This window comes from Columba livia, chromosome W (genome assembly GCF_036013475.1).
Source record: "Columba livia isolate bColLiv1 breed racing homer chromosome W, bColLiv1.pat.W.v2, whole genome shotgun sequence".
Taxonomy (NCBI): Eukaryota; Metazoa; Chordata; class Aves; order Columbiformes; family Columbidae; genus Columba; species Columba livia.
Window position 1 is genome coordinate 19,898,470 of NC_088641.1, and position 72,089 is coordinate 19,970,558.

Here is a 72,089-nt window from a genome sequence, read left to right on the forward strand (position 1 = left end):
GCCACAACAAAATGTGATTGTCCCTGACATATGCTCTTGATGAAATCATAAATGTAATTCCATTCTCAGGTCAAAGGGATGTTGATGTGAGGTCCTTCAGTGCATCTTTGCTTGTCACTCACTCTAACCAAAAATTTTCATAATGGATTGACAACTACATTAGCAGACTGTCCATGAAGTATTTGATACCGACAAATACTCTTGAAAGACAAATTCCATTTCATACAACTTAAAAGCAATTAAAATATTTCCCTTACATGAAGGCAACATTCAGACTGACATGAGAAATAAAAAATTTCCATGAGAGCTTCACAAGGCTACTAGGTGGGAGAGACAAATTCCCTTGGCATAATCCTATGATTTTTCATTGATAGTAAATAGCAGAACAGGACATAAACTGAAAATTATGCAAACAGCAATGATGATAACAGGTGAATTTTCTGCATTTTAAACAGATATTGATGGCAAAAGCATTGAATTTGGAAGGCTTCATAAAGAAAAATGATGGCTTCACTTACTACACTATTACTCCAGCTACTATTCAAGACTGTTTCTCATGCAGACATGTAAGCTGATTATGTTATCCTGCTATATCACATTCAAAGCACTACAAGATTTTTATTGCTTCCTGTGCTTCCAGAAAATTAATTAGCTTATGTCACTATAGCTTTGAAAACTTGAAGTGCAAACACTAAATATTATTCCATTCAACAGGTTGATTAGTATTATGCTTAATTTCACAACTTTGATACTTCAGATAATATACATGTAAAATTCAGGATGAAGAGGGTTTTTTTGGCTGGTGAAGTATGCTCACTCTGTATTTCTTTGGCACACCTTGTACAGAAAACAAAACAATGCTTCAAAGTCTCCTGATCTATAAAAAGGAAGAACAGACTGAAGAACAGTCTTCCCTAAGGATAAAAGACACCATGGAATGCTGTGTGAAGGTAATGCTGCAACATCATCTCAACTAAATGTTCCTCCTGTACATACAGGAAAGAAACAATCAAAGCACATTGATGAACTTGAGTGTCTGATGTACACAATGCAAATATTTTAGTAGCAGTGAAACACTGTCCAACTCTTCTAAGCTTTCAGTCCAGTTTAGCAGGAACCCTAGGCTGTTACATAAATTTGGTGACATCTGAAAGAAGTGGTGTGCTCAGTCAGACAGGCAGATTTTGCATGGGAATATGTTGTATTAGGAAAGTTATAAAGCAGCTGGAGATTTAATACAGAATCTGTGATGGACAAAATCCAGGGCTGCGGGCTGTGCTACTGCCTTCCCTTAGTCACACCACCTGTACTCAAACAACACATGCAAGATATTAACAATTCAATAATTAGTACACATTCCTGTCTGCTACTTATTAGTTCATTCCCAGATGCTGCTTTGGTCTAATCTCAGTTTTATTACTTTTGATGATTCCCTGCACTTCTTTGTGGGAATGGCAGGATATGCAGTTCCAGCTAAACAGCCTTGGACAGGTTATATAGAAGTATGTTTTTTATGAGTGTAAGGAGTGATAGCCCAGGCCAGTGAGAATGATATCTCGGGTTGGAAGACTGCCCCCGTATGTATGATATGTGAATGTTGGGCCTGGGCATGTGAATGAGTGGGTCGGAATGCTGCCCACAAGATATGCATGGGAATGTGACTGAAAACAGTCACAATATGAGCATGGTGTGTTTGGGATAACATTTTTTGAAAAAACACCCTGTGTAACCTCTTGGTCCAGCCCCGTATCTGCAAACCTATAAATTGAAAACTGTTAATAAAAATCAGCTCAGCCTGGCTCAGCTCTGCCTAGCTCTACTCTCGCTGCTACCAAGAACTCTGTGCTTGTGTGTCTCCGTCTGCATCTGTATGAATTGTTCCTCATCGCTGCATTACTTAACACCAGGCTCCACTGCTATTCATTAGACTCAAAAGTGGTTAGGCAGACACTAGCTGAAGCCAGGTTTCTAACAGAAATGTCTTTGCTTTCATTTCATGTGGCTGAATTCCATAAATTACTCTAATTCCTTCCTCCAAATCCCCTAAAATGTATGTTTGTATATGTGCCCTTGTGGCCAAGAAGGCAATGGCATCCTGGGGTGTATTACAAGGGGGGTGGTTAGTAGGTCAAGAGAGGTTCTCCTCCCCCTCTACTCTGCTCTGGTGAGACCACATCTGGAATATTGTGTCCAGTTCTGGGCCCCTCAGTTCAAGAAGGACAGGGAACTGCTGGAGAGAGTCCTGTGCAGAGCCACGAAGATGATTAAGGGAGTGGAGCATCTCCCTTATGAGGAAAGGCTGAAGGAATTGGGTCTCTTTAGTTTGGAGAAGAGGAGACTGAGGGGTGACCTCATTAATGTTTACAGATATATAAAGGGTGAGTGTCACGAGGATGGAGCCAGGCTCTTCTCGGTGACAACCAATGATAAGACAAGGGGCAATGGGTGCAAACTGGAACATAGGAGATTCCACTTAAATTTGAGAAGAAACAACTTCTCAGTGAGGGTGACAGAACACTGGAACAGGCTGCCCAGGGGGGTTGTGGAGTCTCCTTCTCTGGAGAGAGAGCAATATATGCTCTGAAGTTGCAATATATGTGAGCAGCATGAAATTATTTGGTATATCTTTCTGGACAGCAGCTATAAATGCTTGAATGTGCAAAAAACTATGCACATTTGGACACTATCAGTGGATACCAAAAGGCTTAGCTTCCAGCAGCAAAATTTTAAAGTTCTTTTAATTTTAAAAAAATGTGAAAGAAAATAGTTCATACAAATACAAGCTGTCAAGGCTTGGCCTGAATTGATCCAAACAAAATAGTACTTTAAAACATCGTTACTTGGCTCTTTTCTTATCGCTACAGCAAAATATGCTAAGTAAAAGGGGGGAAAAAACCCCAACATTACCTAGTTTGCAGTAACTGGAAATATTCACAGTAAAGCCAGAAATTGTGAAGCTTAGCAGATGTTGACTTTAACAAAAGGGAACAAGGCTGGTATTTTTGCCTACATAGAAATCTTTCTAGAACTTGAATTTTATTTTTAAATTTTTATTCAGTGAAACCCAAACTAGAAAACTAATGCTCAGAAGAATGGGTAGTATATGTCTAGGCTGACAGCACAACAGTTGCATGAGCCCTATACAACTGCAGTTGTTGATTTTCAGACAGCTTTATTTGAAAATGGCTTAAATACATTGTATTTTCAAATTTTATCCTACTTTCCTTTTTCCTAGAAGAGAGTTTAATTTCACCTTCAAACTTCAGAGATATTCCTAGCTACAATTTCAATCTGTCCCTCTCTTTTTCTGAGAAGTAATTTAGAAGAGTGTTGTCTCGCATTGCACAATCAATATGAATTTAATAATGGTGCAATGTTTTAACTTCTGTTATCCATAATGAGCAATTTTACAACATAGACATTTCACATCATCACAGAATCACAGAATGTTAGGGATTGGAAGGGACCTTGAAAGATCATCTAGTCCAATCCCCCTGCCAGAGCAGGAGTATGTTGTGTTTGAAGATACATCTTACACTGCTCTACTTACTGATGGGATGGAATAAACAAACAAAAACAACAAGCCACTCAAATTCCTCAGATTGGACAATGACTAATTAAGTGTTAGTACCCAGGAAGGGTGGCGAACCAAACAAGGAATGAATGGAGCTCATTTGCTACACTCTTAATCAAAAAACTACTTATGAAACATATGACTGGTCATCCTGATAAGGGAAAAATAAAAAACAAACATAATTCATAAAAGCTAGGCTGTGCAGAGTTTGTCCAACTGAAAGTGCCTGGGCAACTTCAAGGAGACCAAAGGTGATCCTGCAAACTCCTCCATCCAAGTGATATTTATCCACAAGAAAATTATTCAAGTGACTACAACAATGTTTTGAAATAAAGAAAAAGATCTTTTAAATTGTACATGTACATGTAGGATTGAGTGCACCCTCAGCAAATTTGCGGATGACACCAAGATGAGTGGTGCAGTTGACACACCTGAGGGAAGAGATGCCATCCAGAGGGACCTGTACCTGAACAAGTTCAAGAAGTGGGCCCGTGTGAACCTCAAGGCCAAGTGCAAGATCCAGGCAACTCCTGGTATCAATACAGTCTGAGGGATGAAGGGATTGAGAGCAGCCCTGCAGAGAAGGACTTGGGGGTACTGGTGGATGAAAAACTGGACATGAGCTGGCAATGTAACAAGGTAATGTAACAAGGTGGATGGATGATGGCAGAGCGGTGGATGTGGTCTACCTTGACTTCAGTAAAGCCTTTGACACAGTCTCCCACAGCATCCTCAGAGCTAAGTTGAGGAAGTGTGGTCTAGACAATAGACTAGTGAGGTGGGTTGCAAACTGGCTTAAGGAGAGAAGCCAGAGAGTGGTAGTCAATGGTGCTGAGTCTAGTTGGAGGCCAGTATCTAGTGGAGTGCCTCAGGGGTCAGTGCTGGGGCCAATATTATTCAATATATTCATTAACGATTTAGACGAGGGAATAGAGTGTACTATCAGCAAGTTTGCTGATGACACTAAGCTGGGAGGTGTGGCTGACACACCAGAAGGCTGTGCTGCCATCCAGCGGGACCTGGACAGGCTGGAGAGTTGGGCGGGGAATAACCTGATGAAATTTAACAAGGGAAAGTGTAGAGTCCTGCATCTGGGCAGGAACAACCCCAGGTTCCTGTATAGGGTCGGGAATGACCTATTAGAGAGCAGTGTAGGGGAAAGGGACCTGGGGGTCCTGGTGGACAACAGGATGACCATGAGCCAGCACTGTGCCCTTGTGGCCAGGAAGGCCAATGGCATCCTGGGGTGTATTAGAAGGGGAGTGGCTAGTAGATCGAGAGAGGTTCTCCTTCCCCTCTACTCCGCCCTGGTGAGACCACATCTGGAATATTGTGTCCAGTTCTGGGCCCCTCAGTTCAAGAAGGACAGGGAACTGCTGGAGAGGGTCCAGCGTAGGACAACCAAGATGATTAAGGGAGTGGAGCACCTCCCTTATGAAGAAAGGCTGAGGGAGCTGGGGCTCTTTAGTTTGGAGAAGAGGAGACTAAGGGGGGACCTCATTAATGTTTATAAATATATAAAGGGTGAGTGCCATGAGGATGGAGCCAGGCTCTTCTCGGTGGCCAACAATGACAGGACAAGGGGTAATGGGATCAAGCTGGAACACAAGAGGTTCCGCTTAAATTTGAGAAAAAACTTCTTCTCAGTGAGGGTAACAGAGCACTGGAACAGGCTGCCCAGGGAGGTTGTGGAGTCTCCTTCTCTGGAGACATTCAAAACCCGCCTGGACATGTTCCTGTGCGACCTCACCTAGGCGTTCCTGCTCCAGCAGGGGGATTGGACTAGATGATCTTTTGAGGTCCCTTCCAATCCCAAACATACTGTGATACTGTGAATGTGCACTCACAGTCCAGAAAGCCAACCATATCTTGAGCTTCATAACAAGAAGCATGGCCAGCAGATCAAGGGAAGTGATTCTGCCCCTCTACTCTGCTCTGGTGAGACACCACCTGTAACACTCCATCCAGGGGTAATGGTTTTAAACTAAAAGAGGGGAGATTCAGACTAGATATAAGGAAGACATTTTTTACAATGAGGGTACGTATGGAAACTGTGGAAGAGTGGCGAGGAGGAGAAATGTAAACATGCTCAAGTGACCTGCCGCTGGGGTATAAAGAAAACACATACATCACACTAATTGTTTTACTGACCTTGTGTGCTTGACAAGTAAAACCTCTGTGTGAGATAACATAGGACTGAGAGAAACTCTAAGGCATCTTATCGTTGTGCCTGAGATTCCTGCTTTGTTGTGAGAAAGAGCAGAGCACACCAGGAGGCTGCATCTGCTCTAAGCCTTGAAATACAGGTGAACGCAGCCGGCCCAGTGATCTTCTACCAGGTCTGAACATTTTCAGTGCCTGCATCCCTGCTTGCATTGCCTCTGTCCGGGAGCTCAGGTGCTACTTTGGAGATCCCCTGGTATCGAGGTAACTAAAATAAATTTGCTCTTCGCAATTACATCTGTGGTCTCTGGCTCTTCTTGCGACCTGCCTGCACCTGTGCTCACATTTGGTCGGCAGTTGCTAGAAACAGCCATGCTGTGGCTTTTTAAAAAAACATTGGGGACAGGGGAGGCCTTGAGGGTGACTCCCCATGTTCTGGGATGGCCCAGTACGGAGCCCTGGACCCTTGTGGCTTCTCTCCTATATGAATTGGCTCTGCCAGAGGCATGGCCAGAGATTGATGAAGGGGCAGTTGTTACCCCCCAAGTAATTGACACGGCCATGCTAAAGTTTCCATGGAGAGTGGCTTGTAATTCTTCTCGCAAATTAGCGGGGAGATTGGGATGTCTATTTGCTGCTGGTCTTAGATCTCTTAACCATGAAGCTGTTGTATTACAGAGTAAAGTGGCGGACTTAGAGAAGGAAGTTGTGACTTTAAAGGATGCAACCAAGACTTCAAAAGAGGCAAAGATGATTGCGCATGAAGTAATTGCATCTCAATCAGATAGATGCTCTGGGCTGCAGGATAAGGTGGACTGTTTGGTAGGGCGTATTGGTAATAAACAGCAGGATAAACATGGGACAAATAGAGTTTGCAAAGAACAAATTTATTTTAGTTACCTCAAGAGGTCAGGTGAATATGGCAGATGAGGCAGAACTTTGTAGACCAATTTGTTCCACTTTTGAAACATTGCTCGTGCGACGTGCAGTTGGGCGTTGTCGAGGAGGAAAATCAAGCCCTTTCCATTGACCAATGATGGCTGCAGGCGTTGCAGATTTCAGTGTGTCTCATGGATTTGCTGAGCATCCTTCTCAGATGGAATGGTTTCACAGGGATTCAGAAAGCTGTAGTGCATCAGACCAACAGCAGAACACCAAACAATGACCATGACCATTTCTGGGTGCAAGTTTAGCTTTGGAAAGTGCAATGGATTTTCTTTGCGGTCAAACCACTGAATTGGTTGTTACTGGTTGTCGTATACAATCCACTTATTGTCCCACATCATAATCTGATTGAGAAATGGTTTGTTGCATAAAATAAGAGAAGACACTTCAAAAGGACGATTTTTTTTATTTTCAGTCAGCTCATTAAGTACCCACTTATCGAGCTTTTTCACCTTTCCAATTTGCTTCAAATGCCAAATGACCTTAGAATGGTCGATGTTGAGTTCTTTGGCAACTTCTCATCTAGTTATAACAGGATCAGCTTTGATGATTGCTCTCAATTGGTCGTTGTCAGTTTCCAATGGCTGGCCACTATGGTCCTCATGTTCAAGTCTCTCATCTCCTTTGCAAAACTTCTTGAACCACTGTACGTTCGTTAACGGTTCCTGGGACAAATGTGTTGTTGATGTTGTGAGTTGTCTCTGCTGCTTTACGACCCATTTTGAACTTGTGATTCTATGATTTAGAGGCGCATGAGCAGATCCTGAGGTACAGGGGGGTTGTGGGACTCGACAGCACCTGGCAGCTCTTGCTAGAGCGGTTGATGTGTTGTGGGCATTGCCATGGTAATGGTGATCACACCCCCGTCCCAACCTTGAAAAAGCCTCAGGGAGGGCAGTGATTTGTTGCTGCCCACCAGGCACTGGGAAGTGAGACCAGCATGTGAAACGAGTGAATACCACTCACACTGTGCTACAGCTGCGGGTGTGGTAGCTCGTGCAGCAGTGTGCAGAGGTTCTGTCCCTCCTTGCTTGGTAGACCATCTCACCTATTGGCAGTCTCTCAGACTGCAGCTTACCATGGTGTCCTCCAGACAGAGAGCTTGTCACAAAAAGACCGTGGCAACCCAGACGGAGGGCCTGCCCCGAACTGTGGCTGTTCAGGTCTCTGGCTGCAAGGAATGCCAGAGACTGCTGCTGCCGGGGGAGGAAGGCCAGCATTCCACCTGTGTGAGGTGTGAGCAGGTGCAAGATCTGCTCAGCATGGTGGTGGAACTTAAGGAGGAGGTCAAGAGACTGAGGACCATCAGGGAGCACGAAAATGAGATTGACTGGTGGAGCAACTCCCTGGCGTGCTATCCAGAAAGACCCCAGGGAGATACCCCCCAAAAGGTGATGGACCCCCCACCCTGTCGGACAGAAGGGGGACACCTGGGACAGCCCTTGCCCTGTTGCTGTTGGGCAGAGGTAGGGGACCAAAAAGACGAGTTCCAGTTTGGTGTCACGGGCAACCCCCCTCCCTACCTCCTTTGCTTCCCCAGGTGCCCCTCCGTAATAGATTTGAGGTCCTGGATCTTGAAGGAGAGGTAGATGAGGATGTGGTGGAAGGCCCACCTATGAGGTCACATAGGAAGAAGCAGTTGACTCCACACCTCAAGACTGCCTCTGATAAGAAAGAAAGAAGGGTAACTGTAGTAGATAATTCCCTTCTGAGAGGAACAGAGGGCCCAATATGCAGAGTTGACCCTCATCATATGGAAGTGTGTAGTCTACCTGGAGCCCAGATCAGGGATATCATCAGGGCACTCCCCAGCATGATGTACTTAATGGACTACTACCCACTACAGATGGGGAGGAAGATGCATCCTGTAGTCTGAGGGGAATGAAGAAAGACTTCAGGGCCTTGGGACGGTTGGTGAAAGAGTCTGGGGCGCAAGTGATTTTCTCTTCCCTCCTTCCATTTTTGGGTTATGATGTGGGATGGAATAGAAGAATCCAGTCCATAAATGCTTGGCTCCAAGACTGGTGCTACAGGCAGGGCTTTGGATTCTTTGATAACGGCTGGTTTTATAAGACACCAGTCCAGACAGTGATACGTGGGAAAAGTTTATCTCACAGAGGCAAAAATACTCTGGGACAGGAATTATCAGGGCTCATTTGGAGAGCTTTAAACTAGATTCAAAGGGGGATGGGGTTGTAGCTGGGATTGCATCAGTGGAGCAGCACTGAATTGCTGAAGATTGGGAGGCCTCCCATCCCCCTAGGGTGAAATCAGTGTGCTCACTTCGCTCCCTGAAATGCCTGTACACCAATGCACACAGCATGGGGAATAAGCAGGAGGAGTTAGAAACCTGTATTCAGTCAGGAGATTATGATCTGGTGACAATTATGGAGACATGGTGGGACAGCTCACATGACTGGAATGTGGTCATGGATGGCTATGTCCTTCTCAGGAAAGACAGGCCAGCCAGGCAAGGTGGTGGAGTTGCTCTTCATGTGAGAGAGCAACTACAATGTATTGAGTACTGTCCAGGGGCGGATGAGGAGCGAGTTGAGAGTCTGTGGGTGAGAATTAAGGGTCAGGCTGGTACAGGTTATACTGTTGTGGGTGTCTGTCAAGGTTTAAGGCAAGGCAGCAATAAACCAAGGCAGATGCTCCCTGTTATCCCCTTACCTTCTGCCACCCCCTTCCTTTAGATCAGAAAGATGATAGGAAAGATAAGGAGGAAGGAAGAGAGACTTAGACTTCAAGTTGGAAAATTTTAAAGGCTTTTACTAATGCTACTAATAAATAGAAAATATATACAAAATATACAAACCCAATCTTGAGTGCTTAGTGTGGAGTTGACGTCACACCAGCAGCAGCGGAGCTGGGTGTGTGGAGCTGGCGTGGCTCCAGCAAGTGCAGGTCAGGCCCCCGGAAGTCATGGGTGGGACTTCACAGCAAACACGAAACTGGTTGCAGGGATTACAGGGCCTGAGGCCTATAGATCACAGGTAGACAGACAGGGTCCTCTCTAGATGCCAGCCATAGTTGAAGAGAGACTGACCTTTGCGATCACCCTCTTATATAGGGGGTATAACAATTATTGGATGGAATACTTAATTGGTCAATTTAAGTTACCTGTTCCATCCACCCCTCCTCAAACACGCCCCTCTCACAACAGAATGTGGGAAAACTTATCAATCTTTCTTGGCTACCATAGTAATAAATCTAAACATGAGCTTCTTCAGCATTCTTTTGGTCTTGTTATCAGCATCGAGTACAGCATACGAGGAAAAATATGCAGGCTAAAACTCAGGAAAGTACAGCCACCTAGAAGAACTTAGCTGAAAGAAAAATCACTAAAAGAGAACTGGTCTTGTTTTTAACAAAACCAGGATTCCACCCCTTATTCCATACCATTTGAGTCATACCCAAATCACTACTGCTTTCTGCCTGTCTCCAAATGTATATACACACACACAAAAATATGTATATCACTAGTTCATGAGTGCAAGTCTCTCTATCACAGCAGTCTCTCTCTCTCTAGGCAGGAGACATGATGTGCAATCTGGTGCAGTTCGTGCCCATGAATTTTAAGTCAGAGATGTCACTCTCAGGCAAGTTACTGGACACCACTCGATGAGGTTGGCTCAGGATTCATCACCACCACTGCATCAACCTGAAAGACACTTATGGAGCACTCTTAGTGTCATGCAGCAATTTCCCTCATACAGTTTGAAATTGAGTATTCTCACCCAGAATCAAATCTCCTTGAGGTACACATCGGACTTCTCCATCCTTCAGCATTGCCCACCAAGTATATCCAGGCCCTTGAGCAAAAACAATCCCATGAATGGGTTTGCCTTTGCCCAAAGCAGGAACAATCCAGACACCTTTTCCTAACATGTTCCTTCCATACACCACAGGGACTTTATCCCCTTCCACTGTATGTAAAAACTCTGACTAAGCAGGGCCAGCTCGACTGATTGATTCCCTGGTGTTAACTAATCAGGTGGCTTGTGCCAAATTCTTCTCCCAGTTTTTAAAAGTTCCACCTCCATTGGCTTCCGAGTAGTTTTCAACAAACCATTATATCGCTCAGTCTTCCCAGAGGCTGGTTCGTGATAGGTGATATGATATAACCATTCAATACCATGTTATTTGGCCCAGTTGGTTATGAGACTATTTTTAAAACAAGTCCCATTGTCTGACTCAGTTCTTTCTGGAGTGCCATGTCGCCACAGAACTTGCTTTTCAAGGCCCAGAATAGTGTTCCGGGCAGTGGCATGAGACACAGGATATGTTTCCAGCCATCCCGTGGTTGCTTCCACCATTGTAAGCACATAGCACTTGCCTTGGCGTGTTCTAGGGAGTATAGTATAGTCAATCTGCCAGGCCTCCCCGTATTTATATTTCAACCACTGCCCCCCATAACACACAAGCTTTAACCTTTTGTCTTGATTGATTGCAGCACATGTTTCACAATGATGGATAACCATGGGAAATAATTGTGGGAAACTGCAGCGGGTCTGTGGAATCCTTGACAGAAAATATGAGAGTAGAGATCAGCCTTGAGATATTAAGATTTACCCTTGAGAAGGATGGGAGTAAAGGAGTATCCGGAGAGAGGAGAGATGTACCCGTGAGAAAGAAGGGGATAGAAGAATAACATGGATGATAGAAAAATTAACCAATGAGATGTTAGTGCTGTAACTTGTAACCAATAGTGAAAAGACACATGAACTGGTAGAATTGTATAAAAATGCACTTGTAGCAATAAATGGCACCTATTACTTTCATCTTGAAAGAACTTGGTCCATGTCGTTTGTCCGTCTCAACCGCGACATATGGTGCCCCCGACGTGATCCTGCCTGAAGAGGACCTCGCATGACAAGGTGACAGCGTGAAGCTGTGAACAGCCGAAGAAGAGCTGTGGAGACGGAGCCCAGTACAGCTGATAAGAGCAGCCGAGGAGAGCTGCCGAAGATCCGGATCGATTGAAAAGACACCTCGCTAAGGAGGAGGTGAGCTCCCGGGAACAGGGGGGGTGAAACTTATCTAAAGAAGAGGGTACTGTATTATCCACATGGAAGCTGCTTCTGAAGAAGCAAGGTGTTAGCCTTCTGGAACTGACTTTAAGAAAAATGTTACTATGGGGCAAAGCACAAGGTTTAGAGGTTAATCCTGTGGCAGCATTTAGTGTGTCACAATGGATGGACTTGGGAGATAAATTGTTTGATAGTGCTACCCAAGGGTCCAAGGAAGCAACTGAACTGTTAACGACGTGGTGCTTGTTATTAGATACTCTGAAGGAGTTAAAACAGCAACAGGCAGAGGCGGTGGAGGGGGATGGTCTTCCTGGCTCTCCTGGGCCAGATTCGGAGAAAAAAGCAAGATTAAGTACTACTCCGACCTCCCCTGTTACTAAGGATTCGTCAAAACTGCCCAAGTCCATATTATCTGACACGGATAAGGATCCGCGGCACTTAATTGGAAAGTTAAAAGGAATAAAGGAGGAGCGTACGTATGTGCGGACCCGAGATCAGAAAAAAACTACGAAAGAGTCATATACATATGTGTGGCCCCGAGATCAGAAAAAAACTATGAAAGAGTCGTATACATATGTGTGGCCCCGAAATCAGATAAAAGCTATGAAAGACTCACATGAAAAAACAGTGTTGGGTTATAAACAATCTCGGGAGGGGCCCTCGAAACACCGGTCAGAGCGGTGCGTTCGGCCGACCTCTTCGCTGTCATCAATCACGGCTCGAACCTCTCCTCTACCATCATCAACCGTGGTTCCGCCGTCTGCGTCACCACCATTGATCACAGTTCAACCCTCTGCCCTGCCGCTATCAGTCGTGGAAGAAAAAAAAATGGACATTTTTTTTCCTATTCCCCCTTGCCTGGAGATTTAGGTGGGGAGGACCCACCTGTGGTGAGCCAGATCGAACGAAATAACGTAATTCCTTCGGATTTGGGTCCCCCCAACCTGCCCCTGCCCCCCTCCCACACTGCTGAAAAGCGAATTCCTGAGGGTGCGGGTAGAGTTTCAGAGCATAAACCGAACTTACCAAAAAGCTGGGATTTACCCCCAGTTTCGATTACAGTTAAACCACGGGACCCTGTGCGTTTCTGAAAGAGACACTAATTGACACACCATAACTACAGGCACAATAACTTTCTGAAATCCTGAGGCAGTCAACAGACCTCGCATATCAAGCTATGATAAAGGTGCCTGAAACCAACATTGCAGCCAAATCATTTGCACCTATTAATCCGGGTCCCAGTGAGAATTACATGCAATTTATTGACCATCTTCAAGAGGCCATCAATAAGCAGGTTGAAAACTTAAAAGCTTGAAATTAGCAGTAGAGAATGCTAATGTTTGCTATCAACATGTTATCTGCAAGTTTTACAGTACATATTATGTGTTTCTGTGTATTGCCTCTCTGAAAATCAAGCAGCTTGTTAGGAATGTGAGTTAATTGTTTTACTAGTTGTTTTTCAGTGCGCCGTAAAACTCTCTCCCCATTTTTCCCAGTCATGCTGCAAGCAGCCTGTTTTCTACCCCTCCCTCCCCCTTCTCAAGGTTTTTATTTGCAAGATGGGGTCAGGAATAATTGTTTTCAGTTGTGTTCCTGAAAAATCAGTATTGGAAGGTGTTTTAAAACTTAGGAAAGCACTCGGAATTATGAGGAAGGAAGATCTTGTTAAATATTGGAATCAGTGTTCGCTGCTGTTTAAGTTAAATGATTGGGAAAAGTGTCCGGAGAATAGAATTTTGTTGCAATTCATGTTGTTTTTAAGGTCAGAAGAGCAGGACAAAATAAATCTCTACAAGACATCATTAGATCATTACAGACAGTTTTACAGCTGGAACGGTTTGAACGTCAACAAGCTGAGAGAGAGTTAACTGATAACACACAGGTCACAGTAAACTTGCTGAAGTCTGCAAGATGCTTTCCTCATTAACCTGTTTTCTTTGTGGGTATCGGTTTAAGCATGTTGCAATTTTGGTAGGTCTTTGTTATATGGTACGAGAAATTCACAGTCTGTTAAATTATGAGAATCCGTTGACTCAAAATGTGTGTTTTGTGATAATACAGAAGATCATAAGTAATTTAGTTCTTTACTGCGTGAATGTGATGGTAAAATTTTGTGTGTAGTAGGTGTTATTTTTTTTCTTTTCTCTAGCATGCTACCTTTATTCCGGCATTCAGACTTGCGCAACTCTGTGACAGGCTGTGTCTCATCTTGGTGTGCTGGATTTGGCTTTTCCTTGTGCACACCATGTACAGAATCCTGGTTTTGGAATAACAGCTGTAGCGCACCAGATGAGACACTAAAAAAAAAAAAACAAACCACAAAACAAAACAAAAAAGGCCTTGCCCAGTCCAGCTCGCTGCGGGGGCCGATGGGGCTCCAGCACGCACTGACTTTTTTTGTCAGGGAGACCCGGAGGTACCTCCACCTGGCTGAGCAGTAAGCGGCCCAAAGGTGCAATGCAAAAAATTGAGATATTGTCTTAAATTGGTGTAACTGTGATCCATCTGTTTATTTGAACTTGGTATATGGTTTTCGTATCTGAGCTCAGTATTTTAGTTTGCATATTCATATTTGGTACCAAAAGAATCTTGTTTGGGGAGATAATTACAAAATGTGAACCGGTTCCACTGCTAAAATTCCACCTTGCTCCCCCTTAGGATGCATCCTTATACATTAGAGTAATCGCTTATATTGTTAGAAAAGCATTTAAACTGTTAAAATGCTATGATAGCTGTTAATTTGGAAGAGGTTGTATTTAAAAATTGCTAGAATATTAACTGATTTGGATCTAGGAAAATAGACTAATGGATTTATGTTTGTTATACTGGTTTATACTGTTTTTTGACATCTCTAAATTGTAAAAGGTAGATGTAGCTAAGGAATGTAACTCTTTCTGAGCTACTTGAAATTGCATATAAGGGTAGTTGGAATGAAATGGGTAAACAAAAGAGCAAAATATCCCAGGCCTGTGTGCAGCTCATTGTAACTGAGAAGTTTCCCAGAGCCTCCTATCTCGTACCAGCCAGTATGCCAGCTGCGTGACCTTGGTTATATCTAAAAATGCAGCAGGAAGAGAAAGAAAAAACAACTGGAAAAAACTGGCTTCCTGCTTTTAAAGCAGTGAAAGGGGGGTTCTCTCTCCCCCCCACTGCAGCTGTAATACTGCATGGAGCAGTCCGAGGGTGAAATTTAAAGGCATCACCAGTGGATCCATAGTTCTAATGAAACTGGAAAATTAAACCAAACATTTGTTAATAGACTTATTCTGTGGTAATTAGTTGTGAGTGACTTCTTAGTAAATTCACCATGCTAGTTTTTGAGGTCATGGGAGAGAATGAAAGAAAGGCCATTTTTTGAGACCAATGGAATGCCAAATTTGGAACAAAGTTTTAATACATGAATTCTTATAGTTGACAGAAAGTCCTATACCTCTCTTAGGTTAAGATTTGTTAAGTAAATTGTAAGCTCAAATAACGTTTTCTGAGAATTCTGTTTAGTTGCATGGCCTACAAGAAGCTGCTTGGATGGCGCAGATCTGCTTGCTGCAAGTGAGAAATCTCCAAGGAAATTTCAAATGCTGTATTTCCACTAGTATTAACAGCCAATGTTTCGATAAAGCAAATACTACACTGATTGATCTGAAACAGGACTTCGATCTGGTAAGGGAAAACAATATCCAATAAATATGACAGCTAAAATGGAGTTGGAAACTTTGAGGAATTAATTTATGACAACCTTACAGGTTGACTGTATTCGATTGGACTTGCAGATTTGTCTATTTATAGCTACAACATAGAAACAACCTGTGGCTATTGTGGAACAGTATGATGAGATTGCTAGCAGACTGATATACTGCTTGTTACTCTGATCAAGAAAAGCAGGGAATGAATTTCAGTTTCAATAGGCCATGATCCTTTTGTCATATATGTACCATTTGTGAAATTTAATTCTGATTTTTTTTTATTTTATTTGCAATCTATGTCTTTGTAAATTGCACTAGCTGGTTTTCTTAACAGCACAGCTTTTGGCATGCATAAATGTAAAATGTAAATTGCTGCAGAACCTTCAAGTCTTTAACATCAGGCCATAGGCCATACTTATATTTGGTCTGATCCTACATACTTGCAAAGTTTTTGTTGCTGGTTCTGGGAAGTCCCATAAAGCTGTAGTGGTTTGGTATGAAGATAACAATTGGCATCATTCTGTAAAAATTATTGAAGGTTCAACCCAATTAGCAGAACTTGGTGCAGCTTTACATTACTTAGAGCTTTTTAAGGAGGAACCTCTAAATTTGATTTGTGATTCTGAGTACATAGTCAAGGTCCAATGCATGTATCTGCTTCTGAACTGTGTTTTTTGTTTTGGTTTTGTTCTTTTTTAAAACAAAAAGGGGGGAGAAGTAGGGGAAACACCGCAAAACCAATTGTCAAAAGCATTGTATGTGATGAAATACTTTGCAAGTGTGACCCAAAACCATGCTAAATCAAAAAGAACCTACATTAGTTATGGCCAAATCACTAGTTAATGGTCAATGGAAAAGGCCACATCAATTGATAACCAGGGGGAGAGGTTATGCTTGTGTCTTTACAGATCAAGGGCCGCAATGGTTGCTGGCACGAAACGTGAAACCTGTGTTATCTTCCTGACAATGATTGTTGCAGCTGCTGTGTTTTGGATGCCCGCACAGACAAAGACTAACATGTGGAGTACTTTAGCCAACATGACTGACCAGGACTCCATATGCCTAGCTATGGCATCTTCGGAAAACCCGTTCCACACATGCTTGGTTGGCATCCCCCTTGATGACTACAGCAGCATCACACAACTGTTTCAAAATAGTGGTCGGTGCAAAGGCATTGCATCAAACTGTAATAATACTAACATGGCACCTTGGATTAATTGCCTCCTGGAAATAGACATTGAACCACGGGAACTGGAAATGTTGGGATCTGTGCCCATGGACACTTGTATCCAGTCGGTTTGTGAAAAGTGTCAGAACAATATGCTAAAGCATGAATGGATAAAACTGCAAAATGTTAATGCTACCCTTGGTGACTATAGAAATGAAACTCGTTGGTGCAGTGCCTCGCAGAAGAATCCAAGGGACGTCATTGATAATGTGGGAACCGCGACCCCAAAACCTCCTGTATGGTGTATTCTTGATCTTCGGAGATAGAGCCTGACCAGGAATTCCTTCTAATGCTGTTGAAGGACTGTGTATTTTGGGACTATTAACTCTCTTAACGCCCAATGTATCTATGATAATAGATCACAGAAGAGCAAGACGAGAAAAACACTTTTTGTGTGTATATGAGTCAAAATGTGATGATAATGTAGATTTTTGGGGATCAAGGTTAAGGGTTTTAGGATCTCTTGTATCTGGTGTTGGCACAGCTAAAAGCTTTAAATATTTTAGAAAAATTAGGATGCTGGCTAGTTAAGCAAACTAACAGAACTTAAAAGGCTTTAAGTGGACTTTTTTTAGATGTATATTCTGTAAGACATGTCACATGGCAGAGTAGGGCTGCGATAGATTTTTTGTTATTAGCTCAAGGACATGGGTGTGAAGATTTTGATGGGATTTGTTAAATAAATTGCTTAGTGGTTGAGGGTTTTTAGGATGGTTGTTATCAGTAGTGAAAACAGGACTGATCATTTTGATGATTGTTGTGGTTGTGTTACTAATGTTGCCATGCATGATTTCTCTGCTGCAAAGGGCCCTGCAGCGGACAATGAGGGCAGCATTTTTAGCACAAATAAAAAAGGGGGAATTGTGAGAAACTGCAGCGGGTCTGTGGAATCCTTGACAGAAAATATGAGAGTAGAGATCAGCCTTGAGATATTAAGATTTACCCTTGAGAAGGATGGGAGTAAAGGAGTATCCGGAGAGAGGAGAGATGTACCCGTGAGAAAGAAGGGGATAGAAGAATAACATGGATGATAGAAAAATTAACCAATGAGATGTTAGTGCTGTAACTTGTAACCAATAGTGAAAAGACACATGAACTGGTAGAATTGTATAAAAATGCACTTGTAGCAATAAATGGCACTCCACTGCTTTCATCTTGAAAGAACTTGGTCCATGTCGTTTGTCCGTCTCAACCGCGACAAATAATGTCCACCCCTCGGTCCCGAGCCCATTTATATGTTGCATCCCTTCCTTGCTGGCCCTCAAGCATCATGGGCCCATTGAGCTAGGAAAAGTTCACCTTTATTTTGCCAGCCCAAATCCACCTCAGCTACTTTAATCTTAGCAGCCTGATCTGCTTGCTGGTTGTTTTGATGTTCCTCAGTGGCTCGACTTTTAGGCACATGGGCATCCACCTGCCATACTTTTACAGCCAGATTCTCTAGTCAAACAGCAATGTCCTGCTGCAGTGGGGCAGCCCAAATAGGCTTGCTTCTATGCTACCAGATATTTTGCTTCCACCCCCACAAGGCATTTGCCACCATCCATGAGTCAGTGTAGAGATAAAGTACTGGCCACTTTTCTCTTTCAGCAATGTCCAATGCCAACTCTATGGCTTTCACCTCTGCAAACTGACTTGATGCACCTCGTCCCTCACCAGTCTCTGTGACTTGTTGCATAGGACTCCATACAGTAGACTTCCACTTTCGATGTTTTCCTGCAAGACAACAGGATCCATCAGTGAACAGGGCATATTGCTTTTCAGTCTCTGGTAATTCATTATAGGGTGGGGCTTCCTCAGGACGCATCACCTCCGCTTCTTCAGGTGATACTCCAAAATCTGTGCCTTCTGGCCAGTCTGTGATCATTTCTAAGATCCCCGGGCGATTAGGTTTCCCTATTCGAGCCCATTGTGAGATCAATGCAATTGGTGCTTTGCACAGTGTCTGGTAGGAAGACACAAGAATCCCTCCTACTCTGGCTGGAAAGCCTCCCACTGGGAGCTGGAGCAGCTTTTCTCTTGGGAGCTTTCTTTTTCAGCTCACGTACTCATGACTCTAGGTCAGCAGTGGGTTTTCCATGCCAATTACTCATATCTTCTCCCTGGTCATGCAGAAAAAAACATAATTCACCTCGTGACATGCTGCATTTCTCTCAGACTGATGCTGCAGAATGGCATCTTCTCCTAATAGCTGTGACTCGGGCCCGTGCATGTGATGAGTAAGATCTGTCCTCCCTCTTGGACAGTTTGTCACACAGTTTTTCCACAGCTGCGACACAGGCTTGTAGGGGAGAAGAAAGAGTGTCCTCATACTGCCGCAACATGTCTGCTACTTCACCCACAGTTGATCTACTGTCTTTTGAAAGGGTGAGTAATCCTAAAGTGCGGGCACAAGACAGTGGTGTGCTCTGCACAAATTTCCGCATACCTCGGGTACATGGCACTTCATCGGGATCTATAATTGTCTGTGGGTCACTGTAAATTATTTCTCGCACAGCCAGTTGTATGGGGATATAGCGGAAGATTTGGCGAGGAGGTTAGTTAAATGTAAATACGCTCAAGTGACTTGCACCTGTCTGTAGAAAAAGCACAGACATCACACTAATTGTTTTACTGAACTTGTGTGCTTGATGAGTAGAACCTTTGTGTTAGATAACATAGGCCTGTGAGAAACTCTAGGCACCTTATCACTATGCCTGAGATTCCTGCTTTGTTGTGAGAAAGAGCGGGAGGCTGCGCCTGCCTGAAGCCTTGAAATACAGGCGAGCTCAGCAGGCCCAGTGATCTTCCAGCAGGGCTAAACTTGACCAGTGCCTGCGTCCCCGCTTGTGTCACCTCTGCCTGGGAGCTCAGGTGTGGCTTCAGAGATCCCCCAGTAGAGAGGTAACTAAAATAAAACTTGCTCTTTGCAAATGCATCCGTGGCCTCTGGCTCTTCTTGCGACATGCCTGCCTATGTGTACACATTTGGCGTTAGTCAGCAGTCACTAGAACCAGCCATGCTGTGGTTTGCAAAAAAAACGGGGACGGGGAGGCCTCACAGGTGACTCCCCAAATTCCGGGATGGCCCAGTACAGAGCGCTGGGCTCCCGTGGCTGCTCTCCTGTGGCTGCTCTCCTGTCTGAATTCGCTCCGCCGGAGGCATGGCCTCAGCTTGATGATGGGGCGGTGATTACCCCCCAGGTAATTCAAGCAGCTATGCTAAAGTTTCCATGGAGAGCAACATCAACTTCTTCTCGCAAATTAGCGGGGAGATTGGGATGGTTATTTGTAGGAACGAAATAAGGACTCAGCAAAACAAGTCGATTCAATGTGAATCATGCTAAAGCCATTTATTACAGAAACAAGTCTCCTTATATACGTAACTATATTCTAATCACGCATCCACGCTCCAAGCATGGATTCGCTAAATGAGTATCGTGGGCTGTCCATGCGCTGGAGTCTCACTGATGATACGTCCGATGATTCACGCCATGCCAGGGCCCCGGTGATTGAGGAACGCCCCTCTCTCTCATAGCAGATTCTGTTCTCAGCTTCTCTAAAAGGCCTTGAGATTCCTTTGAGCCTGACTAATTCAGCAACAAATCTTTATCTATCAAAACCCCTCCACAGTCAGTCTCACCTCCATCCCTGGGAAAGTGATGGAACAACTTATCCTTAATGCCATCTCAAGGCATATCAAGGATAAGAGGGTCATTAGGGGCAGTCAACATGGATTCACCAAGGGGAAGTCATGCTTAACCATTCGCATAGCCTTTTAAGACGACATAACCAGGTGGATACATGATGGTAAAGCAGTGGATGTGGTCTATCTTGATTTCATTAAAGCATTTGACAAAGTCTCCCACAGCATCCTCACAGCTAAACTGAGGGAGTGCGGTCTGGACGATCGGGTAGTGAGGTGGACTGCGAACTGGCTAAAGGAAAGAAGCCAGAGAGTTGTGGTCAATGGAGTGGAGTCGAGTTGGAGGCCTGTATCTAGCAGAGTGCCTCAAGGGTCAGTACTGGGGCCGGTATTATTCAATATATTCATCAGTGATTTGGATGAGGGAATAGAGTGTACTATCAGCAAGTTTGCTGATGACACCAAGGTGGGAGGAGTGGCTGACACGCCAGAAGGCTGTGCCACCATCCAGCGAGACCTGGACAGGCTGGAGAGTTGGGCAGGAAAAAATTTAATGAAATATAAGAGGGGCAAGTGTAGAGTCTTCCATCTGGGTAGGAACAACCCCAGGTTCCAGTATAAGTTGGGGAATGACCTATTAGAGAACAGCGTAGGGGAAAGGGACCTGGGGGTCCTGGTGGACAACAGGATGAACATGAGCCAGCACTGTGAACTTGTGGCCAGGAAGGCCGATGGCATCCTGGGGTGTATTAGAAGGGGGGTGGCTAGTAGGTCGAGAGAGATTCTCCTTCCCCTCTACTCTGCCCTGGTGAGACCCCATCTAGAATATTGTGTCCAGTTCTGGGCCCCTCAGTTCAAGGACAGGGAACTGCTGGAGACAGTCCAGTGCAGGGCAATGAAGATGATTAAGGGAGTGGAGCATCTCCCTTAGGAGGAAATCACAGAATCACAGAATGTTAGGGATTGGAAGGGACCTCAGAAGATCATCTAGTCCAATCCCCCCACCGGAGCAGGAACACCTAGATGAGGTTACACAGGAAGGTGTCCAGGTGGGTTTTGAATGTCTCCAGAGTAGGAGACTCCACAACCCCCCTTGGCAGCCTATTCCAGTGTTCTGTTACCCTTACTGAGAAGAAGTTTCTTCTCAAATTTAAGTGGAACCTTTTGTGTTCCAGTTTGAACTCGTTACCCCTTCAACTTATACTGGTACCTGGAGTTGTTCTTGCCCAGGTGCCAGACTCTACACTTGCTCTTGTTATATTTCATTAAATTTTCCCCCGCCCTACTCTTCAGCCTGTCCAGGTCTCTGGATGGCAGCACAGCTTTCTGGTGTGTCAGCCACTCCTCCCAGTTTCGTGTTACCAGCAAACTTGCTGACAGTGCACTGTATTCCCTCATCCAAGTAACTGATGAATATGTTGAATAGTACTGGTCCCAGTACAGACCCTTTAGGGACTCTGCTAGATACAGGCCTCCAACTCGACTCCACCCCATTGACCACAACTTTCTGGCTTCTTTCCTTCAGCCATTTCGCAGTCCACCTCACTACCCGATTGTCCAGACTGCGCTTCCTCAGTTTAGCTGTGAGGGTGCTGTGGGAGACTTTGTCAAATGCTTTAATGAAATCAAGATAGACCACATCCAGTGCTTTACCATCATGTATCCACCTGGTTATGTCGTCTTAAAAGGCTATGCGAATGGTTAAGCATGACTTCCCCTTGGTGAATCCATGTTGACTGCCCCTAATGACCCTCTTATCCTTGATATGCCTTGAGATGGTGCCAAGGATAAGTTGTTCCATCACCTTTCCAGGGATGGAGGTGAGGCTGACCAGTCTATAGTTACCTGGATCCTTCTTCTTGGCCTTTTACTTATTTGTTTTGTTTTAATGCACTAATCGCTCCTTGAGAGAGTGTGTGTCCTTGAGAAAGTGTCTTAATGGTCTGAATGTCTACTGTTGATTTTTTTTTTTTTTCTTGTATAATCAGTTTGTGATGTTCAGACATTCTTTGGTGTAGGTTACATGGAGAGGTAGAATTGAGGACATGTGGCATAACGGTGGTTGTTTTCTTAAAGCCAAAAAATTACAGTATAATGAATTTATAAGTGCTGAAATGCATATAGCAAAGCGTTAAAGAGATACAAAAGCTAACATGAGAAATAGTAATTATTCATCTTCTGCTCTTCAGTTGTGTAGTCAGCTGTTGTTAAGCACAGTTTTCCAATAAGCTTTTAAAGGTATTTCCTGATAACAACTTCTATGAATAATTTATTTTTCCACTTTTATTTTGGAAGGCTACGTCTGTCCCAAATTTTTCCTACATGGGAGCACGGTTATGTAACTATCTATCTCACCATCTAACTGTTAGTGCACAAAGTGGGACCTTCCAACAGTTGTTACTTCAGAGGTCAGTATTAGCCTGTTACTTTCTCAGGTTGTTTTTCTCTTTTCTAGATAACTCTTAACATAGCGTGCAAAGAGGTACATATTTGAAACAGAAGTTTAAATTGAGGATTATTAAAGCATAGATACATACTGGATAGTGAATATTTTTATATTTTTTAATATGGAAAGAGGGCTCTATTCAGGGTTCTGTAGGCTCTTTTGAATTGAGTGAATTAGACTGATACCAAATTACAGGGTAAATTTGAAAGCTAGTAAATTTTAAAAGTATACTAAATGTACATATATGTACTGTCCTTGTCCTTTGATTCTTGCTAGGACTTATTTCATTGTGTTTTTTCTTTAATTATTTTTCTGGCTGGAGTTGCTGTGTAAGATTTATTCATTGATTGGGTAACTGACTTCACACCTATGAAGTAGATGCATAAAATCCAGAAGGATAAGTTTATTCAAGTTTTAGTTACTACAGAATGTGGGGACTTACGGTTTAATAGTGATTAGACTTCATAATTGACAAAAATACAACATTTTTTAAATGTATGTTTTTCCTTTTAAATCTTTCTGTATGATATTTGGAGGAGTAGTACACTTTAATAATTCTTTAGAAATTAGCCTTTTTTCTTTAAGGACTTTTTGCTTTCTAAGCTTCAGACTTGCTTCTTATTTTAAAAGTTTCACTTAGTCCACTTATGTTTAGGAGCAAAAGCATAATAAACTTAAAAGATCATCAAAATGCATTGCTGTTATTTGGGAGGGGTACCTTTATAGAGAAGCTGAATTTCTTTTCTTTTTTCCTTTTTTTTCCTTATCCCAAAGGAGATGAGCCTTTCTGCCTTCGAAATTTTCACTTTTATCTTGTGGTTTGTTTGGTTTTGTTTGTGGGTTTGTGTCTGTGTGAGTGGGGTTTGTTTTGTGTTTGTGGGGTTTTTTGCGTTGTGGGTTGTTTTGTTTTTTGTTTTTTTTTTTTTTTTTTGCGGGGGGGGGAGTTGTCTCTTTTTTTTTATTATTATTATTGTTATGTATGTTACTTGAACAATACTATGAAGGAAATCCCTATTAATGTTGGATTATCTGATTCCTGATTTTAAAGCTAAGCCAATAGATGACATTCCTTTTACTGCCCTGAAGCCATAAATTTTAAGTTGCCTATCTTTTTATTGCTAATATGGTTGGAATGGTAGGGGGAAATAAACAAGCTAACAGTATGAATACAGAGAACTCCTGTTTCTCAGCCCAATTTTCTACTTGAAAGTTTTTATTTCAAGCCCTTAGATTTTTCAGTTTATCAAGTATTTCTTAATCTGTTATGTAACCATTGAGAATACATTGGAGGTTGTCTTGCTTTCCTTTTTATTTCAAATATTTTGAATTTGTTTTTGAACTGCTATGTATATTTTTGTATATTGTTGACACAGTTATTGAATACTAGAAAATTTCCTCACTGCCATGTTATCTTAATCCTCAGTATTTGCATTTGTATCTAAATTGTGCATTACTGTCACTTAAAATGGTGGGATAAAGAATTTATTGAATAAGAGTAAGGCATCTAAGATCATGTGGGCAGCACTCTGAAAGAGGGAAAATGTCTTTGAGTATACCTACTTTATTTCTGTTGATGTTTGGCTGCCTATGTTAAGCTTCCTGGACCTAATATATAAACTGTGTAACTGTCTTTTTACATGTTGCAATTTGCTCTTTTTAATTTTGCTGTCTCAGATATCTCAGCGCTTGAAAACACAATCATGTAATCATATGTATTCATCTAGAAGGACAAAAATCCCCATTGTCTTTGAAGTCCTCTTACTTCCTTCACAAATCATACTTCCTAGCATTCAGCATTTAACAGTTTTAATGCAGTGAATAAGTTCTTAGCACTCTATTAAATAAGTAGCTTGTTACATATGTTGGGAAGTCTACAGATAATATGATTTTTGTTTTAATGTTTTCAGGTGTCGAATGGAGTATGAAAACAGAGATGAAGCTGCCAAAGGAGGTGAGACTACTCAAAAACAATGTCATGCTGTTGTGTTTTTCTTAGCTGAACTTTACCTTAACCTAGAGGTAAGAAGAAAGCTGCATGTCAAATGGTTCTTCAGTAATTTTTGTCATGTTTAGGTAAACACTAAAATGGAATATCATTTGAGGTATGTTTTGGTTTGTTTTTTTTTTTAAGGGAGAGGGAAATAAAGTAAAATAAATTTAGAACACTTTGATTATAATGTGTGTCCCAGAAACAGATAAAAAAGGACAAGATCATCAGAAGAAAAATGTATTAATATAAAGAAAAAAGTGTAAGAATTCATAAAAAGAATCAACCATAAACCACCTTTGGAATTAAACTTTTGGTATTTTCTTTTGTCTGGTAAAACCACCAGATTACTACACTTAACCATAACAAGAAATATTACAACCTAGCAGAAGCAGTTCAGGATCAATAACCTATGTAATTCAGTATTCAGCCACTAATAGGAACTATTATCAAATACTTGAGGGAGGTGTAGGAATCTTCAAAATGGGCAATTCAAAATGCAGACCTTTAAAGTGTTTTCTTCTGAAGGTTGAGTCCTTGAGTTATGCATGAACCATGAAATCTTGTACTTAGATCATATTTTTTTTTATCTAATATATACAAGAAAGTGTATATACACAAAAAATTCTTTGACTCATACCTGTGACTTCAATAAGTTCACTGACTGCTGTAGTGTCCTTAAAAATATTTTTTTTTCACTGGATTATTTCAAAGGTTTGATTTAAGCCGACGCTATAAAAATGTTCTGCTGTCATGAGGAAAGAAAACTCTGACTTTTCCATTTTTGTTCATAAGTGGGCCTTGAAATTTAATTTTAACTTGCTAGAAGTAAAAAGGAAGCTTTCCAAAGGGTTTGGGGGAGGGTGAGTTGCCCAGTTTGGAGTATACCATTTATTTTTAAACCATTTCCTATAATTTTTAAATATCTAGAGTGCCTTATAGAAGTAAGCTACTCTACAGCTGTAGAGAATGCATAATATAAGATGGGAAAGAGTATGGGATTCTGAGAATTTGAGATTATGTGGACCACTTGCCAGTCATTTTGCAACTTTTCTTAGCAATCTATGAGCAAAGGAACAAAATGCTAGACAAGCATCGTTATGTATATGTTAGAATTGTAAGGGTGCTACTTAAAGTCTGTGTCCTAGAATAGTTACAGTATTTGGCATATTCTTCCAACTGAAGAGTTCAACCGTGTTAATCACAAACCAAATCATACAGCATTTGGGAGAAAAAATGTGACTAACTTAACTTCAAAACTTAAGTCTTTTAAATGTGTGTGGGGTTTTTTGTTTGTTTTTTAAATATGTTTTACAGATTAAAGGAACAAAGGGACAGGTAATGCGAGCAGAAAATCTTCAAGAAGGCCTTTGGGAATTACTAAATGTGCTCTTCTCTAATCCTGTGGATAGTAATTTGATATGTGCAGTGAAACTGCTGAAGGTGAGACAACAGTTGTAAAGGGAAAAAAAAAATAGTTTATTATTTTCAAATATATCTTCATAGTCCTGAATGAAAGAGGGAAGCTCATGAGCACTACTTGTTTATACAGTTATATGTAGATCATAATATATTTTAACTACAAATACTAAGATACTTTGTTTTTGTTTTCTTGAGATTTTTTTCATCTGGGATAAGTAAAAAATCGAGTATATGACAGCTAACAGTGTGTCCTGGTTTTGTTAAAAACAAGTTTCTCTTTCAGTGAATTTTGCCTGTCAGCTAAAGCCTTCATATTAAATGCATTTTCCTGGAGAACCAGACACATGTTTTGGTAAACCTAGCAATGGAATGCAAACTTATTGATAAGCACAGATGGACATCTCGCGAGAGGGGCGACGAGAAACAAGTGACCAAGAAACTGACCAACTGTGTATAACATTCCATTCACATGAATACTTCATATAAAAGTGGGAGATCATGAGGATCTCGTCCCTTTTCCCTTTTTCCTTATGGCCGACATTAGGAGAGGACCTTGCTAGTCGTCCCTGCAAACTGAGGCCTAGTGAGAGACTGAATCCAGCTCCGATTGTCAACCCGCAATCTTAACCCTCGACAGATAATTTGGCGCCCAACGTGGGGCAAGACAAAGGGGTAAATTTGAAGATTTTTGGCTTTTCTACTGCTCTGACGTACCTTTCAGTTTTCTTGGCACGGTGCCAACTCATAGAGTTGTGATACTCGCGCGTCTGTTTGCTTTGGATATTATTTAGTTGTATTAAGGCAAAGTGAATTACACTGATTTAAAGATGTTATGGCATAAGTTGTATCAGTTATTTTCTACATTGTGCTCACTGATTCCATATCTGTGTTGGGCCTTCTTTTTAAATCGAAGTATTCATTATATAACAACAAGGAACTGGACAATGGTCATGATGATACTGTGTGGTTTGTCACTGGTTTATTTCATTATACTGCAGCCGCTAATGAATTTCTACTCGCTTCTGCTTTACCTTGAAAAGCCTCCAGGAGAGATTAAAGAGCAGTACGGCTCTGTGTTTGCTAATTGGTCGAGCGAATCTTTAGAAAGGCTGACTAACAATACTTTCGGTTTTTCACTAGGACAGTTCGCCAGTGTTTTAGAGAGCTTTGAATATCCTTGGAGTTTTGATAGAACTGTGATGGTGTTATCTGGTTTGCTGAATGTGTGTCAGTTTGTGCTTCTGTTAAGAGAAAATGCGTTCAACAGGAGGTTCGTGTCTCTTTTTAGTCCTGAGATTTGCGGTGCGTCTTCGGAAGCTTTAGCAAAAAGCACTCCGAGCCGCTCGAGAAAGAGCAAAACAGCAAAAGCTGCCGCTGCAGCCACTGCCCCCCCAACGGCGGCTTCACAGGCTGAAGCTACAGCTCCTCCGCAGAGTTCCTCTGCCAAGGTCGCTGCAGATAACATTACTTCTCCAGCCTCAAAGGCTAACAAGGCAGCCCCCCCTTCTTCACACACTGGGCACTGTTGCTGCTGTAACCATAGTAACCACTGTGACAGTCATTCAGACTCTGGAAATAAATCAAATGATGGTGAACCCATATCAGCATCAGTTGCTGGTTGTAAGAAAGTCACTAGAAAGACTACTCGTGCAGCAGATGATGGCACAGGGCCAACATCAACCCAAGGGGCACCATCAGGACAGGGAGGAGATGAAGTGACCACCACTCGGTCCTTTTCTCCAGGTGAGCTGAGAGATCTGCGAAAAGACTTTAGTCGTCGTGAAGGCGAGAATATTTTAACCTGGCTGCTCCGATGCTGGGACAATGGGGCAGAAACAATTGAATTGCCTCCAATCAGGTGGAAGAAAGGGATAACAGAGTATATTGGACTGTACAAATATGATGGCCTGGTACAACACACCCCCAGGAGTACAAAGCTTTAGTGGACACTGGTGCTCAGTGCACGATAATTCCTTCTAATTATAAAGGAACGCAATCCATCAATATTGTTGGAGTGACTGGGGGATCCCAGGAACTGACTGTTGTAGAGGCTGAAATGAGCCTAACTGTAAAAAACTGGCAAAAGCATCCCATTGTGACTGGTCCAGATGCTCCGTGCATCCTTGGCATAGACTACCTCAAGAGAGGGTATTTTAAGGACCCAAAAGGGTTGACGATCAGCAGGTGCCAATTGCTACCACAACAGTGCATCGCCGGCAATATCGCACCAACCGAGACTCTTTGATTCCTATCCAGAAGTTGATCCGTCAATTGGAAAGCCAGGGTGTGATCAGTAAGACTCGCTCACCTTTTAACAGCCCAGTCTGGCCAGTGCGTAAGTCTAGTGAGGAGTGGAGACTAACTGTAGACTATCGTGGCCTGAATGAAGTTACACCACCACTGAGTGCTGCTGTGCCTGACATGCTAGAACTGCAATTCGAACTGGAGTCAAAGGCAGCTCAGTGGTATGCTACAATTGACATTGCTAATGCATTTTTCTCTATTCCTGTAGCAGCAGAGTGCAGGCCGCAGTTTGCTTTCACCTGGAGAGGCATTCAGTACACGTGGAATCGCTTGCCCCAGGGGTGGAAAAACAGTCCTACCATCTGCCATGGCCTGATCCAGACCACGCTGGAGCAAGGTAAAGCTCCAGAACACTTGCAATATATTGATGACATCATCGTATGGGGCGACACAGCGAAAGAAGTCTTCGAGAAAGGTGAGAGAATAATTCAGATTCTTTTGGATGCTGGTTTTGCCATAAAAGGAAGCAAGGTCAAGGGACCTGCACGAGAGATCCAGTTTTTAGGAATAAAATGTCAAGATGGCCGTCGTCAGATCCCAATGGATGTGATCAACAAAACTGCAGCAATGTCTCCACCTACTAATAAAAAGGAGACACAGACTTTCTTGGGCGTTGTAGGTTTTTGGTGAATGCATATTCCTGACTACAGCCAGAATGTGAGCCCTCTCTATCGAGTGACTCGTAAAAAGAACCAATTTGAGTGGAGCCCTGAACAATGACAAGCCTTTGAACAAATTAAGCGTGAGATAACTCATGTGGTGGCCCTTGGACCAGTTCGGACGGGACTAGATGTTAAAAATGTGCTCTACACCGCAGCCGGAGATAATGGAATTACCTGGAGCCTCTGGCAGAAAGCACCAGGAGAAACCCGAGGTTGACCCTTAGGTTTTTGGAGTCGAGGATACAAAGAATCTGAAGCCAACTATACTCCAACTGAAAAAGAGATACTAGCAGCATATGAAGGAGTTCGAGCTGCTTCAGAAGTGATCGGTACTGAAGCTCAGCTCCTCCTGGCACCTCAGCTGCCGGTGCTGAGTTGGATGTTCAAATGGACGGTTCCCTCTCCACATCATGCAACCGAAGTTACGTGGAGTAAATGGATTGCATTGATCACGCAACGAGCTCGAATTGGAAATCCTAATCACCCAGGGATCTTAGAAGTGATTACAGACTGGCCAGAAAGCAAAGACTTTGGGATATCTCCAGATGAGGAGGAAGTAAAACGTACTGAAGAAGCACCACCGTATAATACACTTTCAGAGACTGATAAGCAGCATGCAGTGTTCACAGATGAATCCTGTCATCTTGTAGGAAAACATCGAAGGTGGAAAGCTGCTGTGTGGAGTCCCAGACGACAAGTTACAGAAGCCACTGAAGGACAAGGTGAATCTAGTCAATTTGCAGAAGTGAAAGCCATCCAGCTGGCTTTGGACATTGCTGAACGAGAGAAGTGGCCAATACTTTATCCCTACACTGACTCATGGATGGTAGCAAATGCCTTGTGGGGGTGGCTACAGCAATGGAAGAAAAGCGACTGGCAGCGCAGACGTAAACCCATTTGGGCTGCCACACTGTGGGAAGACTTTGCTGCTCGGCTAGAGAGCCTGCCTGTGAAAGTTCGTCATGTAGATGCTCATGTGCCTAAAAGTCGAGCCACCGAGGAACATCTAAACAACCAACAAGCAGATCAAGCTGCTAAGATTAAAGTAGCTGAGGTGGACTTGGACTGGCAACATAAAGGTGAACTTTTCCTAGCTCGGTGGGCCCATGATGCTTCAGGGCTGTCACAGAGGCACCCCGCAGGTCAATTTAAGGGACAACAAGGTCCAAAAACAACTTTTATTGAACCGGTGGAAAACAGGGTTTTAGCACTCCAAAAGTGACTTAAATACAGGTTCGGATATCAGTTGAGGAAAATTATTGAGAGGGGCAGCCACTAATACAACAGGAGGTCCACAGAGTGCATGCACGTGGCTTCACCAAAACAATGCCGGAGCCGTCCCTGAGTCCCGGAGGAACACACACTTGCCTGAACACGGTGCGTGATTATTTTTAAAGAGATTCACGTACTCGTAGTGAGTACGGAAAGTGTGCACTCACGATTCCGCGAGAGTAAATTTAGAATACGCTCGTAGTCCTGCGAGAGTTATTTTACACGTGCAAATGTGCACGGAATCCTACACGAGCTTATGTGGAAGCACGGGAGGAAAATGCACTCGCTATTGTGCGAGGGGCTCTCGGCGGCCACTCACGATTGTGTGAGGAAATAAAGTACTTGTGCAAATGTGCACGGAAAGAAAATACACCCGCGATTCTGCGAGGATTAATTTTACACGCGCTCATATGGAGCGCGGAAAGTTATACGTGCATATGTGCACGAAAAGTATAAATATACTTGCAATCCTGCGAGAAGTTTTACTTACACCCGTGGCGGCGAGGCAAGCGGAGTCCACATCCCAGGGAGGGGGGCTCTCCTGGCGGCAGTGTCTAAGCTCGTACTCCGAGAGACCCACACACAAAATGGGGCTGGGTCTCAACGAGAGTCCCATTTTTATCTGATCAGATCTGACTGTAGGCACTCTAGAAGCTTCTCTGCACCCCCCACACTGGCTGTGGGTGCCCCTGAAGCCTCCAAACATCCCCCACACTGGGCACGGCTCAGTGTGCCTTGGCACTCCCTTCTTCTAATGTACCAGGAGCCAGGGTGCTCTGGGCCAAACAAAAGAAGCTGTTAGCCTCAAGTAGCAGAGAAAGAGGGAGATGTGCCATACTGAAGGAGGGAGGGGGGTTGCATTCTGCCGCAAGGGCATCAAGGTAGAGATGCAACATATAAATGGGCTCGCGATCGAGGGGTGGATTTAACTATGGACACTATTTCACAGGTTATTCGTGAATGTAAAACTTGCGCCGAAATCAAACAAGCGAAACGGTTAAAGCCTGTATGGTATGGGGGGCGATGGTTAAAGTATAAGTATGGAGAAGCTTGGCAGATTGATTATATTACACTTCCACAAACACGTCAAGGTAAGCGTTATGTACTTACAATGGTGGAAGCAACCACTGGATGGTTGTAAACATACGCCGTACCTCATGCTACAGCCCAAAATACTATCTTGGGCCTTGAGAAGCAAGTCCTTTGGAGACACGGTACGCCAGAAAGAACTGAATCAGACAACGGTACTCGTTTCAAAAACAGTATTATAGGCAATTGGGCCAAAGAACATGGTATTGAGTGGGTATATCATATTCCATATCATGCACCAGCCTCTGGGAAAACTGAAAGGTGCAATGGTTTGCTAAAAACTGCACTAAAGGCACTTGGCGGTGGAACCTTTAAAAACTGGGATTCACATTTAGCAAAAGCCACTTGGTTGGTCAACACCAGGGGATCAACCAATCGAGCCGGGCCTGCCCAATCAGAAATTCTTCGTACTGTGGAAGGATATAAAGTCCCTGTAGTACACATGAAAAACATGTTAGGAAAGGCAGTCTGGGTTACTCCTGCCTCAGGCAAAGGCAAGCCCATTCGTGGGATTGTTTTTGCCCAGGGACCTTGCAGCACCTGGTGGGTGATGCTTAAGGATGGAGAAGTTCGGTGTGTACCTCAAGGGGATTTGAGTTTAGGCGAAAATATTCAATACTGAACTGCATGATGTTAATTGCCATACTAACAGTGTTTAATAAGTGTTTTTCAGATCAAGACAGTGATGATGAAACCAGAGCTAGCTTCTTTGAGTGGCACCTGACAATTTCTTTGAAGTTGATGTCTTTAACCCACCAACAGTGGTCATGAGATGCACTTGTACCATTTTTCCTGCCCTGGGAGACTGTCATGACAAAATGAACTTAATGAACTTTTTAAAGGATGGTCCACTGATTAATTACTCCTGTGTATATATGTACATATGTATATATATATATATATATAGTAGTAGTGATTAATTAGATTGTATTGATAGATTTTATTGATAAGGTTTAAGTATTCAGTGAATGGCATATTATAAGGGGTGGAATGTCCTGGTTTTGTTAAAAACAAGTTTCTCTTTCACTGAATTTTGCCTGTCAGCTAAAGCCTTCATATTAGCTGCATTTTCCTGGAGAACCAGACACATGTTTTGGTAAACCTAGCAATGGAACGCACACTTATTGATAAGCATGGATGGACATCATGCGAGAGGGGCGACGAGAAACAAGTGACCAAGAAACTGACCAACTGTGTATAACATCCCATTCACATGAATACTTCATATAAAAGTGGGAGATCACGAGGATCTCGTCCCTTTTCCCTTTCCCTTTTTCCTTATGGCCGACATTAGGAGAGGACCTTGCTAGTCGTCCCTGCAAACTGAGGCCTAGTGAGAGACTGAATCCAGCTCCAATTGGCTGCAGAGTCTAATCCAGGACTTTGGTTGCCAGCTCTGCAGTTGCTGAGACTTTCAAGATTGGTTTTGTATATTTTGTATTATATTCTCTATTCTTATTAGTAGCATTAGTAAAACATTGTTAATTTTTCCAACTCTCTTCTCTCTGTCCTTCTTTCCCTCCCGATCACCTGTCCTGAGTGGGAAGGGGGGAGAGGGAGGGGCAAAAAGGGGGAAGTGGTGGGGAGAGGGGGTTAACAATACATCTGCCAGGGTTTTATTGTCACCCCGCAATCTTAACCCTTAACACCGACATTAGGAGAGGACCTTGCTAGTCGTCCCTGCAAACTGAGGCCTAGTGAGAGACTGAATCCAGCTCCAATTGGCTGCAGAGTCCAATCCAGGACTTTGGTTGCCGGCTCTGCAGTTGCTGAGACTTTCAAGATTGGTTTTGTATATTTTGTATTATTTTCTCTATCCTTATTAGTTGCATTAGTAAAACATTGTTAATTTTTCCAACTCTCTTCTCTCTGTCCTTCTTTCCCTCCTGATCACCTGTGGGAAGGGGGGAGAGGGAGGGGCAAAAAGGGGGAAGTGGGGGGGGAGAGGGGGTTAACAATACATCTGCCAGGGTTTTATTGTCACCCCGCAATCTTAACCCTCGACACAGTGGAAAGTGAGGAAAATGAGATATGGTCATATACAGTTCCTGCTGATGAAGCGTTGGAGGAAAAAAAAAATAGAAAAAAAATGAAGTGAAAACCTGTTTCTTTGTGCCACAGGCTAGAATTGATTCCTGGCCACAAATTCAAGATCCAGCAGGCTAACAGGTAGCCACATCACATAATTCCTTCTGTAGGTCAGTACTATAGTATGTGGTCAACAGCTCTAATTAAATGAAGTAATATGGAGAGGTTTCTAATTATGAGTAATTAGAAATTCAGAAATTATTAGGTAGAAGGAGCAAGGGACTGTTTTGTCTCAATCAGCATGAACATTATCAGAGTTAAGCAACTGTCTGTCATTCTTGGATGTTCAGCTCATATGCTTCCATGCCATTCAAATGCTTTAACTGGATGCCTCAAAAGAGAAGTAAGTAATGCATAAAGGTATTGGGTTGTGCTTCTAGACATAAAGTGTAGGTGGCAGTGTCTTATGAAAGTATTTCTTGTCAGAAAGATGAGAATTTTTGTATATCTAAATGAAGTGCTTCAAGATTGGGAAGAGAAAGTCAAGAGGCTTTGGGTAATAGGAAGATTAGGGTTGTATGGTGAGATTTTTGGGTGTTTTTTTTTGTGTGTTTGGTTTTTTTTGTTTTGTTTGTTTGTTTTTTTCAAAAAGCCTTACTAGATGGAAAGGTATGCAGGGAGTATTATGTTTCTTTTTCAGGCAATGGATTTACCTTCGTATCTTTGGGAGCTGTGGAGGAAACAAAACTGCAAAAGAGGAAATATTTATGGGGTTTTATGCATTGAATCATTGGTGGAGCAAGATGTATTTTTTGTCTTCTTAGTACCATTATGAAAATGAGCAAACAGAAAAGTAATGTATTACTCTAAAAGTAAAATTCAAAGTCATTTGTGTACATATAAGAGCAGTAGAACTGAAGCCAAGATGCAAAGGAGTAAGCACTCCCTTTAGCTTTCCTTCTGCCACTTTTGGTGTGGGAGAAAACTATAACCAACTTGAATTGTGGAGGTTTGGGTGTGTTCTCTGTTCTGAAGGATGCTCAGCAGTTAGGTTTTATCACTTGAGGGCTGGGGTTTTTTGCAGCAAAAGGTTCTTTATATCAGTTATTTCCTACTGCATTGTTACTACTGTAGAAATATATTTCTCTTTCATGATGAAGACAAGCCTCTTTGCTTTTAAGTTTCACTTAAAAAAATTGTCAGGCTCTATGCACAGAGAAACTTATCTTCACAAGCCATGGTTATACTCATAGTTGGGAAACAGTTTATTTTAGGAATTAAGGTCAAAAGCTAAACAGTAGTTTTGTGGAGTTTTGTTTCTATTTTTTGTGGTTGGTCAGTTTTTCTTCATTTGTCCCTCTTCCTCCCACTCTGTAATTTTTTCAGACTCTTCTATCTTAAATTCCAATTCTGGGAGCTTCTTTTGATATGGTGAGTAGGGAAGAGAGGTTTTGCAATTTAAACCCTTCAAATGAAGTTTGAACACAACCTCACATTTGCTATAAAGCAATGTGCTTAAACATCCAATGAGCATATTCACTCCTGCAGTCAATCCTTATGTTGAAAGTCCTTCCCTGAGGCAAGGCTTGCTGAAGGACCTTTAAAAAAGACAGCAGATAAATCAGGAAGCTTTCCAGTGCTGCTGTGTTTTCTGATTGTTCTCCAAAGAAGATGGAGGGCTCACTATTTCTGTGAATATTCACAGAAATACTTATTTAGCTGCAGTGTCCATTCCAGAAAAAAAAAAAGACAGTTTTGTGGTTTTGTTTTTGTGGGGGTAAATGGTTGGTTTGTTTATTTTAATGCATGAGGTTTCTGATGTCTCAAAGTATCTACAAATGTTGGAGTGTATATGTAGCTAGACTGGGCTACCTCATGAAACCTTGATTTCACTACTGAAGCAATAAATGTCTCCTGTTGTTCTTTCCATTTAATATAATGATAGATACAGTTTTTTTACCTATTTGCTTTACAAAATATTTATTTTTCTTGGTGTTGTTATTTAATTACCTAGGATCAAGGCAGGACTGCAGCAGAAAACTGGGAATGTGAAACAAGTGCTGACCAAGATGCTTGCTTTTATATTTGCATTTTATTCCTTTGTATCATCAGATGCCATTCCAAACATTTTTTGGATCATGTAATATTTATGCTGAGTAGATCAGGAATTGCTGTTAATTTCAACCATAGTGGCAAACTAATTTTTCCTTTTTTCTTTTCCTCCTGTGCAATTATTGAACTTTCATCCACAAGAGTTTTAGACTGTATGCTGCTAAAGCTTTCTCAGCAGCAGCTTCAGTGTCCCATCCCACATCAGTGGGGTGAGGGCAAAGGTTAACCTTTTAATGCTCTGTGCAGTAACTCAAAGTGACAACAATCAGCTGTGAGGTTCTATTAAATAATGACTTTACTAGAAACCACTCAGTGGAATTTCAGCGAATAGGGGTGCTTCAGTGCTGTCACACAGTCTTGCAGATTTTATGTATTAAAACTCAGGCTGGTATGGTCAGATAATTCTTGGCTCCTCTTGTATATACCTAGATGAAATTCTCTGGCATGTCTGATGCTATGTTGACTGAAGTCTTTCTAAAGCTTACTAACCTATTGTTATTCTCAGGTAAGCCTGTGGCATCATCTGCAAAAATATGATCTCTTTTTTCATAGCATGTACTTAAAGCAATTAAGATCTGTCAAATACTGTTAGTCCTTTCAAACACAATTCAGAATGTTGCAATATTTCTGTGTTAATGCGACCCAAGTAACAGTATGGTCAAATGCATTATCCCTGTCCCATTGATACACAACTTCAGAAAGATGAAGAAGTGTAATGATTTTTAACAAGAAATCACTGTAATATTAAAAAAAAATATTACATGTATCACTTTGTAATGTGACTCTTTCACAGTGTAATTAAATCACTGGAGAGTAGTTTCAAAATCATGTTTCAGGACTGAAAGGGAGGAAGTGGAAATGATGTTAGACAAAAAGCAAATTCAAGTGATTTTGAGTTCAAAATGAGTTGTAAAGCAGCAGAGACAACTCGCAACATCGACAATGCATTTGGCCCAGGAACTGCTAACAAATGTACAGTGCAGTGGTGGTTCAAGAAGTTTCACAAAGGAGACAGGAGCCTTGAACATGAACAGCATAGTGGCCAGACATCGGAAGACGACAACGACCAATTGAGAGCAATCATCAAAGCTGATCTTCTTACAACTACACGAGAAGCTGCCGAATAACTCAACGTCGACCATTCTACGGTTGTTTGGCATTTGAAGCAAATTAGTAAGGTGAAAAAGCTCAAGAAGTGGGTGCCCCATGAACTGACCAAAAATCAAAAAAATCATCCTTTTGAAGCGTTGTCTTCTCTTATTCTATGCAATAACAACAAATCATTTCTCGATTGGATTGTGATGTGTGACGAAAATTGGATTGTATACAACAACTGGCAACAACGAGCATTTCCCAAAGCCACACTTGCACCCAAAATAGGTCATAGTCACTGTTTGGTGATCTGCCTCCGTTCTGATCCACTACAGCTTTCTGGATCCTGGAGAAACCATTCCATCTGAGAAGGATGCTCAGCAAATTAATGAGATGCACCAAAAACTGCAATGCCTGCAGCCAGCATTGGTCAACAGATAGGGCCCAATTCTTCTCCACAACAACGCCCGACCGCACATCACACAACCAACGCTTCAAAAGTTGAACAAAAAGATGTAGGAGATTGGGATATTCAACCCTCAGGTAGTCCCACAATGCATCTAAATGTTATGGATTGTTACAGAATCTCTTCTGTTGACAGTTTCTGAAAGTTTTATAATTTATTTAAAAAACAAAATAAATTACTAATCCCTTGTCTTTTGTTGACAGGCTCAGTTTTAGAAGATGCCTGGAAAGAAAAAGGAAAGAATGATATGGAGGAAATTATTCAGAGAATTGAGAATGTTGTGTTGGATGCAAACTGTAGCAGGTGAAAAGATAAATTTATGTGCAGTGGTTTTTATATTGGACAGAACACCTTAAAAATCTTCAAGAATAATGAATATGTCCAAAATGTTACCTTAAAAACCTTCATTTATGAAAAGTAAGGTGATATTTGGGTCACTTCCCATGTAGCAAAGAATAAATTGGGGTGGTGGTGTGTGTTTCATTTTTGGTTTTGTTTTGTTTTTACTAGAGATGCATGTTCCACTTAATGAGATAGTAGTGTTTTTTTGGTTTGTGGTGGGGTTTTTTTGTTGTTTTGTTTTGGTTTGGTTTGTTTTTTTGTTGGTTTGGTTTGGTTTGGGGTTTTGTTTGTTTTTTAAAAAAACCCACAACTTTTAGCTGTTAAAATCTCCCTTAATGCTTTAGTCTCTAAAAACATGTATAAATACAAAAATACAATAGTTATGATATCTCATAGTTTATACTTTTAAATCTGAATTTAACAGCATTAAATATAGTATACAGGTATCTATAAATGTAAGGGCAAAATGGAATATGCCTTTTTTTTTTGTTGTTTTTTTTCTTCTTGGAGAACATACCTTTTTGGCAGGTTCTTACTACAGGCTGGAAAAGAATGAGTGGTTAATGTATTCTGCTTCTCAATTTGCAGTCAACTGCATGCATGAGGTTATCTTATTCTGCTGTATTTCATCTTCATTCTTGCAAACTTAGTAAAAACTTATAGAGGTTTCAGACATTGTGACCTGATTTCTTGCCATATGGAGGGAGGACGGCAGGTAGCTGGTAGGATCTGTTGGTTGTAATTTAGCTGCTTCCTAGGGAAGATGAGGAAAATGATGATTAAGGAACTAGAGGAAATAGCACAAGCCTGAGGCTTCAAAGATACAGAAGCATGAACTTCTTTTAATAGAGGAAATAACTACAGATATTTTTTTTTCCTTAATGAGACTCACTGAACTCTTTTCCATGGACTTGCTTAAAAGAAGAAAGCAATTTCTCTTATTTTAGGGATTAAAAGGGTGGTGGCATCTAATGTATTGGAGACATTACTTTTCACTGTTGACTATGGAATTTCAATGTGATTTAGAGAGGTAAAGTTAGGAGCATAAATTAGATGATTGTTATCCTGGATTGTTATTAGATGACTGTTATCCTCAGTACTGTCCTTTTATTAGAAAATTATTTGTTCCTCAACTTGTGTTGCAAGTTTGGTATCTTGATTTAAAAACTATAGCAATTTCTGTTTCATATGGACTCCTTCACCACAGAGGAAGTGGAGAGAGTGAGTCTCTCATAACTGAGGGACACATAAAGCATATAGACTTGCAGGAAAAAACCCAACTCAAAATTATCTGCAGGCTGGACCAAACTTTGTCCTTCTTGGAGCTTTTTTTGAAATTTAGCTATCTAGTATATGTAAGACATAGCCCAATTATTGCTTAGCACAAAACATTCTAGTTTTTGTGGTGCTTCTGTTTATTTCAGAGATGTGAAACATATGCTTCTGAAACTAGTAGAACTACGATCAAGTAACTGGGGTAGGGTTCATGAAACGTCTCCACATACAGAATCTACCCCTGAAAATGACCCAAACTATTTTATTGTAAGAATGCATTGACACTTCAGTTCCTTAATTTAATGTGGATTTAACTTGATTCATAGACAGTTGCTGAAAGTTACAAAAAGCTGTCTCTCTGAATGCATATAACTTAATGTATAACTTTTTTCTTAGAATGAACCAATGTTTTACACCTCTGATGGTGTTCCTTTCACTGCAGCAGATCCAGGTGTGTCACAAGCTTAGTATACCTATCTTCTCAATCTTATTTGAAAAGTTTTAATTAAGTTTATGTCCTGTTGCAGTACATTAAAAGTTGTTCTTAAAATATCTGAAATTCATACTTCAAAGACAAAATTATGTATGAATTTCTGGCTTTCTGTAATACATGCCTTATTGTGTATTAAAAGAAGGTAAATGTTTGAAATGGAGAACGTGCATTTGAGTTCATATAGTTCAGAAGTTTTTGTGCTATAGTCCTCAGCACTTGGTCTCTCCAGGAAGCCAGAAATCTTCAAGTCTTTTGTTTGTCTGTTGTTAGTATTAAAAGGGTTTGTTTCTTCCTCTTTGTTTTCTATCTAATCTAAGCGCAACATGGCATGACATCATTTGAGGTAAAGACATCTGTGACTACCTTTACAGTTCTCTGGGAAGATAGGTGTCATTCTTAGAGGTTGACTGATGTCCTGAGAAAACACTGTAGTAGGAGTTTTTTCTATAATATGTTTCATGCCATTTATGGTTTCATTAAATATGCTATTTTCAAACTGTAGAGATGTATGTTAATTTAGAGGATTAGTCTTATACGTTACTTGGTCTCATTTTTATTATACCAAGAAAAATACCAGGAGCTGCTTGAAAGAGAGGATTTGTTTCCAGATTATGAAGAAAATGGAACAGATTTATTAGGACTTGGAGATCAGGTTTTTTTATTTTTTGAGTGATAGTTGTGGGGTTTTTCAACAGTAGTTATTTTTACTGCAGACTTAGGAATCCAATCTTGACAAAAATGAAGCAAAATAATATAATTATTATTTAACCCTACAATGGAAGTTATGTATTTGTTCAGGTATAAGTTGATTTCAAACAAATTTTATATTTATCCAACTGAGTAGGGCAATTGAATTTCAGATATTTTTGCGCACATACAAACATATTCTCTTTTGCATTTAAAAATTTGCAAGCAAAATGAAGCACCAGACAGACATTCAAGTGTTGGTAGTAAGGCAACCTGAATTCATCTGACTGATGTGCATATACATCCTAGCTAGAGATAATTACAAAATTTTCAGTGTATTTCAAAGGGAGGGGGTTGTAAAGTTTCTCTCCTCAGGATAAGTAGTATTCCCTCAATTAAATGGCTATTCGGTATTCCTGTAGAACAAGAAAAGCAACCTAATGGCAAAAGGGGAAGCAATGGATGGGAATATACTTTTTCTGACACTGGTTTATAAGAATTTGATAGGAAACTAGTGAAAGGAATAATACAGTCTAAAATAAATTGCTCTGAGCTTTGTACTCATATGGTTGAAGGACTTTCAATTCATGATTTGATACCCAAAAACATTTTCATTGTTGTGTTTGTGTGATAAGAGTGCTGGCCTGGATCAGTATTTTTCTTAATAAATTAGAAAACTTTTAGATGGCACCTAGCCGAGGGGAGTTGCAGGAACTTTGGAAGACAGAGATGTCATCGGAAGTCAACAAGCTCATACTGTGGAAAAAAAAATACCCTTGTGTACTGCTGTGCTTAAAACAAATTTGGTGCAAAATGGAGACAGACAGCAGTTAAATACAGCAAATGTGAACAGTGATGTGTGGAAGACTGCGAGTCAATCTTCATGCAAGATGACGTGGAACCTTCTTTGTTGAAGGTTTAAGAAAAGCTTAAACAAATCTATCCTGATTCTCTGTCAGCTATTTCTTATGACTGACATGAGGGTGAAGGATTCTATGTTGAGTTCCTCCTCAAGACTACAATTCTGCAGGAAAGGAGGAACAAATAAAATACATATGTAGACTGCTTCTTAAATGCCAAGGCACAGAAGATAATAAACTGGGCACCTGAAACTAATACACACTTTTTGAGAGTCAATAGTTGCTGACTGTTTTTAAGGCTGTTTAGAATTCTATACACTATTGTGTTCAAGCTACAATTCCATTGTCCTAGTTTATGGTGACGAACGCTCCAGTTGGACCTAGAAAAAACAAACAACACTCAAGATATTTCCCAATAACTGTGAGGAGAAAGCTGTTAAGTGATCCCCATCACTTCCCAGCTTTATTTTGAAACTGTGGTAGTCTTCACTCTGCGTATGTCTCAGGAAAGTAATTTAGGGTTCTGCTTGCTGCAGAACAATGTTTAGATTTCTTAAAGAGAAGCGCGACTTAAAAGAGTTTGGTGGCGGGTTTACTCTATTATTTACTGCATGGGGGAAATATGCCAAGCCAAATGCTGCTTACCTTCTCTCCAGGAGCCTGTATCCATTCACGAAGCAAACCTTCAGGTATCTTCCCTCCCTGATAAAAGTTCATTCTGGAGTCTGTGTCTTGGACCTCCGGAGACAAACTTTCAGGTGAGGCCTGTATCCATCGCGGTGCAAACTTTCAGGATTCTTCCCCCTGATAACTGTTCACCCTGGAGTCTTAAATTTAAAGCTCCAGTGGCAAACTTTCAGGTGAGGCCTGATAACCGTGTGCAGAGCAGACTTTCAGGAGACAAAATTCTTAGGAAAAAAAAATTAATGGAGTAGAATAGCAGGAGGGCTGGCTCAAGTTGGGTACCTGCGCAGAGGTTCCCGGAACATGTAAAGATATAAAGGTCTATGATTTTCCAAACCATTCATACCATGATTCAGTCCGATAGCGATGTTTAATTTGGGGTCTTCTTGCTTCTCATCGGATCTTCTCTGATTCCACGTGGGCCTTTGTTGTGTTCAGCTGTAGACATTGTTTATTGTCCATAACCTTGCAGGTACTGTTTTGTCTGAATAAATCCTTTCTTCTCAGCGAAGTGCAAAATAGACCTTATCTTGCAAGTGTTCAGTGTAATTTGAAGTTGCTTTTGGCAAATATGAGCAGAAATTTACAGCTTAAAATTTTAGCAAATGCAGCTTATCAAGTAACATGAAGCAAAGAGTATATTAACAATCATACAACCTTATGTCTCTAAATAATTAATTATATTTAGTATGCATCTACTTAAGCTAAATGATAAATATTAAAGTTAAATTGGGCTCATCCACTGACCTCTGAGTAGTAAAACCATTGTCATACAGCTCACGTATTTAGCAGGGAGAGCTCAAAGTGGGCTCATCTAGGTTGTCGTATTTATAGAATAAAGTGGTTGACTCGTAGTCAAATTGCATCCAGTAGGAAAAGCATGCACGAGACTCTCTATGCCCACAGGTTTTCAGCATTCAGTGTGCCATTCTGCTTCCTTGTGGGTCTCTAGGAAGGAGTTCTTGGCCTGGATACATCTCAGACCCTTTCCTCCTCTGCAGCCTGGACCAAACTGCTGCTGGTTTGGCTGGGGGGGGGTCGAGTGCATCTGCCACAGTGTAATACTGATTATCATTAATGGGATCCAGTCTTTTCTCTGACCTAAATGAGTCAGAACTTTTCAGAAACAATGGTTATCATGTAATAGAAGGTAACATAATGCAGATGCAAAGGGAAGGTGAATTAAGGTTGCCTTCTTTCATATATCAACAAATAGGAATACAGGTTTTCTATATAAATAGGGCTCATTGACAGGGCTTTAAACTAGATATTATGAGGGAGGGGGATGTAATCGGGCTCACCTGTGACACGCTGTGGGAAACATCACTTCCTCAAAACCCAAGACTGATGCATACCTATGAGGAAGAAATCAAGTGAAGGAGTAAGAGGCCAGCATGGATGAATAAGGAACCTGAGTCAAAACTCAGGTGGAAGAAGGATGTTTATGTAATGAGGAAAAAGGGACAGACCACCAGGCAGAAATATACAGAGGCTGTTAGAGTATGCAGGGATGCGGTGAGGAAGGCTAAGCTCCACTTGGAAGTAAATCTGGCCAGGGATGTCAAAGACAACAAGAAGGGCTTCTTCAAGTATATCAGCAGCAAAAGGAAGGTTAGGGAAAATGTAGGTCTGCTGCTGAATGAGGAGGGTGCCCTAGTGACGGATGATACAGAGAAGGCAGAGTTACTGAATGCCTTCTTTGCTTCTGTCTTTACTGCTGAAACTGGCCCTCAAGTATACCAGAAGGTAGAGACAGAAGAGAAAGTCTGGCAAAAGGAAGACTTTCCCTTGGTTGAGAATGATCAGGTTAGAGATCATTTACGCAAACTGGACATCCGCAAACCCATGAGCCCCAATGGGATGCACCCACAAGTGCTGAGAGAGTTGGCATATGTTGTTGCAAAGCCAATCTCCATCATCTTTGAAAGGTCTTGGAGAACAGGAGAGATGCCTTAGGAGTGGAGGAAAGCCAATGTCACACTGGTCTTCAAAAAGGGCAAGAAGGATGACCCAGGAAACTACAGGCCAGTCCGCCTCACCTCCATCCCTGGAAAGGTGATGGAGCAACTCATTCTGGACATCATCTCCAAGCATGTGGAGGAAAATAAGGTTATCAGAAGTGGTTAGCATGAGTTCACCAAAGGGAAATCATATATGACCAACCTGATAGCCTTCTATGATGATATGACTGGCTGGGTAGATGAGGGAAGAGCTGGGTCTGTCCAGCCTGGAGAAGGCTGAGAGGGGTTCTCATCAATGTTTATAAATATCTGAAGGGTGGATGTCAAGAGGATGGGACCAGACTCCTTTCAGTGGTGCCCAACGATAGGATGAGGGGCAATGGGCACAGGCTGAAACATAGGAGGTTCCATCTGAATATGAGGAAAAACTTCTTTGACGGTGACAGGCTGCCCGGAGAGGGTGTGGAGTCTGTGGAGTTTTGAATGCCTTCTCTGGAGGCATTCAAAACCCTCCTCGATGCATTCTTGTGTGATCTACTCTAGGTGAACCTGCTTTAGCAGGTGGGTTGGACTAGATGATCTCCAGAGGTCCCTTCCAACACTAACCATTCTGTGATTTTCTGATTTTGCTGAATAATGTTCAACCAACACAGTTTTGCAGTATTTGAACTGGGATGTTAACTAAACAAATTTTCCTATGTGTTCTATTTTTTTTTTTTTTTTTTGTAAATACATCATTGCAAATGCATTATTAAATTTTTGAAAGCTTGCATTGCATTATTGCATTTTTCTTTTATTTTGGAAACTACTTCTATCTTTAACCTGTGGACAGCATAAGATCTAAAATGGCGACAAACACTTCAACAATTTGTACATATCTATGCTGCTTTGAGGTTTCTGTTTGGTTTCCTAGTACACATAAGGTTTTTTTCTTTTTTGTCCCATTTTATTAAATGTTATAATCAACTACTGTTTATAAAGCTCTGGTTTATTCTTGACACCTACATAAATATTTCACTGTTTCTGAAAATCTGTGCATAAGCTTAACATTTTTGGTGTGGTTTTTTTGTTTGTTGGGGTTTTTTTTAGGTATTTTGATGACCTTGATGACAAGATGGATGCAGAAATTGAAGAAGTGTATGAAAAATTCTGTCTAGAATCAGAACATAAGAGAAAACAGTGAGATGTTACACATTAATGTTAGTTTATTAAACAAGTTCAGGTATGGTTAAAATACAGAGGGATGCAAAACATTTATACCAAAATAAAGAAGTTTAGTTTCTTCAAGCACTAAAGTTATACAATTTCCATTTTGTTAAACAGAATCTGCCAAAAATTGTAAACTTATGTCCTGTAACTTAAAATGTTGTGTATATATCATAGTTTATTTTATGTACAGGTACATGAACAATGTTTTGGCTGCAATAACATTGATGTAAAAAGTATCATAATGGAAATGAAAATTTGATGCGGAACTGTTCCATAAAATTTCCCTTGGGAATAACTTGATCTAAATTTAATTGGTTGTTTGGTTTAGTATACGTTTGGACATATCCTTTTTGCCATAGACAAGATTTGGGTTGGTTTTGTGGGGTTTTTGTTGTTTTTATTTTTTTTTGTTTGTTTTTAGCTAAGGAACATATGATCCACATATGGATTTATTTTTTTTTCTGTAGATCAGAGTAATGAGAAGTGGTTTGTGTAGGGTTTGTTTCATGGGGTTTTTTTTGTTTTGTTGTTTGTTTGTTTGGGGTTTTTTGGTTTTGTTTTAGGTGGTTTTTTTTTTTCAGGTTTTGTTTGGTTTATTTTGTTTGGTTGGTTTTTGGTTTTGTTTGTTGTGGGTTTTTTTTCCTTGTCCTTCCTCTTCCAAAACATATGAGTGAGGTCTGGACACTTTTTCCTGGAATAAGCATGTTATATGTTGATATGTGAAAAAGCAAGCAGTATTTTGGAAATTGGGTGCTTTCAAGACCCTTGGTTCAGGCAAGCTTATTTTCAACTTTTACAAGCAAAAACTATCCTTTAATTTGCTGTGTTCTTCAAGACTACATGAATATAGTTGTGTTTTAACCCATGCTTATCCAAGAGTATGTGCAGTGCTTGATATATTTTTTGAGGGTATTTAACATGTCTAACCTTCCAGCAACCCTTGTAACTTTCTCCATTCTTCTAGTTATTTTATATGCCTTGTATTATTTTTTTTTATTTGAGTAAATTAATATATTTTATAAATGTTAACATTCTGAAGCCAACTCCTCTTTTTTGACCACATATAATGTTAGTCTCTCTAGGATACACCATTGTTGTTGTTGCCAAACTAAGTTGTACTTCTTCCTGTTACCTGTTTTTGGTTAGACTGAGTAGAACCCATGTCAAGGGTTTAGATTGTGGGGTGACAATAAAACACTGGCACATGTATTGTTAATCTCCTTTCCACCACCCTTCCCCCTTTTGCCCCTCCCTCTCACCCCTTCCCACTAAGGACAGGCAATCAGGAGAAGAAGGACAGAGAGAAGAGAGTGGGAGAAATTAAAGATGTTTGACTAATGCTACTAAAAAGAATAGAGAAAAAAATACAAAATATACAAAACCAATCCTGAAAAGTCTCAGCAACTGCAAAGCTGGCACCCGAAGTCCTGGACTGGACTCTGCAGCCAACCAGAGCTGGATTCATCATCACTGTCTGAATCTGAAAGACACATATTAAACACTGTTAGTATGGCAATTAACATCATGCAGTTCAGTATTGAATATTTTCACCTAAAATCAAATCCCCTTGAGGTACATACCGAACTTCTCCATCCTTAAGCATCACCCACCAGGTGCTGCAAGGTCCCTGGGCAAAAACAATCCCACGAATGGGCTTGCCTTTGCCTGAGGCAGGAGTAACCCAGACTGCCTTTCCTAACATGTTTTTCATGTGTACTACAGGGACTTTATATCCTTCCACAGTACGAAGAATTTCTGATTGGGCAGGCCCGGCTCGATTGGTTGATCCCCTAGTGTTGACCAACCAAGTGGATTTTGCTAAATGTGAATCCCAGTTTTTAAAGGTTCCACCACCAAGTGCCTTTAGTGTAGTTTTACAAACCATTGCACCTTTCAATTTTCCCAGAGGCTGGTGCATGATATGGAATATGATATACCCACTCAATACCATGTTCTTTGGCCCAATTGCCTATAATACTGTTTTTGAAATGAGTACCGTTGTCTGATTCAATTCTTTCTGGCGTACCGTGTCGCCAAAGGACTTGCTTCTCAAGGCCCAAGATAGTATTTCGGGCTGTAGCATGAGATACGGCATATGTTTACAACCATCCGGTGGTTGTTTCCACCATTGTAAGTACATAACGCTTACCTTAACGTGTTTGTGGAACTGTAATATAATCAATCTGCCAAGCTTCTCCATACTTATACTTTAACCATCGCCCCCCATACCATACAGGCTTTAACCGCTTTGCTAGTTTGATTTCAGCACAAGTTTCACATTCATGAATAACCTGTGAAATAGTGTCCATAGTTAAATCCACCCCTCGATCGCGAGCCCATTTATATGTTGCATCTCTACCTTGATGTCCTGAAGCATCACGGGCCCACCGAGCTAGGAAAAGTTCACCTTTATGTTGCCAGTCCAAGTCCACCTCAGCTACTTTAATCTTAGCAGCTTGATCCGCTTGTTGGTTGTTTAGATGTTCCTCGGTGGCTCAACTTTTAGGCACATGAGCATCTACATGCCGAACTTTTACAGGCAGGCTCTCTAGCCAAGCAGCAATGTCTTGCCACAATGTGGCAGCCCAAATGGGTTTACCTCTGTGCTGCCAGTTGCTTTTCTTCCGTTGCTGTAGCCACCCCCACAAGGTATTTGATACCATCCATGAGTCAGTATAACGATAAAGAACTGGCCACTTTTCTCATTCAGCAATGTCCAAAGCCAGCTGGATGGCTTTAACTTCTGCAAATTGACTAGATTCACCTTGTCCTTCAGTGGCTTCTGTAACTTGTCGTGTGGGACTCCACACAGCAGCTTTCCACCTTTGATGTTTTCCTGCAGGACGGCAGGATCCATCTCTGAACAGTGCATACTGCTTATCAGTCTTTGAAAGTGTACTATATGGTGGTGCTTCTTCAGCACATGTTACTTCCTCCTCATCTGGTGACATCCCAAAGTCTTTACTTTCTGGCCAGTCTGTAATCACTTCTAAGATCCCTGGGCAATTGGGACTTCCAATTCGAGCTCGTTGTGTGATCAATGCAATCCATTTACTCCACCTAACATCGGTTGCATGATGTGTAGAGGGAACCATCCCTTTGAATATCCAGCTCAGCACTGGCAGTCGAGATGCTAGGAGAAGCTGTGCTTCAGTGCCAGTCACTTCTGAAGCAGCTCACACTCCTTCATATGCTGCTAGTATCTCTTCTTCAGTTGGAGTATAGTTGGCCTCAGATCCTTTGTATCCTTGACTCCAAAAACCTAAGGGTCGACCTCGGGTTTCTCCTGGTGCTTTCTGCCAGAGGCTCCAGGTAAGTCCATTATCTCCAGTTGCAGTGTAGAGCACATCTTTAACATCTAGTCCAGTCCGAACTGGTCCGAGGGCCACCGCATGAGTTATCTCACGCTTACTTTGTTCAAAGGCTTGTCGTTGTTCAGGGCCCCACTCAAATTGGTTCTTTTTACGAGTCACTCGATAGAGAGGGCTCACAATCTGGCTATAGTCAGGAATATGCATTCTCCAAAAACCTACGACACCCAAGAAAGTCTATGTCTCCTTTTTATTAGTAGGTGGAGACATTGCTGCAATATTGTTGATCACATCCATTGGGATCTGACGATGCCCATCTTGCCATTTTATTCCTAAAAACTGGATCTCTCGTGCAGGTCCCTTGACCTTGCTTTGTTTTATGGCAAAACCAGCATCCAAAAGAATCTGAATTATTCTCTCACCTTTCTTGAAGACTTCTTTCGCTGTGTTGCCCCATACGATGATGTCATCAATATATTGCAAGTGTTCTGGAGCTTTACCTTGCTCCAGCATGGTCTGGATCCAGCATGGATCCAGCATGGCAGATGGTAGGACTGTGTTTCCACCCCTGGGGCAAGCGATTCCACGTGTACTGGATGCCCCTCCAGGTGAGAGTAAACTGTGGTCTGCAATCTGCTGCTACAGGAATAGAGAAAAATGCATTAGCAATGTCTATTGTAGCATACCACTTAGTTGCTTTTGATTCCAGTTCAAATTGCAGTTCTCGCATGTCAGGCACAGCAACACTCAATGGTGGTGTAACTTCATTTAGGCCACGATAGTCTACACTCATCACTAGACTTACGCACTGGCCAGATTGGGCTGTTAAAAGGTGAGCGAGTCTTACTGATCACACCCTGGCTTTCCAATTGACGGATCAACTTCTGGATAGGAATCAAAGAGTCTCAGTTGGTGCGATATTGCCGGCGATGCACGGTCCTAGTAGCAATTGGCACCTGCTGATAGTCAACCATCAGCAGTCCTACAACAGAAGGGTCATCTGAAAGACCAGGCAAATCAGACAGCTGTTCAGTTTCCTCAATGTCCACAGCTGCTATACCAAATGCCCACCTATACCCTTTTGGGTCCTTAAAATACCCTCTCCTGAGGTAGTCTATGCCAAGGATGCACGGAGCATCTGGGCCAGTCACAATGGGATGCTTTTGTCAGTTTTTCCAGTTAGACTCATTTCAGCCTCTACAACAGTCAGTTCCTGGGATCCCCCAGTCACTCCAACTATATTGATGGATTGCGTTCCTTTATTATTAGAAGGAATTATTGTGCACTGTGCACCAGTGTTCACTAAAGCTTTGTACTCCTGGGGGTGTGTTGTACCAGGCCATCGTATTTGTACAGTCCAATATACTCTGTTATCCCTTTCCTCCACCTGGTTGGAGGCAGGGCACCTCTAATTTCTGTTTTGCACAGTCTCTGGGTGTGAATTAGAGGTTCCTTCAAGAGCATCAGAATCTCTTCTGCTCCTTTTGTAAACTGGAGCAGCCACCTTCCTTGGAGTTTTTCCTTTTATCTCATGTACTCGTTCTTGAAGTTCTGAGGTAGGTCTTCCATGCCACTTATTTATGTTTTCTCCCTGATCATGTAGGAAGAACCACAGTGAGCCTCTTTTTGTGGACTGCCTCTGTCCTCTCTTGAGATTGGAAATGCCTTCTCCTAATAGCTGAAACATAGGTTCATACAGGTCGTGAATGGTACGTGTCTTCTCTGAGTTCTTTGATTTCTTGTAACAGCTTTTCAAACCGGTCAACAGATTTTTCTCACAGTTTCTCCACAGCAGAGACACAAGCCCGCAGAGAACCAGCAAGGCTGTCCTCAAAGTCTCGGAGCTGCTCAATCACTTCAGTAATATCTTGTACACCTCCAGCTGACCAGACCATTCCTGCCAATGACTTAGCATATGCAGGGGGTGCACTTTGTACAAATCTGCGCCACAGAGGTCGTGTACAATTGATTCTATCTGGGTCTGTCCCCTCTTGGTTGTCTGATCCAAAATAGATGATCTCTCGCACAGCTAATTCTCTCAGGAACTGAATACCTCTCTCCATAGTATTCCATTTCCCTAACCTGGATATACCATCTTCCTTGTAGAGAAATCTTACTTTCAGAGCTGCCAGGAGTCGGGTCCAGAGGATAGTGGCATTAGGGTCTCCTGAAATTGCCCTATCAATGGTGGAATCTTTTGACAGAGATCCAAGCTGCCTAGCTTCACCACCTTCCCATTCAAACTTGCTGATAGTACACTCTGTTCCCTCGTCTAAATCCTTAATTAATATACTGAATAATACTGGCCCCAGTACTGACCCCTGAGGCACTCCACTAGACACTGGCCTCCAACTAGACTCCGCACCATTGACTACCACTCTCTGGCTTCTCTCCTTAAGCCAGTTTGCAACCCACCTCACTACTCTGTTGTCTAGACCACACCTCCTCAACTTAGCTGTGAGAATGCTGTGGGAGACTGTGTCAAAGGCTTTACTGAAGTCAAGGTAGACCACATCCACCACTCTGCCATCATCCATCCACCTTGTTACATTCTCATAAAAGGCTATGAGGTTGGTCAAGCATGACTTACCCTTGGTAAAGCCATGCTGACTGCCCTTAATAACCCTCTTATCCTTGATATGCCTTGAGATGGCACCAAGGATAAGCTGTTCCATTACTTTCCCAGGGACAGAGGTGAGGCTGACCAGTCTATAATTACCCGGGTCGTCCTTCTTGCCCTTTTTGAAGACTAGAGTGACATTTGCTTTCCTCCAATCCTCGGGCACATCTTCCGTTTCCCAAGACTTGGCAAAGATGATGGAGAGCGGTCTAGCAATGACTTCAGCCAGCTCCCTCAGCACCCACGGATGCATCCCATCTGGACCCATGGATTTATGGATGTCCAGACTATTTATTTGCTCCCTAACCCAGTCCTCATCGACTAAAGCAAACTCCTCCATTGACCTGGCTTCATCCGGGGTCTCAGGGGTACAGGGCTCCCCAGGACAGCCTCCGGCAGAGTAGACAGAGACAAAGAAGGCATTCAGTACTTCTGCCTTCTCTGTATCTTCTGCCACCAGGCCACCCACCCCGTTCATCAGTGGGCCTACATTGCCTCTGGTATTAGTTTTATCTGCTATGTATTTGAAAAAGTTCTTTTTGCAGTCCTTGACCCCTCTCGCCAGCTGTAATTCTAAGGAGGCCTTGGCTATCCTACCTGCCTTCCTACATCCTCGAACAGCAGCCTTATATTCCTCCCAAGTGGCCAGCCCCTGCTTCCATGACCTGTAAACTCTCCTCTTCTGCTTGAGCATACGTAACAGATCCCTATTCAACCACACAGGCCTCCTGGATCCCTTCCTTGACTTTCTTCGTGTGGGGATGCTCTGATCCTGAGCGTGGAAGAAGCAATCTCTGAATGCAATCCAGCTATCTTGGGCCCCTTTGCCTTCAAGCAGTCTTGCCCATGGGATTTCCCCCAGCAATTGCTTGAAAAGGCCAAAGTTAGCCCTGCTAAAGTCCAGGGTTGCAATTCTACTTGCTATTCTCTTCCTGCCACCCAAGATGCTGAACTCCACCATCTCGTGGTCACTGCAACCCAGGCAGCCCTCAGCCTTTACTGCTTCGACCAGACCCTCCTTGTTAGTGAGGATGAGATCCAGCAGTGTACCTCACCTACACTTAGGGTTCTGACCATAGTAGTGAAGTTGCCAGCAAAATATAATGCATCTTCCATAAATAATAAAAAGTAATAAAGCAGAGAAGTACCATTATATGTATTTTTTATAGATAAAATAGAAATACTTCAAAACTCAGACAGGACTAGAACATGCATTTCTGAACCCTAATCTAGCCCTATAAACATTATACTTGCTTGCTTTAAAACCAAGTATCTCTGCTAGATTACATACAGAAATAAGTTATAAAAGTAGGATTCATAATCCAAATTTATATAGTGTTTCAGAAAGATTGACCCAATTTGAAATCACTGTATCTCTGCAACCACAATCTACCCATGAATGCAACTCTTACCACTTGAAAAGGTGGGGCATAGAGTTTCAAACGATTACTACTAGATGCCTCTCTCAGCGCACAAACAGCCCCTAGCCTCAATCATTTGCAGGATGGCAACCCTGCAACACAAGGCATTTCCAGTTTGAAATTGGGTCCATATTTTGTACTTTGAAACTAGCTTCAGGCAAATATTATGCAGAATAATTATCATTTTAAAGGGTTTTACAAATAGAACCAGATTTCTTTTGAATGCATGTCTGTTTCTGCAATTCACTTGACTGGATGTTGACCTACCGTCTACTTTGCTGAGAAAGCAGTTGTAGAGAATGGAAATTTGTACTGAATGCACTTCTTCCATAATTACATACTGATATAAGAAACCGGTACTTCTGTAGGTAAGGAATGATTGTTACAGCCAGATGAGACCATATGATCTAGTGTGGCCTGTATAGCAAAGGATCTTGAATTATATTAGCTTAGTGCTTTAAGCAGGAATTGATAATAAATTGTCACTTAACTGTAAACTGTCAATCCATTTAAAACAGTTTTGATTAAACTAAATATTATGGAAGAGAGTGTATTTATCTTCCAAAAAGGCAACTAGGCTTAATTTTTAAATTGGCCTTTGGGAAATTAATCTTTCAGTCGATTCAGCTGGGGCTTCTGAGAGCCTGTTCTAAGTATATGGATATTTGTTAGATTTTCCTGTTCTATGAATGCATATGTAAAGCAGCAGTCACAAGAGAATTATTTATTCTTAATTTGTTTTAGGGATATGTTGTAGATCAGCAGTCTGCCTTCTCAGATCTGTCCCCTAAGCTGCCTCCTCATTTTCCAAAGATGCTAATGTGGGGAGGCATTGAATGGATGCCCTATTAAACAGCTGCTTGCATGCTGCAGAGGGGAGGGCAGGAGGAACATGCTTATGCTTCCACAGAAGTTCTCTAGATAGCTGTGCTCTGTGTCAGTGCACGTACTGAAAGATATATATCTTAAAGAAGCACAGTTACATAGTTCTTTTCTGTAGTCTAGGACTTTATACTGATAACTTTCATTTCTGAAGCAGCAAAAAAGACATCCCTCTTTCTAGCAGATAGTGATAAAAGCTAAAAAAAGGCCTATGTTATCTTAATCACAGAGGTTCTACTTGTGAAGCACACAAGGCTAAACAATGATTACTGTGATTTTTGTGTTTTTCTACACCCCAGCTGCAGTCACTTGAACCTATTTAAAATTCTTCTCCTTGCAAATCTTCTGTTATATTCCCACATTCCACCTCCTTGCTCAGAAGACTGCTTCTGCTGCAGCTGGCAAATCTGGAGGCATTTGTTTGGGTTTGTAAGGTGTAGCACAGAGCAATTTACAGAGGCATACAATAAATGTGTAGAGAAAAAGGAATACACATATCTCTACAATAATGCTTTAAATCAGGTGTCACATTCATCCTATCAAGGAATTAAATGAGTCATTCAGCCATGCATTGTCAGTAGATTGTTTCATTTGATGTTAAATGTTGTCTTCCCATGCTGGCTGATTAGTCAGGTAGGTTGAAGCAACAGATGGGTTCAAAATCAAAGCAGTGTTTATGGTGTCGAAGGAGGAAATAGTTCACCATCAATCAATTTTTTAATGTTTGTTGGAATACATTAATATCAAAATCCTTTAGCATAGTATAATTCTATAATACAGCTACCAGGGTTGTCATGCTAATAAAACATGTTGTTAAAAGATCTGCAGCTGTTAATCTTCCCTTAATACAAAAGGTAGATGAGTTAGTTACAGTAGAGACTAACCAAATCTAAGTATTTACATGTTGATCTTGAAGAAATATATCCAGGGTATGTGCTTGTAGTACAAGATTGCAAAGCACAACAAGCCAGCCTGTGATAGGGAAGGAAAACAGGGGTATCATCACCTTCCCGTCATACATACACATTGCTCCAGTTCCTCCAGCTGATGTTAGTCTGGGTCTGATAACCTGATGTAAGGTAATTACCCACACACTTTGGAGAGCTCTGGCTTGCGCTTCTTGAGATTGAACTTTAATGTTGGGTCCGTGACACCAATAACACTGTTCCAGTGCTGTCTCCTCTAGATAAGGTATGGGTATTTGTCGAAGATACCTGAAAAACAGGAACTCGAGAATCTAAGAAAGGATGTAAAATAAGAAGAGAAGTCAGGGTACAGAGCCATACACCATTCTCTGGAGTTATTATATGAATTTTTACATCTAGATTAAGAGGCCGTGGCCCCACTTCACAATCCGATGGTGTGAATAATTCCATTTCCCCTGTAGTTAGTCCTGACACTGTATCCACAGCAGTGTATACATATTGCCACTCCCTAGATGGGGGCAGGGGACCCATATAATCAACCCGACAGGTATTCAAGGCCCACTGACCACGTTTTATCTTTCCCCATGGCCTACATAATGCCCTTAAATGTAATTGTGTACAAGTAGCACAATGATGTGTGCATGTTTTATATGTAATAGCAAAGGGTATTGATTGTGAGGCATGTCCCATATGTGTACAGTATAAGTTGATCAAGGTCCACAAACTACATGCACAGTTAGAGCTTGAGCATGCAGCTCGGCGGAGGTCATATTATCTACTTCCCTACTGTTTTGTGACTCAAGTGAATCAACTTTATTGTGCTCTTCTATTAACCCTTCACAAGAGGAAGCCTCCTCCACAGAAGATTGTGCTGGTTTGACTGAGAATGAGTTAATTTTCTTTGTTCAGTTAAAACCCTTCTTTTTCATATCTAGTACACTCATTATTTGGACTTAGTCTGAAAAACAAGAGAGAACACCCCAGCAGAGAGCTAATGTTTTTAATTGCTCTGGTCTGAGAGCTAAGGACATTCTGAGCGCTTTGCCCACAGGTGTGAGGCATCGAGGAAGGGGGGGCATGGATGGGGCAGAGCTTGACTGACATCCAGACTGATCAATCTGGTATTTCTCTAATTTGTCCATGCCAAACTATTCCTAAAAATAGTACAGTCAGATTAGTCAGATTAATTGTCCAGCCTTGGTCCTGTAAATGCATTTTCACAAGTTCATCAGCTGCTTTAGTTTCTTGTTGTGACACTGCCATAATCAGCAGATCATCAATACAACGGCAAACAGTAACAGTACCCAACCATAGTGCTATATCAGCTACTATCATTTGGTGGCAAACGGAGGGACTGTGTTTGTATCTCTGAGACAATACTCAGCAAGTATATTGCTTTTGTTGCCAGGTAAGGGCAAACTGGTCTTTTATTGAGGTGGCAGGCGTGGTGGGGGGTGGGTGCAGTGTTGGCAGTGGGGCTAGTGCTGATTGGCTTTTTTGCATAAGCATTAACTTTTGCAAGCAGCAAAACATTTCTGATGGTGTGATCCTGACCCGCGGAAACAACTTTACAACCTATAAAGTCATAAAACTTTACAACTCACAAAGGCTCATAAACTAAGCACTTATTGTGTGACTAAGCCTTAAAGTGTTAGTTTGTTAGTAGGCACCCATTATATGTTTAGTTAACCCTTAAAATGTTAGTTCCCTCTATCAGTCCCACCTATTTCTAATCGTGGGATACCAGGTTGTACAAAATTATTCCACATTTGTGTCCTTATCACCCGTGCTGTAATTCCTTTCAGTTTTGCCAGCTTTCCTTTATTCACCACCTGAATGGAGGGGTCCTGAAATTACAGTCCAAGTTTCCCCCAAGGAGTTTGCTAGGGCACCTACGTTACCCATAACATTTGTCACTGCTGGTGTAATCAAGGGGTTTAGTGAGGCAGGCACTCCTTTCAAAAACTGCATTTTGACACTTCTTGTGACTACTACACTGTCTGGATTGGATCTCAAAAGTAATGCATGAGCCATCCCTATCTGCTGCATTAAATTAATACCTTTTTACATTGTATACCAGTTTCCGAAGGATGACACTGATTTGACAGGTTCAGTATATGCTGTTAAAACTGCTGCACACAACCATTGATATAGTGTAGGTGCAATATCTTGCCTGTCAGAACCTCTGACATTTTGCATCACTGGCTGTAGGGCTTAATTAATCTTTTTCACCTGCTAATAAAGAGATTGATGCAGCTCCACCATCCTGAACTTGTAAAATCCATGCCAGTATGCCTTGCTCATTCTTCTGCTGATAGGTCTCTAAAAATTCCCCTCTTTTAGAGCATAAGTATGTGTAATCTGCCCCCCCCCCCCCCCCATCTGCTTGTTCCTGCTCCCTCATCATTTGTATTGGGGGATCATGCTTCCACCACCTTCCTGCCTTTTAAGTCCAGATCAAGTTCAAGCTCAATAGCAGAGTCTGAGGATTCACTCCAAATATTTCCATCCTATTCCTCAGGATTCCATGACCATTTTGTGGTGAGAGCAGAAACCTGAGAATTCAAACTTTATTTATCCATATTTATTCATTTATTACATAGCACTACTCTGCTTGAATGGTAATTACTTATTGCACAATCACCTTTGCATCCTCCTTTTCCAGTTCGTTCATATTACTTTGCAATGCAACAACTTCACAGTTAAGAGCTATGGTAACTAATAGCCGCTAACTTGCGAGAAGAATCCGATGCCGTTTTCCATGGCAACATGCACATAGCCCTTTCAGTTGCCTGGGGGGTAATCACCGCCCTATTATCCATCTCAGGCCATGCCTCCAGCAGAGCCAATTTAGCCAGAAGAGTGGTGTCGTGGTTTAACCCGAATTTTACCCCTTTTTAGTGCCAATTTTTTAGCATTTTTGGAGCCCCACATTGGCGCCACAGAAGCCTGTTGTGGTTTAACCCGAGCTAGCAATACAACCACGATAGCCACTCACTCACCCCCTCCCCCACCCCCCCCCAACAGGGGAGAGAATCAAAAGGTAAGGGAGAAACTTGGATTGAGATAAATACAGTTTAATAAAATAACAAAATACTAATACACTACTAGTAAGAATATATATATAAATTAGAAATAAAAGATACTTAAGGCAATTCCTCACAAACACGCTGAGCAGCCAATCCCAGGAAACAGCACCTGGTCCCAAAGCAGATCCCAGAGAGAGAAAAGAGAGGAAAAAGGCAGAAAAGCCCAGAGGTCTCTGCAAAATAGCAAAAGGCCGGGCTAAACATCCCGACCCAAACTCCCCTGTCTGCACCCCAGAGAGAGAGAGTGGAAGAGAAAAAAAGTAGAAGGCCCAACTCTCCTTATATCTGAAGTGTGATTCTAATGGGATAGAATACTCTGATCAGTCTGGATGTCAGTCAAGCTCTGCTCCCTTCCTCCATACCTCACACTTGTGGGCAGAGCACTCAGAGTATCCTTGTCTCTCAGACCAGAGCAATTAAAAAATTAACTCTGTGCTGGGGTGTTATCTGCTTGTTCTCAAACTAAGTCCGAATAATGAGCATGCTAGCTATGGAAAATAAAGGTTTCTAACTGCATAAAGAAAACCCATTTTCAGTCAAACTGTTAGCAATCAGGACACATAACCACGGACATAGTTATATGCGGTGCTTTATTTCAGCGCTGGGAAACCAGGGGTTCGCACCCAAAGCTGGCTTCGACCACTGATTTGAACTCTACTACATTTATACAATTTAGTTACATACATATTCATTAGAGTTACAACGTGTATTCATATTCATATTCATATTCATCAGGTTACACAATTATTTCACATTATCAGTTGCAACATCTTGGAACTACCCTAAGCATGCGCAGTGTCCTCTGGTGGTCGTTTTGGGGTCTTCAGGATGAAGTAAGTAGTCTTCATCACTAGTGTACTTTTCACCTTTCATCACAGCACATGCACACTTTTCATAAAATTATATAAATTCTTGGATGATAGCAAATGTACCTTCTCAGCACATCTTATTCTCTCGAGATAAGTACTAACTTTCAGTTTTCTAAAATATGAGCTCGTATACACCCTGCATAGCTTTTAAGATAAGGTAAGAATCTTGGATATGGTCTGCAGAATCAAAACACATCCCAATTCAACTATAACAAAACCAGCACAAGCGGCCATGGGGGTCCAGCGCTCCCATACTGGGCCATCCCAGAATGCAGGGAGTTGCCGTCATGGCCTCCTGAGTCCACAACTTTTTTCCAAACCATGGCATGGCTGTTCCTGGTGACTGACAACAATGCCAAATGTGTGAGCCAACACAAGCAGGTTGCAGGAACAACTGCAAACTACAGATGCAATGCAAAGAGTAAATTTACCTCGCTATCCGGGGGACCTCCAAAAAAGCACTAAGCCCCTGGGCAGATGCACACACAAGCAGGAACACAGGCACTGCAGAGCTCAGCCCTTGCTTGAAGATCAACAAGCCTGCTGGTTTCACCTGTATGATAAGGATTCATGCAGGTGCATTTTACCACACTGCTTTGATCTTTGCCTGCAGGAATTTCAAGGATGTTCAATAAGATGCCTTTAAGACTTTCACAGGCTTATGTTATCTAAACACAGAGGTTCTACCTGTGAAGCACACAAGGCTAAACAGCAATTAGTGTCATTTATGTGTTTCTCTACACCCCAGCTGCAGTTGCTTGAGAATATTTACAGTTCTCCTCTCCAATCTTCTGTTATATATCCACAATATATCTCTATTATAAACAATACAAATAATATAAATAACAGTATGTGAGAAATGCAGTTGTGATTCGTGCTAAGATGTTTAATGTTTACAGATATAACCAAATGAGGCATGGGCTCTGAACCTGGAAAAAGGAAAAGGTGGTTAAGTTCTGTGTAAAAAGTCATGAAACTTGCTTATGAAGTTATATTGACAGAGGGAACTAACATTTTAAGGGTTAACTAAACATATAATAGGTGCCTACTAACGAACTAACACTTTAAGGCTTAGCCACACAATAAATGCTTAGTTTAGAGCTTTATGTTAAGAAGAACAGAACCCCATCGAATGCCAAGATAAGAAGTTTTACTGCACCTAGCTGTAAACTTGAGGAGACAAGATAACGAAGATTTACAGCAAAAGGGGGCGCCAGTCTGGTTTCAATCGACTTGGCAGCTTGGGTCCCAGTCAATTCAACATAATGAGCCAAAGGTAAAAAGTTCACTGTGATGAAGCTGAAGGAGCCTTCATCCAAAGACCCCTCCTCAAGACCACCAGATGGCACTGCGCAGGCGCAACAGGGCGGGGTCAAGCACACTTCTTATTGTTTAAAGGTGTGCGTGTTGGGCGGAGCGAATCCCCCGCGCACCCAGCGCTGTTTTGCTTATGCTCTAATGAACACATGTTTAAGGAATACAAGGAATTGGATTAACCATTGTTTATCCATAGAAAAAGCGTAAGTTATTGATTTCAATTGGTGACCCCGACGTGATAACCTTGGATAGCTCTGTGTTACCTCAGGTTCAAGGGAGGCACCCCAATTTAATAGTGGCCCTTGGACTCGGGTGTGCAGAGAGCTACCAACGTTATTCAAAATTAAAGCATAAGCAAAAGAATTGAGAAGAATTGAGCTCACTCCCCCTGAATACTGCAGTTTACCCATAATCCAGAGTGCACGAAGGTCCCGACGGGAAAAGTGGGCTGTAAGTACCGCTGGGTCGGGTAGGTCCTGATGGGAAAAATGGACTGTAAGTACCATCAGGTCGGGTAATGTGATTGTGTGACTGCTGTTGGTTGAGACGCAACCTGGCTGCGAAGCGAGTGCGGAGTCCTTCTAAGTGCGGTTTCAACACCCTGCGAGGGGCTTGGCCACTGAAGGGACAAAGCGAGTGAAGAACTCTCTCTCTGTGTTGTGGGTTTGAGCCACACACTGTAAGCTAGTGGGTTCGATCCCCACATTGTAAGCTAGTTGTAGTGGGTTTGATCCCTATGTTGTGAGCCAGGTTTCAAGGGTTTGAGGTTCCCACAAGAGGTCGAAGGGAAGTGACCTGCCAGAGGTACCCCCCCTGACAGTCCCTTGGACTGGAGGGGTCATGTTAGAGTTTTGGACCCCCCAACAGTCCCTTGGGGGGGGAATCGTGCTAGAATTCTGGGATGAAGAGAAGTTCACCCAAGGAAAAAACAAAGGATAAATGGATCAGTCAGCTGATTGGAGCCAGCCTAGCGAGAGCCGGAACCGGCGGGGTTCAGCCGACCACGAGGTTCAGCCGAGATTAGGAAGCTCAGAGGGAAACGTACAGGAACAGCGTGATTCCCGGTGGGTCCTGATCCCCGCAGCCCTGGCAGCCATTGTGAGAGAGTAGCTGACATGGCGGGGGGCATTCCCACGGTGACGGCGACCACACCCCCTCCCCTTGCCTTGAAAAAGCCTTTGGGACTAGTCGCTGCCCACCAGGTGTAGGGAGAGGCAACCAGCTTGTGTAGCAGGTGAGTCCCACCCACACTGTGCTGCAGCAGCAGGTGTGGTAGCTTGTGCAGCAGGGTGCAGAGAGCACTTGTTGCTTGTCAGCCCCTCTAACTTATTGCCAGCATCCCAGACTGCTGACGACCATGGTCGCCTCCAGGAGGAGAGCTTGTCTCAAACAGACTGTGGCTACGCAGACTGAGGAGGTTCTGTCCCGAACGGTGGCTGTTCAGGTCTCCGGCTGCAGGGAGTGCCAGAGCCTGCTGCTGCTGGGGGAGGGAGGCCAGCACTCCACCTGTGTGAGGTGTGAGCAGGTGCAAGATCTGCTTGACATGGTTGTGAAACTTAAGGAGGAGGTTGAGATGCTGAGGACCATCAGGGAGTGCGAAAGGGAGATCGACTGGTGGAGTAACACCCTGATGTGCCAGTCAAAAAGGTCCCAGGGAGGTACCCCCCAAAAGGAGATGGACCTCCTGCCCTCTCGGACAGAGGCGGAAGTCCTGAGACAGCCCCGCCCTTGTTGCTGTCGGGCAGAGGTAGGGGACCTAAAAGACGACGAGGGTTGGAAGCGTATTCCGGTTCGGCGTCACGGGCAGCCCCCCTCCCTGCCTGCTTTGCCTCCCCAGGTGCCCCTCTGTAATAGGTTTGAGGCCCTGGATCTTGAAGAAGAGGTAGGTGAGGAGGTGGTGCCAAGCCTGCCTACAAGATCACATAGGAAGAGGCGGTTGACTTCACAACTTAAGACTGCCTCTGATAAGAAAGCGAGAAGGGTGCTTGTAATAGGAAATTCCCTTCTGAAAGGAACAGAGGGCCCAATATGCAGAGTTGATCCTCATCTTAGGGAAGTTTGTAGTCTACCTGGAGCCCGGATCAAGGATATCGCTAGAGAGCTCCCCAAACTGGTGCACCCGACAGACTACTACCCGCTGCTGGTCTTCCAGACAGATGGGGAGGAAGCTGCTTCCCGTAGTCTGAGGGGAATGAAGAACGATTTCAAGGTCTTGGGAAGGATGGTAAAAGACTCAGGGGCTCAAGCGATCTTCTCTTCACTCCTTCCATCTTCAAGGGACGATGTGGGATGGAATAGGAAAATTCAGCCTCTAAATGAGGTCTCTTAATGGTTGGCTCCAAGACTGGTGCTACAGGCAGGGCTTTGGATTTTTTGATAATGGTTGGTTTTATAAGACACCAGTCCGGACAGTGTCACGTGGGAAAGGTTTATCTCGCAGGGGCAAAAGGATGCTGGGGCAGTAATTAGCAGGGCTCATTTGGAGAGCTTTAAACAGGGCTCGAAGGAGAATGAGGTTGTAGCTGGGCTTCTTCCAGTGGGGCAGCATTCTAAAACTGATGAGGACCGGGTGGCCTCCTATGCCCCTAGGGAGAAATTGGTGTGCTCTGCTCGCTCCCTCAAATGCCCGTACACCAATGCGCGCAGCATGGGGAATAAGCAGGAGGAGTTAGAATCCTATGTTCGGTCGGGAGATTATGATCTGGTGGCAATTACAGAAACATGGTGGGACAGCTCACATGACTGGAATGTGGTCATGGATGGCTATGCCCTTTTCAGGAAAGACAGGCCAGCCAGGCGTGGTGGTGAGAGAGCAACTACAATGTACTAAATTCTGCCCAGGAGCGGATGACGACCAAGTTGAGAGTGTATGGGTCAGAATCAAGGGGCAGGCTGGCAGGGGTGACACTGTTGTGGGCGTATGTTACAGGCCACCAGATCAGGCTGAGGAAGTTGATGAGGCCTTCTATGGGCAGTTGAGAGTGGCCTCACAGTCACAGGCCCTGGTTGTTGTGGGGGATTTTAACTTCCCTGATGTTTGCTGGAAGAACCATTCAGCCAGCCAGCCACAGTCCAGGAGGTTCCTCCAATGCATTGATGATAACTTCCTCATGCAGATGGTGGAGGAGCCGACTAGGAGAGATGCACTGCTGGATCTCATCCTCACTAACAAGGAGGGTCTGGTCAAAACAGTAAAGGTTGAGGGCTGCCTGGGTTGCAGTGGCCACTTGGGAGGAATATAAGGCTGCTGTTAGAGGATGTAGGAAGGCAGCTAGGATAGCCAAGGCCTCCTTAAAATTACAGCTGGCGAGAGGGGTCAAGGACTGCAAAAAGAACTTTTTCAAATACGTAGCAGATAAAACTAATACCAGAGGCAATGTAGGCCCACTGATGAATTAGAAGGGTGCCTGGTGACGGATGATACAGAGAAGGCAGAGTTACTGAATGCCTTCTTTGTCTCTGTCTACTCCATAGGTGATGCTTGTTTCACTATGCTTCTGCAGAGTTATGGTGACTTTGCCAAAGTAGGATTAATGTTACAGAGATAGTATCTTGCAAAGTGAAAAGGAGAAACTAGTCAAATAAATGAATCTTTTAACAGAATACTGAACAGTTCAAAATAGTACTTTGTACTGTCAAATGACATTTGGATCTCTTGTTCATATATTTGTCCTTTTTAATACATGGGAGTGACTGTAGGTCTACTGACATCATATACAAACATGATTGGAACTGAAAAATGTGTTAATTGAAATTGATTACACAAGCACTTGTTATTCAAATTATATCAGAATCAGTATTTGATGAAACAAAAATTATATCTATATTTATATTAGGTTGGTGCAAAAGGAATTGTGGTTTTTGCATTGTTGAAAGTTGCAGTTTGATATTGGAATACATTCTTAAATAAATGTGGTCATGTTATACATCATTTTAATGTGCTTTTCTTGCTTTATGTTTTTTTGCTACTGACTTATTACTTGCTGTTTATATTTATTTTAGACTATGGAAATGATGTTAGACAAAAAGCAAATTCAAGTGATTTTCTTATTTGAGTTCAAAATGAGTTATAAAGCAGCAGAGACAACTCGCAACATCGACAACGCATTTGGCCCAGGAACTGCTAACAAATGTACAGTGCAGTGGTGGTTCAAGAAGTTTCACAAAGGAGACAAGAGCCTTGAACATGACCAGCATAGTGGCCAGCCATCAGAAAACGACAACGACCAATTGAGAGCAATCATCAAAGCTGATCCTCTTACAACTACACGAGAAGTTGCCGAAGAACTCAACGTTAACCATTCTGCGGTCATTCGGCATTTGAAGCAAATTGGAAAGGTGAAAAAGTTCAATAAGTGGGTGCCCCATGAGCTGACCGAAAATGGAAAAAAATCATCCTTTTGAATTGTCGTCTTCTCTTATTCTATGCAACAACAACAAATCATTTCCCGATTGGATTGTCATGCGCGACAAAAAGTGGATTGTATACAACAACCGGCAACAGCTCAGTGGTTGGATCGAGAAGAACCTCTAAAGCACTTCCCAAAGCCACACTTGCACCCAAAATAGGTCATAGTCACTGTCTCGTGGTCTGCTGCTGGTCTGATCCACTACAGCAGGGATGTCAAACTCATTTTCATAGGGGGCCACATCAGCCTCACAGTTGCCTTCAAAGGGCCAAACATAATTTTAGGACTGTATAAATATAACTACTCCTGATTTTGTCAAAACTCAATAATTGTCTGCTGATGATTCTGCAAGGATCAGAAGGCCTAACTCTGCACAGTTGGCTGGTCAAGATATGTCTTGAGTTTCAATAAATTACTCATTGAAAATACTACATTGAAGTGAGGGATTCACTAAACTTGAGAGGGAAATCTTAGGAATAGGAATACCTACACATATATTATACATATGTTCCCATAGACATGGATTAATGTGCATTAGAGTGTGTGTGATTTATAACCCTATATGTATGTGGTTTATCCCCATGTTTACGTGTATGCTTATGTGTATATAATTCGATTTATCTCTTTTGTAAGTATAGTGTGACCCAGCCATCATCAAATCTTTAAGTTGCTGTTTTAATTATAACAAGTCTTATCGAATTGTTTAAAATCATTTTAATATATGATTTCTAATAACAGGTAATTAATAAACTTTTGATTTATCTTGAATCTCAAATTGTTGCTAAACCAAAATAGTGTTAAAATCCATTCCGTGACAAAAGGCGAGAGAGAGCAGCTGTTTGCTCTTTGGTTGCTGGCCCAGTGCTAAACAGTAACAATCAGTCTCCCTAGGGACTAATGAAACAAAAATTACTTATGCTAAAAGTTTTTCTATTCTGTATCAAAGCTGTCCAAGTCCAAACTATGCTTCCACAATATGACTACAAAATAACTGAGTGCTTGGGTCTATGCATTATATACATTTAAATGAACAAAAAGACATAGGTGAATTTGTTGAAAAAAGATTGATAAAGCCTTATTACTTGAATCTTACAGTATTCATTTGTCCCAGAAACACTTCATATTTTTAGAGCAGTTATCACAAAATTTGCTTCTAAATTGTTGGCAGTAATATATGAAAAGAAGTTGGTTTTGTTTCACTATCAGCAATTTAAACTGAAATGTAAAAGTGAAACTAGTAGCATTATAACCTTGTAAATTCCTTATGCCATTGTTATGTCTGCTATCTTTGGTTTCATTTCTTTACCATAGTTCCTGTACCAGAACTCAGAGCTGCCAACTTCTTCGTCTCATCTGTAAAAATTGTTGTGAAGGAGTGGACAGCAAGCATATCAAGGAAACTACCCCACACTACCCTGTCCAGGAACCCTTATTCAGTGTTCTGCAGTTTTTAAGGGGAAAAATTACTAAGATCAAGGTAAGACTGAATTCACTTGGCAACATGACGAAGGCTCCAGGGACGTTAATAACATTCCTTGGACAAAGGAATTGTTTCTGTAGTGGATATGGCAACAGCATATAGTCACACCTGGTGAATTACCCCTGCAACAGTTCCAGTATACAAATAAATTTTCACACAGATTTACTAATAATGTTTTCAGTCGGTTTTGATTTAAAAAAATCTGGTTTTACAAACTGCCTAGAAATCTACTTAACACTTCTATCAAAAGGAATACTTTTAACTAGTTTTCAGTATTTTGAAGATTTCCTTAACACTGTATTAAAACATTTTCCCTAAGTAGTGGCATACCTGGGTTTCCTATTCACTGAGACAAACACTCCTCCTTCCCTCAGGAAAATTCAATTAAAAAAATTAGGTTAAGCAAACGTAAAGTGATCATACGAACATCGAAGGAAAGATCAGTGTGTGATGCATATAAATACAAGTACTACTTATCTTTAATGGTGGGTTTATGTTATATGTTTATGTTATAAACAAAAGAAAACAGTTCTACAATACAGCGTTCAAATTTATAATTCAGTGCAGAGAATGTAAAATTTGGCAAATTTTAAAAAAGAACTGAAGGTACCAATTTAGTGTTTTGAGGAAAAGTGCTACTACTGTTTTTTTGCAATGTATGCAAAGGGTATTTTAACCAAAGGGTATTTGTTTCAATGCAAGATCTGCCTGTAGCAGGGAAACAAAACTTACCTTGTGGACTCAAATTACCAGCTGATCAAAGCCCCTGCTATGTTACACAGTACAAAATTTCTTCTGCTCTGAATAAATTTGCATAATTGACATAATTAAGATTGGCTCAATTACTTAAACAGAAATGTACTCTTCGGAAGCATTTCATCACTTAGCTTCATACTGACAGTAGCTGATGGAATAAAACTATATGTGTTCGAAATGAACTATGTACTAATGTTTCCTTTAGACTGAATTTTAACCCACTCTCACTTTTTGGAACTTTATTTCCATTAGCAAATAATAGAATCATAGAATAATTTCAGCTGGAAGAGACCCTCAGGATCATCAAGTCCAACCATAATCTAACCTAACTCTAGCACTAAACCATGTCCCTAAGAACTTAATCTAAAACGCCTTTTAAACGCCTCCAGGGATGGTGACTCCACCACTTCCCTGGGCAGCCTGTTCCAATGCCTGACAACCCTTTCCGTGAAGAATTTTTTCCTAATATCCAATCTAAACCTCCCCTGGCGCAACTTGAGGCCATTTCCTCTTGTCCTATCACTTGCTACTTGGGAAAAGAGACCAATACCCTCCATGCTACAACCTCCTTTCAGGTAGTGGTAGACAGCAATAAGGTCTCCCCTCAGCCTCAGAGCTAAACAGCCCCAGCTCCCTCAACCACTCCTCATTACACTTGTGCTCCAGGCCCCTCACCAGCTTCATTGCCCTCCTCTGCACTCTCTCTAGTACTTCAATGTCCTTCTTATGAGGAGGGGCCCAAAAATGAACACAGTATTCAAGGTGCGGCCTCACCAGTGCTGAGTACAGTGGCACAATCGCTTGTCTAGTCCTGCTGGCCACACTATTCCTGATACAAGCCAGGATGCTCTTGGTCTTTTTGACCACCTGGTCACACTGCTGGCTCATATTCAGCCAGATGTTGATCAACACTCCCAGATCCCTTTCTGCCAGGCAGCGTTCCAGCCACTCTTCCTCAAGCCTGTAGTGTTGCCTGGAGCTGTTATGACCCAAGTGCAGGACCTGGCACTTGGCCTTATTAAACCTCATACAGCTGGCCTCAGCCCAACAATCTAGCCTGTCCTAATCCCTCTGTATGGCCTTCCTACCCTCCAGCAGATCAACACTCCCACCCAATTTGGTGTCATCTGCAAACTCACTGAGGCTGCACTCAGTCCCCTCATCCAGATCATTGATAAAGAGATTAAATAGAACTGGCCCCAATACTGAGCCCTGGAGAGCACCACTCATGACCGACTGCCAACTGGATTTGTCTCTGTTCACCACAACTCTTTGGGCCTGGCCCTCCAGCCAGTTTTTTAACCATCCGAAGGGAACACCCATCCAGGCCATAAGCTGCCAGCTTCTCCAGGAGAATGCTGTGCTATACAGTGTCAAAGGCTTTACTGAAGTCTAAGTACACAACATCCACAGCCTTTCCCTTATCTACTAGGTGGGTCATTGTATGGGAATTGCAGAAGATTGGGCGAGGAGGAGAAAGGTAAACACGTTCAAGTGACCCGCAGCTGGGGTATAAAAAAAGCACATACATCACACTGTTTTACTGACCTTGTGTGCTTGACAAGTAGAACCTCTGTGTGAGATAACATAGGCCTGAGAGAAACCCTACAGTACCTTGTAATGTCTGAGACTCCTGCTTTGTTTTGAGAAAGAGCAGAGCACAGCAAGAGGCTGCATCTGCTCTAAACCTTTAAATATAGGCTAGTGTAGCCAGCCTAACGATCTTCCAGCAGGGCTAAATTTACCAGCGCCTGTGTCCCCACTTAGGCCGCCTCTGCCTGGGAGCTTAGGTGCAGCTACAGTGATCCCCTAGTAAAGAGGTAACTAAAATAAATCTTGCTCTTTGAAATTGCATTCGTGGCCTCTGGCTCTTCTTGCAACATGCCTGTGCTTGTGCACACAGTCTTGTTGTCATTGAAGGAGATCAGGCTGGTCAAACAGGACGTACCTTTCATAAACCCATGTTGACTGTGTTAAAAATAAGAGCCAATAAATCAATTTTGAGCCAATCAATCGATTTTATTTAGCAAGCGGTAATTAGGCAAAACAGCGCTGGGTGACTGGGGGAAGCTCAGTTCCGCCAACAGGCACACACAATCAACTTTTCGTATGTGCTTATATATGTTATACGCTCATTTACGTGCTGGGAATTTCCGTCTCTGGAACTTTTGTTATCTGTTGCAAAATCCGGGCGCTCTGTTATCTGTAGCACCATCTGGGAGTCCTGTTATCTGTGGCACCATCCGGGAGTCCTGTTATCTGTGGCACCATCCAGGCAATCCAGGCATTGGCTTAACTACTACTACAAGGTTCTACAAAACATAATCAAACTTGCACAAGCGCAGTTACTGCTTACAACAATATGCATAATACAATTGAATCCTACTCGATTTGTTCAACATTAACAATTTTGACCATCACTTATTACAATTCCCCCCCTTTTTTTTTTTTACTTACTTATTTGTTGATCAAATCGAGTTACCGCTTTTCGGGCTAGTAAGGTCATTTCAGCTTCTTCATCAGTTCCATGTTTCTGTAGCAGCATAAGGTGTACCCACTCTACACGGTTTTTAACTAGTCCAATAAGTCAATTTAGGATACAGGGTCCAAAGGTTAGGGTGAGTAATAATATCATCAAGGGTCCAGCTATTGTGGATAGCAATGTAGTTAGCCACGGGGACTGAATAAACCAAGACTCGTACCACCCTTTTGCAGCTTCTCGAGGGGTCGGTTTAACTTCTTCCTTCTTTATGAAGAACATGCCTCTCCTATCATCACCCGGTTCATAATACCGCATTCCCCAGGTTTTCCCAACAAGCCATCCACTATGTTCAGGGTTTGTTATGTTAAGGAATATATTCATACTCTCCATCACTGTCCCACTCGTTTCGGTTGCGAGGATAACCGAGTTTTAGTCGGCGGCCTTGGTTCACGACTCCCGAAGGAGGAATGCATCCTACAGGTCCCCATCCAACCTTTAAGAACTTATCAGTATTTGCTGGAGGAATTGGCCAGCTTGAGGCAATCGTTTCACACCCCCAGTAAGAGCAGTAATAGTGTCCTGGAGTATTACAATACGAGGGCCCTGTGCTGGGGCACATATAAAACCCCATTTTGTTAAGGCATGGCTCAATCTGAACTAATTGGCATAAGGCTGCAGTAAAAGAAGGTGACCCTGATGTGGTCTGTTGTTTTATTATCGTTTGGTCCTCCCATCGATAGAGGGTCCATTTAAAAGGTTGGTGAGAACTCCCCTGCTTTATTGCTATTATTACCGGTAAGGTAATGAGGATTAGGGAGAGCGACCCGGCCCCTGGTTGGCTGAAAATCAGCCAGTGGAGGTTCATTTTGTTGAGGGTTGTTCTGCTTAACGGAGCTGCTTTATTTTAGGAGTTTTCGGAGGCACTTGCCAATCCCCACAAGGATACCCCTCTGCCTTGCCCTGGGCCTACTCTGTTGCTTCAGAGTAGCCGGGTAAGTTATCTTCTCGGCAGCAGTTGTAGTCTTCAGGGGACTGCCTCCTGACTTCTCTCCTTGTTCTGTCACAACCCACCTTCGAATACTCAACCCAATAGGGCTATTTTCAAATACAAGGGTTTGGCCACTGTCCCGAATCCTCACAGGGTTTGGAACACTTCCTGTATCTTTTTCTTACCAAAACGCTTCTTACACTTCCTCTTGGTTATTTCCCAAATGTCTGGACTTATCAGTGATTATTAATATCCTAATGGTATCTAAGGTTTTTTTTCCCCAACACTCATTACACCATCGTTCAACATACGGAAACTTTTTTTTTCACTGCTGTATCCCGCACCCATGACACACGCGACATACCCACGGATTGCATTGCTTACATACAGGACATGCGATGTGCGACTTATGTAATTCCTTACAATTGTCCATAAAAAGCCTAGTATCCAGGGCTATGCGTCACGTGTCTGTTTCCTCTTGAAGGTCAGCTTCAACTCATCCAGTTTCCCGGTGACTTCCCAGTCTGTGTGCAGTATAGGACCTTTTACTCGACTAGCGTGTGTCCATCCTCTTTCCGCGGTGCGGACTGCGGTATCTGTGGTGAGTAAAACAAGGAAAGGTCCCTCCCAGGAGGGGTTAGCGATGATTCCCTCCATGTTTTTATGAATACTTGATTTCCTGGTTTGATACGATGTATTGCTATATCTAAAGGTGGTCTCTGGACCACCAGACCTCGCTTTAACAGTTCTTGTCTGGCTACAAAGCAGAATGAAAAAAAAAAATGCCACCCCCGCCGCACACACCCTCCATCTCCCCCCCCTGCACCGCGCAACGAAGCCACACAAGCACAAAAGGGCCTGCCGGACTTCACCACACAACGCAGGAAAAAGACAAAGAACATATGCGGCAGGGACAACACCTCCCCCCCCCAACTCTGCTCGCATCCCCTGGACAGGAGAAACGGCACAGGAGCCACAAAGTGACCTTGGACAGGTGCCACTGTTCACTGATCAACCAGCTGCAAGTCTAGTTCGTGCTGCCAGAGATGCACTTTGCAGATCTACAAAACCCAAGAATTTGCCCCAAATGTTTCTACATAGCACAGCATCAAACACATCTTAGTATCTTATTCAGTCTGGAATTCACACCTCAATCTATTGCGATTATGGAAGCCACTGAAAAGTCAATGAAAGGGGTTCTACAAGAGTTGGTCCCCACACTGAACACTAAAACACATGTAAAATAAAAGGGGTCAAACTTCCAAGTCACGATTAGTGACGGTGATAGGTTCGTAGGTTCGACTTTTTTTTTTTTTTTCCCCTCAGATTCACCTCCCATTAAAGCAAGAGAAAAGTGCAACTTTGCAGCTTGTTTGTTCACGTCAAGTTTTGCCTCAAGAACACATTTTGCAGTAACAAAATATGGTCTATAAAGTTGCAAAGTGCACAAGCTGAAGGCACAGAGTACAAGCACATAGGAAAACAGATTTCAAAATACAAAGTAACAAAAAAAAGAAATCTGAAATTTAAAACTCCCTGACAGAAGATACATTTATATGGGACCAACTCTTAAAGGTGACAATTTTTAAACTAATGAACAAATATTGCACAATAACAAAGTTTTATTCTTATTAAGTAAAAGCTCCCGAAAATACCTTGAAGTTTAAAAACTAATACACTGACGTGTTAACTAGTTTTAAGAATGTCCTTAATATTAAGAAAAGAGTGCAAAAAGGATTCTTCCATTCTAACACTTTTGGAAACTGCTGATTCCAGCTGTCCATTTCTTTTATTACCAGCAACGCAGCTTTCTTAGCTTCCTCATCTGCTAAATTATTCCCTCTTATTTGCGTGGAGGTTCCCTTCCGATGGCCCTTTACATAAACTACCGCGATTTGTTTGGGCCCTCTTAATGCCTCCAAAGTTTGCTTTATTAAGGTCTCATGTATTAATCCTTTACCCTGAGAATTCATCAGTCCCCTCTCTTCCCAAATTTTTCCGAACGTGTGAACCACCCCAAATGCATATTTAGAATCTGTAAATATTGTTCCTCTCTTATCTTTTAACAACTGTAATGCCCTCAATACTGCGAACAGCTCACAAGCCTGCGCCGACCATCCTGAGTTAAGGGGACCTGACTCCTTAGTTGTCCAGCTGTTTCCATCTATTATAGCGTATCCTGACTTCCTTTTCCCGTCCACTACCCGTGATGATCCACATAAAAACTCCTCTTCTTCTTCTAAATCCTCTCTTACCTTGGTACAGTTTTACTTTCAATTCCCGATCTTTTATTTCCAAACTAATTCCCAATTCGACCATTAAATCTCTTCCTAATAGGTTATATTCAGCTTCAGGCACTAATAAAAGGGACCCTATCCCTATTCGGGATGGGGATTCTATTTCTACCCCTTTAATTACTAGTACAGAAAAGGGGTCTCCTTTTGCTCCTATTACTTCTATTTTCTCCGAAGATGGAGCACATCCCCGAGGCACAGTTTGGACAATAGATCTTTCTGCCCCCGAATCTACCAGGAATTCCATTTCCTGGCACTGGGGACCTAACTTTAATTTTATCAAGGGCTCTGTTGTTTTAGGAGTCCCCAGCAGATAGAGCCCCTGACACCCCTACTCAGCATAATACATTTTCTCATCCTGTATACGTTTCCTACAGCTCCTTCGCATATGTCCCTTCCTCTGACAGTAAAAACATTCGATTTCCTTCAAATCCTTCAGTCGAACTTGACTTCCCCGAGGTGGCCCATTCCCACCTATGCGTGGTGGCCCTCCCTTCTGTGGAGCCGTCCTCTGTCCCTCTCGAACTGCCGCTACTAAAATTTTAGCTTGCCTCTTCCGAGTCTCTTCCTCCCTTCTCACATAAACCTTCTGTGCTTCTCTTAG

At 42.2% G+C, this 72,089-nt stretch overlaps 1 protein-coding gene across 1 annotated transcript; it reads left to right on the forward strand.

Annotated features, from left to right (window-relative positions):
• The first annotated feature begins 3,983 nt into the window (after window positions 1-3,983).
• LOC135577009 (uncharacterized) lies at window positions 3,984-44,615 on the forward strand. The gene is made up of 13 exons (XM_065044449.1): window positions 3,984-4,097; window positions 6,416-6,559; window positions 7,780-8,073; window positions 8,223-8,366; window positions 21,776-21,950; window positions 22,535-22,658; window positions 24,604-24,715; window positions 26,001-26,125; window positions 37,326-37,433; window positions 38,897-39,014; window positions 39,144-39,199; window positions 39,799-39,909; window positions 44,522-44,615. The coding sequence occupies exons 1-13, from the start codon at window positions 3,984-3,986 to the stop codon at window positions 44,613-44,615; spliced, it is 1,719 nt and encodes a 572-aa protein (XP_064900521.1).
• The last annotated feature ends 27,474 nt before the right edge of the window (window positions 44,616-72,089 follow it).

Bases quoted from the DNA above. Each gene is read 5' to 3' on its own strand.
- LOC135577009 (XM_065044449.1), top strand. From the start codon at position 3,984: ATGAGTGGTGCAGTTGACACACCTGAGGGAAGAGATGCCATCCAGAGG. The intron at 39,200-39,798 runs TGTGTCACAAGC...CTCATTTTTATT, and splicing joins TTCACTGCAGCAGATCCAGG to ATACCAAGAAAAATACCAGG. The intron at 39,910-44,521 runs GTGATAGTTGTG...GGTTTTTTTTAG, and splicing joins CAGGTTTTTTTATTTTTTGA to GTATTTTGATGACCTTGATG.